Source organism: Chaetodon trifascialis, chromosome 1, assembly GCF_039877785.1.
Source record: "Chaetodon trifascialis isolate fChaTrf1 chromosome 1, fChaTrf1.hap1, whole genome shotgun sequence".
In the NCBI taxonomy this organism is placed as follows: domain Eukaryota; kingdom Metazoa; phylum Chordata; class Actinopteri; order Chaetodontiformes; family Chaetodontidae; genus Chaetodon; species Chaetodon trifascialis.
The window spans coordinates 7,609,116-7,675,844 of NC_092056.1; the positions used below are offsets into that span (position 1 = coordinate 7,609,116).

At 43.1% G+C, this 66,729-nt stretch overlaps 9 protein-coding genes across 11 annotated transcripts in view; 5 read left to right on the forward strand and 4 right to left on the reverse strand.

The window, feature by feature from the left end:
- Positions 1–754: 754 nt before the first annotated feature.
- On the forward strand, positions 755–11,180 carry LOC139334320 (lactadherin-like). The gene is made up of 10 exons (XM_070967136.1): positions 755–974; positions 3,917–4,042; positions 4,127–4,258; positions 7,218–7,331; positions 7,570–7,751; positions 7,847–8,002; positions 8,094–8,238; positions 8,949–9,151; positions 9,243–9,398; positions 9,909–11,180. The coding sequence occupies exons 1-10, from the start codon at positions 899–901 to the stop codon at positions 10,050–10,052; spliced, it is 1,434 nt and encodes a 477-aa protein (XP_070823237.1). The 5' UTR covers positions 755–898; the 3' UTR covers positions 10,053–11,180.
- A 1,834-nt stretch (positions 11,181–13,014) lies between these two features.
- On the forward strand, positions 13,015–15,217 carry LOC139331044 (hyaluronan and proteoglycan link protein 3-like). Its single transcript, XM_070962313.1, has 5 exons — positions 13,015–13,156; positions 13,298–13,520; positions 13,609–13,754; positions 13,912–14,214; positions 14,907–15,217. The coding sequence occupies exons 1-5, from the start codon at positions 13,015–13,017 to the stop codon at positions 15,215–15,217; spliced, it is 1,125 nt and encodes a 374-aa protein (XP_070818414.1).
- An 873-nt stretch (positions 15,218–16,090) lies between these two features.
- On the reverse strand, positions 16,091–18,363 carry LOC139333568 (uncharacterized). Its single transcript, XM_070966049.1, has 4 exons — positions 18,177–18,363; positions 17,358–17,535; positions 17,064–17,260; positions 16,091–16,714 (listed from the first exon to the last, which is right to left on the reverse strand). The coding sequence occupies exons 1-4, from the start codon at positions 18,201–18,203 to the stop codon at positions 16,409–16,411; spliced, it is 708 nt and encodes a 235-aa protein (XP_070822150.1). The 5' UTR covers positions 18,204–18,363; the 3' UTR covers positions 16,091–16,408.
- A 3,918-nt stretch (positions 18,364–22,281) lies between these two features.
- mibp2 (muscle-specific beta 1 integrin binding protein 2) lies at positions 22,282–24,777 on the forward strand. Of its 2 annotated transcripts, XM_070969154.1 has the most exons (8): positions 22,282–22,516; positions 23,109–23,199; positions 23,401–23,449; positions 23,691–23,880; positions 23,977–24,048; positions 24,134–24,240; positions 24,333–24,427; positions 24,511–24,777. In XM_070969154.1, the coding sequence occupies exons 1-7, from the start codon at positions 22,491–22,493 to the stop codon at positions 24,416–24,418; spliced, it is 621 nt and encodes a 206-aa protein (XP_070825255.1). In that variant the 5' UTR covers positions 22,282–22,490; the 3' UTR covers positions 24,419–24,427; positions 24,511–24,777. The 2 variants fall into 2 exon arrangements, with proteins under 2 accessions (XP_070825255.1, XP_070825263.1); XM_070969162.1 differs by lacking the exon at positions 23,401–23,449.
- A 7,291-nt stretch (positions 24,778–32,068) lies between these two features.
- Positions 32,069–36,824, reverse strand: bloc1s6 (biogenesis of lysosomal organelles complex-1, subunit 6, pallidin). Its single transcript, XM_070960737.1, has 6 exons — positions 36,696–36,824; positions 36,375–36,475; positions 34,704–34,863; positions 33,930–34,017; positions 33,740–33,826; positions 32,069–33,631 (listed from the first exon to the last, which is right to left on the reverse strand). The coding sequence occupies exons 2-6, from the start codon at positions 36,436–36,438 to the stop codon at positions 33,512–33,514; spliced, it is 519 nt and encodes a 172-aa protein (XP_070816838.1). The 5' UTR covers positions 36,439–36,475; positions 36,696–36,824; the 3' UTR covers positions 32,069–33,511.
- A 32-nt stretch (positions 36,825–36,856) lies between these two features.
- slc30a4 (solute carrier family 30 member 4) lies at positions 36,857–44,298 on the forward strand. Its single transcript, XM_070960723.1, has 8 exons — positions 36,857–36,983; positions 37,315–37,844; positions 39,047–39,193; positions 40,861–41,014; positions 41,294–41,510; positions 41,623–41,728; positions 41,831–41,965; positions 43,161–44,298. Exons 2-8 carry the CDS (start codon positions 37,448–37,450, stop codon positions 43,313–43,315), a joined length of 1,311 nt encoding a protein of 436 aa, XP_070816824.1. The 5' UTR covers positions 36,857–36,983; positions 37,315–37,447; the 3' UTR covers positions 43,316–44,298.
- A 3,480-nt stretch (positions 44,299–47,778) lies between these two features.
- Positions 47,779–49,231, reverse strand: c1h15orf48 (chromosome 1 C15orf48 homolog). The gene is made up of 5 exons (XM_070965894.1): positions 49,148–49,231; positions 48,984–49,042; positions 48,806–48,894; positions 48,575–48,635; positions 47,779–48,285 (listed from the first exon to the last, which is right to left on the reverse strand). The coding sequence occupies exons 2-5, from the start codon at positions 49,020–49,022 to the stop codon at positions 48,217–48,219; spliced, it is 258 nt and encodes an 85-aa protein (XP_070821995.1). The 5' UTR covers positions 49,023–49,042; positions 49,148–49,231; the 3' UTR covers positions 47,779–48,216.
- Positions 49,232–49,455: 224 nt separating this feature from the next.
- On the reverse strand, positions 49,456–54,587 carry afg2b (AFG2 AAA ATPase homolog B). The gene is made up of 11 exons (XM_070963924.1): positions 54,465–54,587; positions 53,627–54,251; positions 53,335–53,520; positions 52,422–52,706; positions 52,148–52,333; positions 51,225–51,383; positions 50,893–51,102; positions 50,573–50,800; positions 50,357–50,491; positions 50,081–50,206; positions 49,456–49,677 (listed from the first exon to the last, which is right to left on the reverse strand). The coding sequence occupies exons 2-11, from the start codon at positions 54,215–54,217 to the stop codon at positions 49,540–49,542; spliced, it is 2,244 nt and encodes a 747-aa protein (XP_070820025.1). The 5' UTR covers positions 54,218–54,251; positions 54,465–54,587; the 3' UTR covers positions 49,456–49,539.
- Positions 54,588–55,636: 1,049 nt separating this feature from the next.
- Positions 55,637–66,729, forward strand: part of LOC139335163 (NAD(P) transhydrogenase, mitochondrial-like) — a 13,712-nt gene continuing 2,619 nt past the window's right edge. The window contains exons 1-19 of one of the 2 annotated variants that reach the window (XM_070968640.1): positions 55,637–55,782; positions 56,468–56,633; positions 57,396–57,625; positions 57,719–57,918; positions 58,005–58,092; positions 58,224–58,312; positions 58,404–58,591; positions 59,101–59,234; positions 59,363–59,554; positions 60,083–60,233; positions 61,222–61,383; positions 61,464–61,574; positions 61,673–61,818; positions 62,329–62,524; positions 63,258–63,491; positions 64,014–64,174; positions 64,262–64,441; positions 64,523–64,682; positions 66,648–66,729. In XM_070968640.1, the coding sequence (XP_070824741.1) occupies positions 56,504–56,633; positions 57,396–57,625; positions 57,719–57,918; positions 58,005–58,092; positions 58,224–58,312; positions 58,404–58,591; positions 59,101–59,234; positions 59,363–59,554; positions 60,083–60,233; positions 61,222–61,383; positions 61,464–61,574; positions 61,673–61,818; positions 62,329–62,524; positions 63,258–63,491; positions 64,014–64,174; positions 64,262–64,441; positions 64,523–64,682; positions 66,648–66,729 (2,834 nt within the window). In that variant the 5' untranslated portion in view covers positions 55,637–55,782; positions 56,468–56,503. Of the gene's footprint in view, positions 55,787–56,467; positions 56,634–57,395; positions 57,626–57,718; positions 57,919–58,004; positions 58,093–58,223; positions 58,313–58,403; positions 58,592–59,100; positions 59,235–59,362; positions 59,555–60,082; positions 60,234–61,221; positions 61,384–61,463; positions 61,575–61,672; positions 61,819–62,328; positions 62,525–63,257; positions 63,492–64,013; positions 64,175–64,261; positions 64,442–64,522; positions 64,683–66,647 lie in introns of both variants that reach the window. The other variant, XM_070968649.1, reaches the window with a different exon arrangement.

The following is a 66,729-nucleotide window of genomic DNA, read 5'->3' on the forward strand; positions in this document are numbered from 1 at the left end:
CCATGGGGATTAATTCAAAGTACCAAATTGTTAAATCACTCCAATTTTCATGCTTCTCCTTCAAATTTAACATTGGGAGCGGAACATGCTGTCCCTAAAGACCTCATCTATGAAGCTGACAATTATTTTAATTAAGATGTGTTTAAGTGTCATTCTGAGTGACAGATACTTTCATTTTCACCTGAAACGACTGCCCAAAATAGCCTGTCAATAATCCATGGGGCTAATTCAAAGCCCCGCCTACCCTGTCAACCTGGCGTAGTGATGCCTTCAAATACTCATCATAACACAGGTTATCAAAAAACCCAAAATGTTGGGATTATCAGCCAATTCCACTGTTTGATGGATTGCAGTGACTTTAATTTTAGATCATCACAGTTGTTGAAGACGCGGAATGAAGTGAATACGGCTTGTAGCTGGTGTTTGATTATGTTATGATGATAGGAAAAAATATCCAAGTAAAACAAAAAACAAATACAATAGTTAGGCACAAAAAGAAATGAAAATATATTGACTAGATTGAGTTTGTAGCTGTAATTTGAAGTTGTAAGAATGAGAAAACATGTAAGAGACCTCTAAACGAATCACAAAGTAAAAATTGCAGGAATTTGAAGTAATAGGCTCCCGTGAATTAACGTGCTACGAAAAGCATCTCATCTGTTTACTGACAAGGCTCCCAGCTCTCCGCCCCCTCTAACGTCACATGTAGTTAACCCGGGTATTATCGAAAAATCCCGGCTCCTTCTTTCATCACTCGGCCGTTCCTTTTGACGCTTCAGTTGGAATCCCCATATTTCCGACAGCACTTTAAAGCAGCATTAGTTAGAAGTTTAGCGGTGCCGCGTCGCTCCGAGCAAACAACAACCCGGCGGAACAAACAAAGCGAGGGTAAACAAATATGAAACGTCCCGGAAATGTCACAAAAGCGACTGTTACATCATTTCTTCTTCTGCTTTGCCTGTATTCAGTTCGAGGTAAGTCATTTTTAAACCACAGACACGTATCAAATCTGATTACTCGCATTCAAACGCAACTCTGCTCAACTCGTGCTGTTTATGTGTGTGTGTAGTATTTCACAAGTTTCTACTTCTAACACCAGACTCCATTCACCTTTTCCCCATTCAATCCACAAGGAGACTTTGGCCCTGAAGTGTGCCACCTACTCTTATTTTCCTTTTCTTGACTCGTGAAGCTTCAGTTTTGTTTTCCCTGCTGTGCGCCTCGGTCATGGGAAAAGTGGGGGTTAAATGAATGACAAAGGGGAAGATGCGCAACAGGTTAGTCATGAAAAACCACGTCTTTCCTCAGTAATTATCTGCTGGAGTTACTGTTTGCCATCTCTTTAGTTTTAACATAATAATCACAATAAGCTCATTTGGCTTTATCACTACCCATCACCAAATTACTGTCAACATTAAGGGTTCAGGGTTTTAAGGGTTTTAAATAAAGCAGTTTTTCCCTTAAAACAGTATGTTATTTGTAAGTGTAAGTTCATCCCAGGATGCAAGTTTATTATTGTCCGGTATTGACTGATTAAATGTGAGGCCACTCTGTTATTACAGGTGAGATTCTGTTATTACAGAGTTCTGGTGGTAAAATCATAGGAGGCAGGTTTGTAAAGGAACTGTTACCTGCACGAGTGTGTGTGTGTGTGTGTGTGTGTGTGTGTGTGTGTGTGTGTGTGTGTGTGTGTGTGTGTGTGTGCTTCTTGCATGCACCACCCAAAGCACATAATAATTTGTGAAATGTAAAGATGGGGGGGGTTCAATGTGTCATGGAGTCAATAGATTTGTACACAGTTAACTACTGCTTGGGTCTACATTTAAATGTATTATTGTCCCCTTGGACCCTTATCTGGTTACACTAAGGGGTGGCGCAGATGGAGAGGAAAATAACACCATATGTGCTCGTGTCTGGAGCCAGCATGAACCACCTGTCCACTCCACCCACCTCTAGTCCAACCTGGACCTGAACACGCTGCCAACCAGCAGCGCCTAAAAGTCAGCTGGAGAGTGTTTTGACTGTCTTTACTCGATCTGGCTGCCGATCCTCTGCGGCCTCGATGTTTGTTTACATTCAGCAGCCTGTCGCTTTGCTCGCTGCCCACCTGTCAGTCAGGTGTGCTGCGTGTCCTGAGCCACTGACGAGCTGCTGCACTGTCATGTTGTGTAACTGCTCATTCCTGAAAGAGCTGCATGCATCTGTGCAACCTGGATAATCCTGCAAGCTCTTAATCTTGTTGGCTGTGTTGGCTGCATAAAATTGTGGTGTTTGTTTGAAATTTGTTTCCACCTGTGGACCAAGTATTAGTTTCAGTATCTCTGTGATAAGAAGCACTAACTGTTTTCAAGATGTGTTGCTTAAATATAGAGCTGAAACAAACGTCTTTCCAACATTTATTTGCAATGCACCTGTTTTCACGTTAAACTCCATTGCAGCCAGATTCATTGAGCCACATAAAACTTGATCTTAGCTCGCACTGATTACTGTTTAAATTGTTCTCACTGGTAAATTACATCAACACAAAATGCTTGTGCTTAGATTTGCTCTCATGCTGAAACATGTCACAGCATTAGCAAGCCAGTCTGCCCAGTTCTCAGATGTATTCTGGCACAAAACATTTGAGCACAATGACAAAATCTGCAAAATTATCATGTCTGCACACCCAATATCACATTTTTATGCCTCATTATTGTGGCGGCACACTTTCCAAAAAGAGGAATTTGGCATTACTCACAAAGTTCCTCCAGGTTTTTACCTCACAGATGCCAAAGAAAGTCACAGCAAAGTCCAGTAGTTCCACCAGGGCTGTTTAAAGCTTGAATGTTGACTCTGACGTGGCGTCTGATGAGTCAACGTGCTCGTTCAGAAACAAAAAAAAAGGCAAAGATTATGAGGTTAAGGTTTTGTCATTTTGACAGCTCTGGTGGGGCTCACAAATCGGTGCCCTGCCGCTCCCACACGAGGTCTCTGCCATTATTTCCCTGATCCAGCCAGGATCTGTGACTCAGCACTTTGGGCCTCACAGCCGACGCTGCAGCACAACTGTTGTTCCAAACGCTCAGACCAGACGCTACAGCAACAAAGAGGAAACGCTGGACATCCATCTTTTTCCCTCCCTGTTCAGATTCTGACACCTGTGAAAATTAGTCATGAAAATCAACCCTTGGATGCTTTACACTGGAAAACTTTCCCACTTCACACCCTTCTTCTTGTGACTGAGAGAGCTACTCATCCGCTGAGAGCCCTGCTAATGTCATCAGGGTTATTTTGGCCTTTTCAGCCGACGGCCTGTTTTACAGACTGTCGCTGTGGATTTTGAAAATATGGCCGTTTACTTAGTGAATCCACTACAGTTCAGAGGCAAATGTTTAGTTATTAGTCAGTTTAATAGTACAAAATATAGTGAACAAATAAATGCTACGATGATAAGATCAATAAGGCTATTGATCACCAGGGTCCCCAGCAGAATGTAAAGTAATATATCTAAAAAAATACAGAAATAAATGAGCCCCAGGAAGCCTCAGGAAGGATTCTGTGATGAATTGTCATCACTCGCTCTTCACGTTGCCCCGTTTTCTTCTACTCAACATACCGAATTCATTCATTTCCCAGACTGAGTGGGAGCTTGTCCTCTTCAGCCTGAGGGAGCAGCAGCGACAGCGTAACAAGATCAGGATGCCAGGAGTTTCTCTCATTTAAGAAACAGCAAGGGTTTCAAAACAACAACATGTGTTGAAGCTGCACTGCAGTCTAGTTTTCTGTAGCTGGGTTAGATGGTAACAAGTTATACACCACCATTGTTGAATAAAATGTGTCATGTATGTGTTGCATTAGCAAGAGTGTTTTTTCATCGTATTAAGGTGATGGAGATTGGATTTTTATACCTATCCCTCCTTGTTTCTCATCCACTCAGGCGACTACTGTGAGGTGAACCTTTGCCACAATGGAGGAACATGTGTGACCGGAGTAGGAGAAGATCCATTCATCTGCATCTGTGCCGACGGCTTCGGTGGAGACACCTGCAACCTCACAGAGACAGGTACATCCACGAGGAACCTTATTGGAGGAGGAGCTCAGTCAAATCACTCCTTTAACTAACCCCTTTCCTTCATCCGTCTCTCAGGACCCTGCAGCCCGAACCCCTGCAAGAACGATGGGTCGTGCGAGATCATCGCTCCAACCAGACGAGGAGACGTTTTCAACGAGTACATCTGCAAGTGCCAGCCGGGCTTCGAGGGAGCGCACTGCCAGATCAGTAGGTTTCTCCTGGATGTGATAAATGAGTTTGAGCTGCTTGTTTTCTCCCCTGTGCACATTTACATCCACCAAAAGCATCTTTAAATTCTGCTCTCAGCTGAGGTACACACGTTTATACCGATCTGTCAGTTTCTCATGTGATGTCTTATCTGTTCAATGAATTTGGAAAACTTTTATTTAACCACTAAGTGTTGATTTTAAGGCCTATATAAAAAGTAGAGCATCTAATACAAAGAATTTTGTCCCAACAAGTCAGCAGGCAGTCTTATACACATAGCATCAGCCTCCATTTTCAGTGTGAACACATGAGGATTTTCCATCCTGTCAGAGCATCAGCGGCGTGAGAGCCGTGCAGTCAGCTCAGCAGTTTCATGAAAGGATCTCATTCAGCGGCCTCTGCGGTCATTCCCTTTGGCTAATTAGCGAAAGGCCACTCCAAGTCTCTTAGCATGCAGACGCCCTCCGCGTCGGTTCAACACTGCATCTGTTTGTGCTCGAGCTCGCTAATCAGACCAAGAATTTGATATTAGTGAATTCCATCCGACCCTCTTAATGTAATGACCGTGCTTTACAAGTGCGAATGTCATCATCACAATCTGGAGTTAAAACACCCGTAATTTGGGATTGAAACAGCTTTGAGTGAGTGAGTCTGAAAAAGATCTATTACAGAAAATAGCTGAAGTTTGAAACTCTCAGGACTTATTACTGAAGAGACATTTTTTGTGAATGAACAGCTCAGCCCAGAGCCCACAGCCTGACCACCAATTGTAGTGTTTGTGCAGTCTGGTCGTCTACTCCCAAACATTTTCTAATTTTGACTAAGTCGGACGTCATTGGCTGGACTGGTGTTGAGGTGCTGGAATGAGGTGGCGGCACGGACATAAATCCAGAGCTGAAGCTAATGATATGATTGTGGTTGAACGGTGTGTCAGAGGTTAACAAGACAAAGATAGTTTGTACGAAATGAGCATTTAATTTGCAAGTAACAGCAGAAAGAATGAGGAAGTTAGAATGACACTTGTGCCATATTTCTTTAACTCACTCTTGCTTTGAGTGAACGTCAAAGCAACACAACAAAACAACCTGTAAAGCTGTTTCGCGGTGCTTCTCTCAGTAGGATCACCTGTTTCTCGGACTTATTATATTAGCCGCTCTGTGCCAGTGTTGTCACAGACATACAGGCATTTGTTTCTAAGATGTGAGCAATCCTCTTAGTGTTAACGGGAACAAGAATTAAACAGACCCATGTGGCATTACGTCAACCTGTCATCTGCTTTAGTTCTGAAGCCTGAGAGACTTATTTAGCGTAGACAGAGGAAAAGAGGCTGGACATAATTGAATTTTCATGTGTTGTTTTTCAGTGGAATCACTTCAATGCACTCAACATCAGTTTTAGCATGGGATGCGTTGCTTTGCATACAAAAGCCATATCATACTAATACATCATATGCACAGATAATGTGTCCTGAAGGGACATGAACTTGGAGTGTAAATGGCAGTAGGAAACAACTGAATGCAAATAAAACAGATCAGATTATTTCTTATTTCAACTTTAGTATAAACTAAGTGCACTTTCACTATGATCCAAATACAGATGAGACATAAACAGAAATATCGAGTAGCTTTGCCTTACACCCCATATATATACATACTACTACTAATAATAATAATAGTAACAATAAACTTCACATACGCAGATTCTTGCACATACAAGAAATGCAGCTCAAAGTGCTTTACAGCAAAGAAACCACATGCACCAAGTGAGTGTTGTACATAAAAAGACAGAACGGACATAAAAACAGAGATAGAAAATGAATTTAAAATAAGATGGGGAATAAAACCACTCAAAAACAGTGAGAAAATAAAGTTAAAAACAGAGTACAGAGCAAGCAGCAGGGCGTGGAGCTGCACTCAGACCTGATCTGGCTGCAGTGAGGACTGTCTCAGTGCATATGTTGGGTCCGGGTGAGGGAAACATCATAAACGTGCATTAAGATCCAGTCAAAACCAGCAATTCTCTGACAAAACTACTGTTTTTGACCACACGATAATGTATATATGCAAAGACAGTCATTACCGAGGGATCTTAATGCAGGTTTTCCAGTAACTGCTGGATCTTTGTCTCATCAGCGCATTGCTTGTATTGACAGTGAAGTCTGAATAATGTTTAAAGCATCCCTCTGTGCAAATATTTAGGTCACTTTTAAGATGAATGAAAAGAGTAAAGCCTGCAGCTGAGCATTGATCCCATTCCTCTAAGTAAGCCATCCAGACATGCTGTGCAAGCTTGCCACCTTGTGGAGATCAGAAGCATTGCATGGGCAGTAGACAGGAAGTGACCACAGAGTTTGTTGCCATGGTTATGGTGGAGGAAAGCAACGCCTCTATCTGAGAAAAGGCTGGAAAACTTCACACATGACACTGATTGGCTAAAAGTGAATTTAGCTGAAATACTAAATATATTCTAAAGAATCTGGTTTGTTTGTTTGTTTGTTTGTTTGTTTGTTTGTTTGTTTGTTTGTCCTTTGTGGACATCAGAGATCTTCATGCTCTCTGGTCTCATTATCCAGTTGCCTCAGTACACAGTTAGTTTATGGGGTAACTGATTCATTCAGTCAGTCATGGAGCAAAATACAATTATCAGCCGTGACCTTTGACCCCGAACCTGCTGTGCCCTTTAAAGTGGTTGCCCAGAGTGTCCTCAGCATTGCCCTCATTTCTGTCATCATGTTCGGTTTAAGAGAAGCTCCTTGTCACCAGCTGTGTGTTGGAGACACACTGAGGCTATTGTGGCCCTCCACCTGCCGTCACCCCCCCTCTGTTCTCCCTCTGAGCCGTTTGTGGGCAGGTGTGCACCACCTCTCGAACAGTCCTCCTTTTTTTGTGATTATTGTGGCGCACAAAATGTTTCTCTGTTAGCTAGCTTAAATAAAACAGTGAGCTTTTGTCTGTTTCAGATGTGAACGACTGTGCCAACCAGCCCTGTACTAACGGAGGGAAATGTCGGGATCTGGACGGAGACTACACCTGCCAGTGTCCCTCACCGTATGTGGGAAAGCAGTGCCAGCTACGTACGTTCACCAGCCACCATGACGCTTCATTCATCTCTTACTTTTCCTCAGAGACCTTGTTCAACAAGTTAAATGTAAACGACATCAAAGACTACGTTTCCTAAAGTGGCCAAACGACAGAGTACTATGTGTGGATGAAACGTAATAATAATAAAGAAAGAAACCCACACATTTAGTACAGAAGTAGGTGTAATTACTCACTTCTACCCTTCATCGCATTTTAATGGTTGTGTCCCAGGTTGCATTTCTCTGCTGGGGATGGAGGGAGGAGCGATCGTGGAGTCCCAGATTTCAGCTTCCTCTGTGCACTACGGCATGCTGGGTCTTCAGCGTTGGGGCCCCGAGTTGGCTCGACTCAACAACCAAGGCATCGTCAATGCCTGGACGTCCGCCGCCCACGACAGGAACCCCTGGATCGAGGTGAGGCAAGCGAACGCTTCAAATCAAAGAATAGAATCATGAAGCTGAGCAGCGAGAGGCGTGAGGTTGACCAACGCTTGACTTGTTAACAACAGATCAACATGCAGAAGAAGATGCGTCTGACGGGCATCATCACTCAGGGTGCCAGTCGCATGGGCACGGCGGAGTACATCAAGGCCTTCAAGGTGGCAAGCAGCTTCGATGGAAACTCTTATACCACGTACAGAGCGGATGGCCAACGGAGGGACAAGGTTAGAGGTCTTCCCTTGTGTTAAATACAGCTTTTGTGCTCACAATCCCAGCAGCTTTTTCATAACACATTTCCCCCATCTGTGTGCGCAGGTTTTCGTGGGCAACGCAGACAACGACAGCACAAAGACCAACCTTTTTGACCCTCCCATCGTGGCCCAGTACATCCGCATCATCCCTGTGGTCTGCCGCAGGGCCTGCACGCTGCGCATGGAGCTGGTGGGCTGTGAGCTCAATGGTAAACACGCCACAAACAGATAAGAATAGTGGCCAGAAAAACAAATGCGTTGCCCAGTTATAGCCGCTGCAAACTTTATAGCAGAAAAAGTGTAGAACGTTTCTTTTGTTTTTGTTTTTCTCTCTGTTTTACTGTGTTTGGTTTCTTCTTGCTGCGGTTCCGCCGACAAACGTAATGACAGTCAGAGAGTTTATTTCCACTTCCATCAAGCTGTGGTCAGATAGAAAATGTATTGTATCAACAGTATTCTGTGGGTAGACCTCACTATGCGACAATAAAGCAGCCAATCCAGGCGCAGGCAGAGACTGGGACACACGGTGTTTCTCTCCACCTCCGTCCCTTTGTCCTTTTGTCCTGTTTGACCTAACAGATAAAACATTCACAGAGAAGCATGAATGTGTACACACTGCATATGTAGCTCAATGCACTGTATTGCATGCGTTCTCCCCCTCTGTGCGCCTCTTTCTTCTCTTTCCTCTTGGTCATTGGTGGGTGTAAAAACATTTTAATCTTCTGAATCTCTCTGATTTTCTTCAAATGGATGAAGGGTGAAGTTAATTTGTCTTTTCTTTGGGTGCATTCATTTTCCCCCCTCTTCCTCTTCCTCTTCCTCTTCCTCTTCCTCTTCCTCTTCCTCTTCCTCTTCCTCTTCCTCTTCCTGTCGCTTTGGCTTCCCTCCCTCCGTCCTCCCGTCTGCTTTTGATTCACAGTGTATTCAAACGCGGCAGGTTGCTCAGAGCCTCTGGGGATGAAGTCTCGCCTCGTCTCGGACGGGCAGCTTTCGGCCTCCAGCTCTTTCCGTACGTGGGGCATCGACACCTTCACGTGGCACCCTCAGTTCGCCCGGCTGGATAAGCAGGGGAAGACAAACGCCTGGTCGCCCGCCCACAACAACCGCTCAGAGTGGATCCAGGTGAGGGAAGAGGCAAAGTGACATTACTGGTAAAATGTCTTTGGAGGCCAGCAGGTGTTGCAGAGTACAGTTTTCTTTGCTCCTCCACCAGGTGGATCTCGAGAAGACGAAGCGCCTCACAGGCATTATCACTCAGGGGGCCAAGGACTTCGGAGTGGTGCAGTTTGTGTCTGTGTTTAAAGTGGCCTACAGTAACGATGGGGAGTCATGGAGTACAGTGAAGGAGGAGAACACCAGCAGTGATAAGGTCAGACATATGAGTGTTGATTAATACTTTTAAGGCCCAAAAAGTCACACGTAATGTCAGCTTCGCTTCCTGTTCCTCCCTCCTTCCCTTTTCATGAGTTTCAGTTTATTTTTCTCTCTTGCTGGAGGAGTGGACGGCCTGCTCTCCTCATCACAGCCTCTTTTCTCCGAGATGATCCAATAAAACTGTAAAACGAGCTTTGATGTTTTTACTGGGAGAAAATGAGGCCGCCCGGGGCTGTCGCCTGAGTGCTCTGAACGTCTGGGTGGGGCTCATCTGGGTCGTCGGGTTGTCAGAAAGCAGCTCAGTTTGACTGACATGGCGTTTGATGGATGTATTCACCAAAAATTATTTTACATTAGAGCATCACGAAGCATCTTAAGTTATGTCCTTCCTCCTCATAAACTTTTTTTTTGGGAAGACTCTTTGGGAAATAGAACAGAATTAAATAACTTTTGCTCAATAAGTCATTATTTTGCTGCAACCGTTAACCATAACGCTTATTTGCAGCTTTTCCAAGGCAACATCGACAACAACACCCATAAGAAGAACCTGTTCGAGCCTCCGTTCTACGCCCGCTACGTCCGAGTCGTCCCCTGGGAGTGGCACGAGCGCATCACTCTACGCATGGAGCTGCTGGGCTGCGATGACTAGAAACTCGTGGGTCTCCATCTAACAGTGCTCCATCCACATCCAGTCGCTCCATCTCCTCGGACCACAGCAGGGGAACGGATCGCAGACATCTGTTCTGTGCTCCACTGGTTTCTCTGGATAAGATCCTGTTGGCTGCTGGGACTGTAACACTCGTAGCACTTTCTGAATAGAGACTTTTTTTTATGTTTAATAGAATTGTTTGACATTGCTCACACATTATGAAATATCCATGATTTGAATTTTAATAGCTTTGGATAGAACAGAATTCGCTTAGATTTGCTGTATTATTTTCTCCTTCTAAAAACAAATTGATTTCAGGGACACTTGATAATAAAGCTCTCCACTGAATTTTTTAACAGTCTGCAGAGGACAGACGACAAACATCCTGGCCAGCATACTCTCACTGTGCGCATCGTCCAGCTGCTGTTTACTCGAGCACAACCCAGCATGATGACGCAGAGCCTGTGCAATATGGAGAACGTTTTGGCATTTTCATCCTGGAAGAGATAATATGTAGAATATAAACCCTTAAAACTGCTGCACACAGCAATCAAATGATGAAATGACAAACTGAAAGGCTTTTTGCAGGTTTTTAATTTTTTTTTTTTATTTTAGCAGCTTCAGTCTTACATATAATTTCATTGTAATTTAATCCTTTTTACAACAAATGTGAAACACGTAGAAAGATGTGTAGAAAATAAACATTGTTTTACATTCTTTTTTTTATTCATTGTTGGTCTTGAACTGAGATCATTTATTAAGTGTTAAGAGAAATCTTTGTGTGCGTTTCCTCTCGACCGAGAGACACACAACACGTCTTTGTCATGCTGTAGTTTGAGCTTTTGTAAATGAATGTCACCAGTTGTGTGACAGTTTCTTTCCCCTGACGGCCACACGGTCAGAGCGGCTGTTGGTGGCTGATTTCTGCATGAGCAAACTGGGTCCATATGCAGGGGAGGAATAAGCACTACCACTGTTCATTTTAGGGGGCATCTCTGCAGCATTCAGATGCTGATATAATCCAGAATCTGGACTTCCTTTTGTAACATATCGCTGTCTAAAACTAACATGAGAAGAAGGTGCAGTCGGACTTGATGCTCTCAAATAAAAGTGAAACATTTCAAAGAACCTGCTGTCATTCTGATTTCCTGCACAAACTTTCCCAATCACACAAAAATGTTGTGAGTCTTCATGCTGGACTACCGGACTTTAGCCTGCTGTTTACAAGACTAATTACGCCCCATTAGCCACTCATCTCCCTGTTAAGCCCACAGTCCTGGTATGTTTGGCCCCTGGCAACAGCTTTCATCTCTATGAAATGAATGTGGTGGAGGACGGAGCGTCTCTGACACATCTGTCCTCTCTGTGTACGTCTACACCTACTGGACTGTATGTGGATGCGTATGTTTTCCACAACATAGCAGGGTTTCCTATAAAAGATCATAGTGCTTTAAGGAAAACACAGCTGGAGTCGATGTGGGGACCCTCTGAGACAAACATCTGCTTTCAGAGCGTTAAGGAGGGATGCAAAGCAGTTTTCTCCCAAGATTCATCCATAAACAGCTCCACAACACGAGTCTGCTCGATACGGTTGGTCCTAATGAATAAATATGACTAAAATATACAATAAAAACTGTGATTCTGTAACTGTTTAACTGCTTTACAGTACAAATCACTTTTGTTGAAATCATAGTCATACTTTATCTGTCTGGTGAGAAAAAAACAGAATGATTTAGCTGAATAACTAACAAAGTGGAGAGTTTGAGATTCAAATGAATATTAAGTCCTTCAGTAAAATATATTCAGTGTTTGAGGAATTGTTAAAATTAGAACTAAAAGAAAATGTGCATATCCAGACTATTGAAGATAAAACAAAAAACAAACAAACATTCTTACTTTGCTTATGTCTGCATATATAAATGGACAGTACTGATGAATGAAACTGGAGGACTTGTCCATATGTGTCTTCACTGTCCTCCCTCCACTCACTGCGTACAGAAGCACGCACAGGTGAGTTTCCCCCTCAGCAGTCTGAGCTGCTCTTCCGGTGGTCGAGCAGCATTTCAGCCCTGCGACCCTGCAGAACACACTGATCACTATGAACTGACGGCAGCTGCACCTGTTTCATCATCCGCAGAGACTGGAGGACACGAAGCTGCGTCTCTTTTTTGACTGCCACACTGTTGCGCATCTGAAGTTCTGATTTGGTCCCAAAAGTCCGCTGATTTCTGCACATCTTTTTCTTCTGCCGCTCAGCATCAAAGCTTTCAGTTCGAGAGGATTAAACGAGGCAAGCGGAATTATCGAGGTGTCTGCGGGTAAGTGAGGATAATAAATATGATCAGAATGACTGCAAACGCAAAACTTAGCATCACTCAAATGAGCTTCTGAACTTCTAGTTTTTAGATTTATTTCTTCTGCATGTCGACTTTTTTTTTTTTTTTTAACCTGATCTTTGTTCTCACCTGGCGTCCAGGTAAATAAATGTTGCTGGCTAAGGATACAAGGGTGAATCGTCATGTATTTAACTGAAATGCTTATGGCGTACCTGCAATGTTGACAAAAGAAAGAAAGAAAGAAAGAAAGAAAGAAAGAAAGAAAGAAAGAAAGAAAGAAAGAAAGAAAGAAAAACCTGCTGAGATGCAAAACATTTATATTTTTTGAATAACTTAAGTTACAGTTTTGGAAAGTGCAGAAAACGATACTTTCTCTGAATTTTAAAGCGCTTCATTTTTATATTGAATTAAGAGTTGATGCTGATGTCGTGCTTCCCTCTAGTGGCGCTGTCCTGTCACTACACCAGATTGTGTGCTGACGGAAAACATGAAAATACTACTAAAACGCAGTCATACAAACGTAATTATTGCACTGTGCTTGTAGGGTCTAACCAGCTCAGCACATTTCCCTCCACAGGCTTGAGGATTGAGACCATCAAGGATCAGGGTTTGCCATCAGAGCCAGGATGACGACGATGATGATGATGATGATGAGGATAATTTGCTGCCTCGCTCAGCTGGTTCTCTCAGGCTGGGCCCTGACTGCCCCCACAAGTCCAAACAGCTTCTTCTACCATAACTTCCTCAAAGGAAATGGCAGCAAAGAAAGTAAATTAAAACATATGTTCATGTTAGATCTAATCACACATCTTTTTTTCAGGCTTCAGCTGTTGATTTCAATACAAATCATAAAAATGTGTTCATGTTCTCAAGCTCTGTTCTTAGATGTTCTGTCTGTATTCCCTACAGTCCATTTCAGTGGTGTGAAGCTCCACGTGGACTCAGCTCAGGCCTCGGTGTCTGCAGTCAGAGGGGGTAACACCACCATGCCGTGCAGGTTTTGGTATGAGCCTGAGCCGAGTTCACCAAGGGAGGTCCGGGTCAAGTGGTCCTGGCTGCCTGCTGCTGGGGGACATGAGACAGACGTGCTGGTGGCTATCGGCTCCCACAGTCGAAGTTTGGGGGAGTTCAGGTTGTTGAAAAGGACAAATAATGAAGTCATGATTCTTCTTTTCTGTGATTAGCAGCTGCATGAGCTTGTGTGTCTGCTGGTTGGTCAGGGGTCGTGTGCAGCTCAGGCAGGATTTCCCAGGAGATGCTGCACTGGTGATGACCGATGTCCAGCTGAATGATACAGGCCACTACCGCTGCGAGGTGGTGGACAGACTGGAGGACAAGAGCGCTTCAGTCTATCTGGACTTAAAAGGTACAATATGTCCACCTGTGCTGATACTGTGACTTCCAGATATTAATAGTACTATTAATAGTAATAGTACCAATAGTATTTCTGAGTAATACTGTGAGGCCCACATACTTTGTGTAAATGTCCATCTTGCCACTGTCTCATTAATTCCTCCACCCAGGTGTGGTGTTTCCCTACCAGCACCCTCATGGTCAGTACCACCTGAACTTCCAGGGAGCCCAGCAGGCCTGCGAGGAGCAGGACGCCACACTGGCCACCTTCCCACAGCTCTTCCAGTCCTGGAAGGAGGGTCTGAACTGGTGCAACGCAGGCTGGCTGGCTGACGGGACAGTCCAGTACCCCATCACCCGGCCCAGAGTGCCCTGCGGGGGGCACGGCCTCGCACCGGGGGTCCGGACCTACGGCAGACGCCACCAACGCCTCCATCACTACGATGTCTTCTGCTTCTCCACTTCACCCCGAGGTGAGGTGGCCTTTTAGGAAGTGGAAGGTGTTGTGTGACCAGCAACGTCACAGGTTTGAATCTGGTTGTTAAAGCAGGAAAAGTTCAGGTTTCACTGATGACATTAACGATGCCTCATCAATGTCATTATTTACACCTGCTGTGACATGTCAAAATATCCTCTGTGTAGAGCCTAAATTCCCTCGCTTTGACAAACTGCTTTGAAACTGTCTTCATTTCGCTCCCTGCCTGTCAGCTCTCATTAAAAACCTCTGACACTGAACAGTTTGCAGCGTGCAAGGAAGCCTCATGCAGACTGCACCGAGCTCAATAGTGAACAATTACTGCACTGTTAATTTACTGTGAGCTTCAAGACCACTAACACTGATAAGTTAGAATAATAATTCTTTTTTTCCTGATTTGAATCTTTGAAGCTCACCTCTAAAAAAATGACAGCTTAATATTGCTGTATATTTACTGTTTTCACCTAAAGGCTGGCCTCAGTTCTCGTTTTTATGTATGCTAGCAAGTTTCCCAGCCAGCACCTCAATAAGTCTAATAAGAGAATTGAAAACAGAATAATGGGATACAAAATAAATATAAGTCCATATTTTTCACTTGAATATTTTCTTCTATGTGCATTAGATTCAAGAGTCTGTGGGCTGATGATGGTCTGAAACATGAAAATGCTTAAGAGTGTGTTTCCTTCAAAGGCAAAGTCTACTATCTTCAGGCCTCTCACAAGATGAACCTGACTGAGGCTCAGCAGGCGTGTCAGGAGAACGGAGCAGAGATCGCCAAAGTCGGACAGCTCTACGCCGCCTGGAAATTCAGAGGGCTGGACCGCTGTGACGCCGGCTGGCTGGCCGATGGAAGCGTTCGGTATCCCATCACCAGGCCCCGGAGAAACTGTGGTGCCTCTGAGCCGGGGGTGCGCAGCTTCGGCTTCCCACCTCCCCAGCACAAGCATGGAGTCTATTGCTACAAGTCAGATGATGAACGTAAATCTGCCATTTCTATGTAAAGCTGGCAATAATTATTCAAGTAACATGGAGACAAGAGGAATTGAGAGAGGTCACACGTAGACATAGCTTTAAGATTTTTTTTCTCTGGGGTGGGGGGTTGGCACTATAGGATAGAGTGACAGTGAAGAGACAGATTGGAAACATAAGGGGAGGGATGTACGACATGCAACAAAGTTCCCTGGTCGTAAACTGAATCAGGGAAGTTGTGGTTATATGTCACACATCACAACAGCAGGTCGCCCACACACTGCTTCATTTGATGGAGTCACAAGCAAAAAAAGGTTCAGAACTTAACTCTCATCATGTTTTTCTATCAGAACTTTCTCTCTGTAAATTCCTCTTTTTGTACATGAGAGCAAAGCATTTACTTTAAAATTGCCATTTATGAGAAACTATTCAAATTAGCACCTGCAAACTAATAAGTACATGAGTTTGGAATTGATCAGCTGATGAAGATCATGACGTGATTCATGAGCTGAGGAAAAGCTAGTAAGTTAACTCTGAGTTGAGTTTCATTTGGTTACTGACAGTCCTACCGTGTGATCATGTTCCTCCAGTGACTTTCACACTACTGGAAAAATGACTCATTTTTGTGTAACAGATGTCATTTTCCAAACCATTAAAATCCTTGAACACAAGTTCTGTTTCTGTCTCTTCACACACACACATTGTTCCCCCACATACACACATCTTTAACAACAGCGCAGACATCTGAAACGGCCACCTGTGACAGAAAAAAATCTGCATTTAGAGCTGAAAATAGAAAACGTGGCTGGAGGCCAGTTGATGCAGGAGCTTTATTTCAGTAAAAAACAATGAGATATTTCAGGCTCTACAAGCAGCAGCTTCACTTGTTTTGTCTTTTAAAAAAAAAATTAAAAAAAACACTGGTCAGAGTATCAGTAGTGCCCGGCTGTGAGACCATCAGGCTGAGGTAGGCTGAGCAGTCTGCACTGCAGAAATCTTTGGTTTTTCTTTATAATTACACGCAGTATATGTCTCTGTCTGTCAAACATATAGGTCTGAACATAAAGTCAAGATATTTTACACAACTGTTTGCTTTTATACACAGCATTTTCATTTCTAACTATTTCATTTGTAACTAATACAAAATACACTCTGGGACTGTAGGTAAACAAAAAAAAGTAATTTGTAAGTGTGTGTGCATGTGTGTGTCTGTCAACCCTTTCCTACTCACACTCAGCTTCGAAGAGCAGTCTCTCGATTTTCATCCGGACGTCTGCCTTTTTCTGAGGGGACAACCTTTTGAACATTTTTGCAAGGTTCATGAAATAGTATTCATCACAGTCTTGTGGTTTTTCGATGCTTGTCTGCACAGCTTGGTGACTTTTGGGCGTGAAAGGCTCTACAGCCGTCCTCATCTTGTAAACAGTGTCACATCCGTTGGAGTTGCTGCTGCTGCTGCTCTCTCCTCGGCTGCTTTGGTCATCTGAAGCCAGGATGATGGTTATGTCCTCACTGTCATCGTTGCTGTCCTGTGGAGACAAAAAAGGTATAAACAACATCAAAACCTGCTCTGTGATTCAGCCCCAGACTCCCTTTAAAAAAGACCTAATTCAGTGAGTTGTATAGTGAAATTTTGTGAAATGCTGTCTCCATCAAACACTTAATAATTTATTTTCTGTTTATGTCAGCTAGAAAAAGCTCCATCATTCATAAAGAAGAAGAAAATGAGGAGCTTAAAATCACAATAAAAGATTTACGTTATTAAGTGGAACATGACAAATTTAAATGTTTATGAGAAAATGTGCCACGATAAACGGCTGACAGGAAAAGTGAGGAATATGTTATCACAGCCTTAATGAGTCATATGACGACGTAAACCTCTCCGGGCGTCAGCGATGGAGCGATCAATCCTTCGGTTAGGACTCTCTTGTTTTGGGCTCTCTGCTGTTGCGTCCGGCGGCAGAATGGAAGATGAGTGGTGAAACTGTTTTTCGTCATCACCGTGGCTGTGCAGTACAAACAGTGGTAATGCCGCTTTCTCCTGCACTGCAGTCCGCATCTGTGGATCGTGTACTCTGAAATATGAACACATTTAAATCATGAATGCATTAGTCGTTAATCATTTGCTAACAATGTCAATTGATTACTAAACAGAACGTGTAAAAACCTTACCTCCAATGTAAATGGCTTTCATTAGATGAATGTTCAAATGACCCAGAACTCTGGAGCGTATTGTGGGTTTGAACAAGGTTGGCAAACAAAATGGACAATGATATTTGCTCGGAGAGCAGCAATTGTGGCATTTTTGCAGAGGAGGAACTGAAAATCCCTTCTGGATGGATTCATGAACCTGGAGCAAATAATTCAGTCATTATTAATAAAGCCTTGGCTTCTTAAAGAGTCCTCTTATGGGTGAGATGCAGCTCATTCAAAATAAGTGAGCTACTTATACTGGAACAGACGAAGACGAGCCATATCTATAATTCAAAATATGTTGCGTTTAACATTGCCAGCGCAAAAGAAATTCAAAACAACAAAGCATGTTTGCACTTTCACTTTGATTTCAAGAAGTTCTGTGCCGAATAACTTTCCAACGGCTATCAGACGGCTAACCGTGCTAACTTTTACACTGCTGCTAACCTGTTGTGATATTTCTATCCTGGAAAAATGTTTTCCTTTAACATTTTTACGGTTAATTCTTTCGATGTCTTAAATGACCGTTCAGTACTTTGGAGTTAACACTAACAAATACATATTATTATTATTACTATGATTAGCATTCGTTAGCAGGCTAACGTTGCCTGCAAGATAGCTGGGTTAGCTAGACTGTTAGCTAATAAGTTAGCTTAGCAAGTCAAGATGAGAACTTATTTAAGGCATTTAGTCAACTACACTGCTGGAAGTCAAGATAACACAACAGGGAGACATGAATGAGATGCTGTGATTATAAACAGTCTGTAATTATTGTCGTTCGTTCATGTATTTGCTTACTGTTAACGGTTGATAATCGTCCATCATTCCCACAAAGCGCTTCCGATTTTTCTCCACGTTTTTTTTTTTTTAATGTTTGTTTGTGTTGTTTCTTCTTCTTCTTCTTCTTCTTCTTCTTCTTCTTCTTCTTCTTCTTCTTCTTCTTCTTCTTCTTCTTCTTCTTCTTCCAGGACAACTTCCGCCGCCTACTGGACATGAAGGAAATTAAACGAATTTTTTGCTTTTAGGTAAGTAATTAGGCGACTTTAAACTTACAAATAAAAAGAATGATTATTTCTACTAGAGGTTGATACTAGAAAGTTTGGACAAACTACAAGATCCATTTAGGACTTTGTTGTTGTCATCCACCCACTATAAAGCCAGCAATATGTCCAATATTTCAGCTGTAACTGCTAATAAATGATCTCCTGTGTAGGGAAATAAAACCAAAATGCATTTAAGTTCGTTTTTGTCTGTATCATAAAAGTCAAAGTTATAAAATTTCACTTCAGAACGGTCTGAGAGCTCCTTGTTTCTTACATTTGGGATGCTTACATTTGAGCTGTTTCCAAGTTTTTTCCAAATATCATATTCACATGCAGTTTTTTTGTTTACACATGTGACAAAAAGCATTTATTTGCTTATGCTTCTATCCCTTCTGGAGTCTCTCAAAGAGGGAAGCAGTTTTAGAAAGTTTTAATTATTCAAATCCTGCAGTTTTGCAACACTAATCATCTGTACTTTATCTTCAAATCTAAAATTCAATATGCCTTTATTCGTCCTTTATTCATAAAATGGAGGTTTGCACACAGCCAGCAGGTGGCAGTCAGATGTTTGGATTCTTTCAAGCAGAACAAAATGTGCAGAAACAACAAACTGTATTCACTCCCTCAGTTATATAAAAACACAGTCTTTAGAGAAATTAGAAATCGCCTTGTTTTAACATGATCCACTAGCTCGATCACATGGCCGGACTGGATGGATAGATTTCCTGAATTCACTGTAAACAAACGCCAGTCATGTGGAAAATGTGGCATTCGTGGAAATACAATGAGATTAAAGTGAAGAATGCAGGATGTCACAAATGTGACTTCTGAAAGTCTGAGGTGAAATGTGACGGCCGCAGACAGACGGACGAAAAACAGCAAAGGAGAACAGAGTGTACAGTCACTGAAGTATGTTCACAGACCCCGCAGTGCCTCTCAGGTTTATGAGACATTCATATGAGGGACAGCGTAATATTTGCTGTGCAGCTGATTCAGCAGTGCAGGTCTTGTTAGGTTCATGCGAGGAAACACAGTGACAAAGCCAATCACTTACAAAACCAATCACAGCTCAAAAGATTTCAGTTCTGTGAATCTTCATAAGGGCTATTTAGACATGCAAATTATATAGAACGGCCATACAGTCAAACCGAACAGCTGGAGTAAGAGTAAAGAAATGTCATGTGAAAGTATAACGCAAGACTGAGTTATTATGGAAGTACACAAGGAGGTTCAATGGAATCCACAGTGACTGAAATTCATTGAAAAGGAAGCAGATTCATACTCTAACATCCACACCCATGACTGAGAGTGCATGACACAACATTTCTGAGAGTGGATACTTTAAGAAGGAGACTTTAATTATATGGCAAGTTAATGCAGCTGCATTACAAAAAAAGAAGAACAGGCAAAACTGTAGCCTGTGATGAAATGTGGCCAAAAACAGAAAATAAATATCAAGGTTTGGTGAGCTTTAGATCACATAAAGCACTTTCAGTTCCATCTTGCATGAAAACGTGACATGATGTCTTATTATTCAATTTAAAAAAAGTTGTGCTTGAGTTTTAGGTACAGTGATAGAATGCATATCCTGTTTATGCTATTTCAAACTTGCACTTGCCATATTACATAATTTGGTACTTACACTCAACCATATTTCAGAGGGAACTAATGTACTTTCCACTCAACTACATGTACTTGATAGCAATAGTTACTAGTTTGCTTTCAGATTACAGAAAACATATGATCAGGTTATATAATACAATAAATTATTATAGTTTAAAACACCTGACAGTCTATGACTGGCAAAATTTGCTCCACCTCATCCAGCTCCATCATTGATTTATTGCTCCCATAGTAATGCAGCAGTAATGATAATATAACATTATGATTATATAATAATACAACACTGACAGAAGCCATACTCCATAATGAGTCCTCTTACTTCTGATACTTACAAGTACATTTTGCACATACTTTCACCTCGCAAACTATCGGTTGCCATGAAAACTGAAATATTGTATTAAGATGCAGGGTAATAAAATACATTTTGACACTCAATCAATCAAATGAGAGGAAAGAGATCATCACACACAATAACAAGTTCACCAAACTTGCATGAAAATCATCTTTAGTCCCACATGTTACGCTTTCAGTTCTGAGAATCTCTCGTCACATTTTAAACATGATATTGTCATTTTATCACATGGTGGTCAAATGAGAAGACAAGTGACCAGTGGTATCAGTCTGTTATCGTAAGTGAAGTTATCTCGAAACATTGTACCAGATTCAATACATGAGCATGAAGGCTTTTCTTCAGTGTGTTGTTGTAGACTGAAAAATCAAGAAAATCTCAATCTCAGGCTCCAAATTGGCAGAATGAATGTCAACCTATGAATAGAAATATTACAAGCCGAACTGAATTCCACACTTGGCGACCTCCTCTTCATATTTGAGGTTCTCGAGGGTGTGAGCCCCAACTTAAGTAATATTTTGGTGTAACCTCAGGAAACTGTGTCATGGAGTTGGTTGGGAAGTTTCTAAACAAAACAGAGAGGTCAGCGGCAGGCTGGTGAAATAAACACCACAGCAATGAGGAAGGATATGTTGTCCTTTGTTTATTGTGTGTCTGTGATTCAGAGTCTGATACGAAGTGTGTTCTGTGGAAGCACTGGCAGCCTCATCTTCCATATTACATGTATTTTCATGTGTGTTGTGTTTGAATAAGTCTCTCCCAGATGACGCAGCTGAACTAGGCTGACACAGGAAATTGATAAGGGAAAAAAATCTGGCAGGTCATCTGCACAATGCTCACAATGTAAAGATGTCCTATAGAGGTCCATTAAGGTCCAAGCAGTAAATAGAGGCCCTGTCTTCTTATAGATTACATTAGGTAAATGCTACCAACAATGAACTGCACTCATTTAGTCTCTTCTTGTTTTGCTGTCTCATGTGTAGTCTATCATTTTGTATTTCTCACAGTGTTTAGATACAATATTCCAGGTTTCGGCTTTTCTAATCTAGTCCACAGCATCAGTTCATTTTTCAAAGATCCAGTGGTGTCACCGGCACAATTTAAAAAATACCAAAAGTATTAAGTAAAGTACATAAAGTAAAGGGAAAAGATGGAAAATTGTGAAATGAGATATGAAAATTGTGGTCCCTTTCAGAGCCTTAAATGATTTATGTGTTCATGTAAGCAGTGTTTTAATGTCATTTGATCCAAGTGAAGGTGTGCTATAACTAAATGCTATGATATTTAAACGATAGTAATACATCATTTCTTATAAGCTTATGGATGTTTTGCATAGCAGAATGGAAATGCTTGATGACTAGTGCCTCAAAATGATATCTTGTGATTAAAGGGATGCATTTTGGAAAGTAGGGCGATCTGTGAAATGTGAAAAATGCAAAATATGATTGCATTGTTAATACAGTGGAATTAATGTGTAAATAGCATCTTACTGTCGTACTTAACGGAGTTGGAGCTAATTATATATATATGTTTGGTATTTGAAATTCTAACAATGCATCATATTCTATGAGCTAATCACGTTTTGCTAAGTATTTACATCTGTGAGAGAAATGTTAAGTAAAAACTGCGATATCTGCCTCTAAACGTAGTGGAACTACAAAACAGCATAAATTGCAGTGAAGTAAGAAAGCATTTAAAATTAAAATTAGTCAACATCATGGGTTCAGGTTGGAAGGCGGGGTGAGCGGAGGGAGGAAGTGGGATGGCAGCTGCGGTAACACTCGCCCGTGATTGGTTGTTCTGGGTTTTCCGTGCGGCTCGAGGTGTTTAAATAGCCAATCACGTCGCTCTCTCCAGTATGTGTAGAGGTTACAGCTAGCTGACGGTCCTCTCTCGGTGGAAGACCGTGTCCGAGTGACAGCCCGTGCCTGCTGCTCTTACCTTACTCACTTAAATCAAGTGCCATGGAGGACTCAAGTAGTTGACGTTTCCTGCTGCAACCTTCTCTTTTTAGCCTTTCTTCCCGTCTGATCATTGATCCTGAACCGGTTTATTGACGTTTTGAACACCTTTTACGAGCTTTGACCATCCGAAAACATGAAGTACATCATCGGCATCGGCGGGTGAGTTCCTGCGGATGAATGGCCGGGAGCTAGGCTAAGCTAGCTGGCTAGCGGAGCCGCTAGGCCGTAAAAGCCCGGTACACGTGGGGAGGGCGGTCATGACATCTGCGAAATTGTCGCTTCGTTTTTGTTGTACTGCTGTTGAAATTGCTCAGTAATGACACGTAGCAGTGTTTAGTGCGAACGCTCCTCTCTGGTAATCGTTAAACGGAGCAAAGCTAGCGATCACAGGCATGTTACAGAGATAAGTGAGGCCGCCTTATGCCCAGCAGAGCCTTCCTTTTTTCATGTAGATATTAACCCTTTGGTCAGTACATTGTCTAACTTTTGTATTACTGTGTAAATATTTGATCTGAAGGTGGCAGCTTATGGTTTATAACTAACTGTATTTTTAAATCAATGATCATCACATGCCAAGAGAAATGCTATTTATGTAGTTTAACAATATGTAAAAACATATGAATGAGCATCTAACTTTATTATCATATGGATGTTCCAGACACAATATTTGAAGTGAGGGTCTGATGTTCAGCTTTCTGCGTGGGTTGCATCATCCACCGTTCACTGACATGTATTGCTTTGTTCCACGCAGCGTCACCAATGGAGGGAAAACCACCCTCACCAACAGACTGATCAAGAACCTGCCCAACTGCTGTGTGGTCCATCAGGATGACTTCTTCAAGGTGAGCCACACGCACACATCCCTCCTTTTCAATTTTTGGCTGTAGTTAAGCAAAGGGATAGCTCTGGGTGACACAAGTCAGTGGCGTGTCAACGCTTTGCTGCCTGTGTCACTTGATACGGTTTGAGCTCGTGTTAAAGAAACGCTTCCATGTAGCACTAGTGGAATGTACCTGGGTACATCTTATCAATGTATGTTTCAGCCCCAAGATCAGATTGAAGTTGGTGAAGATGGCTTTAAGCAGTACGATGGTAAGCCTGGGTTTTTAATGAAAGGGTTTGTGTGTGTGTGTGTGCGTGCGTGAATGCGTGTTTGGGTGTTGTGTGTTTGCTCCTGCCCTGACCTCGTTTCATTTGTAATCTGCATGCAATATAGACAAACGTGAACACTGAATGTGTTTCTCACTTACTCTTTGCCATTTTCTATACGCTTCTCTCCTCCCCCCCCCCCCCCCCTCCATTACACCCTCCCCCCCTCGGCTTCGCCCTTCAGTCATCACTGCTCTGGACATGGACGCCATGATGAGTACGATCTATGCGTGGTTGGAGAACCCGGTGAAGTTTGAAAAGTCTCATGGCGTTAATAACACCCTGGATACCGAGATCGTCCCAAAGTCTGACCGTAACGAGGAGGAGGAGACTCACATCCTCATTGTGGAGGGCTTCCTGCTTTACACCTACGGGTAAGAACGTGGGCACGTTGCATTTCTGTTTGCGCCATTTCTCACTGTGGAATCAGACCGCTGTGCCTCGAGGATAATTTATCTCTACCTCTGCAGACCTTTGATCGACGTGCTGAACCAACGTTACTTTATTTCCATCCCGTACGAAGAATGCAAAAAGAGGAGGTGGTAAGTGTTCAGACACTGTTCTTAAGTGGCCGTTTTAGTCTAATCTGCCAGCTTATCATAAGTAATTGGTGTTGTGTCTCTGCAGCTCCAGGAACTACACGGTGCCAGACCCCCCCGGCCTGTTCGATGGCCACGTCTGGCCCATGTATCTGAAACATAAGAACATCATGGAGGGGTCAGGTGTTGATGTCTGTAAGTGTGCATTGCCACGTATTCGACTGCGTTTTCCATATTTTAAAGACGAAAGTTTCTCCTATTGATTCAATGTTTGTGCGCTCTTACAGTGCAGCTAGATGGAACCAAGTCAAAGGAACAGCTGTTCAACTTTGTCTATGGCGACATCCTGAACAACATCCAGAAGACTCTTTAATAGACAAAGGTACGCAAGTCATCTGACTGTCTTCTGACAAAATGCGTCCGGTGAAATGTCAGTTTCTGATCGCTTCTCTCTCTCTCTCGCAGGTCATAGGATCAGCTAAAAGGAGGATATACTCAGCCTGCAAGCAGAAGACCGCCTGCCTTAAGTTTCTACCTGGCAGCTCATTTAGCTGACTGCTATGATTTTTATGAAAATGTAAATGTTAAACCGACGGCATCAGATGCTGGCATGACTTTTTTTATCAACCATATTTATTGCTTTGTTACAGCCAACACTCCAAGGAGAGTTGATGGATATGTTCACAGGATGGTTAGACTAAGCCGCTTATGTCAATAAATGACCTCCTACCAGTTCTGTACTATTGTGATTATTCAGTTGAAACCATACAAATTGCTACCTGTGGCAGTTTTCAGCATAGTGCCCCTTTCAACACTTACAGCCCTGGGCAGCTGCTAAGTTGGGCACAGTGTGCAGACGCCTTTCACTATCTTTCTCCCAGGCAACAGTTGGTGTGAGTGATAAGTGGAATCACGAGTCTGAACCTCGTGACTACAGGTTTACAGCACAACCCTTATCTCCACTCAGATGCACATGGCCAGTTTCCCTGGAACTGTTTCCGTCTGAATAAACGTAGAATTACACAACTTAAAAAGTCCCTTTTACTCGGTTTTACAGTGCAATAGCTGTGTGATAATGCAGATCAGGTCAGTAAGTGGAAGTAAATGCGTGGTTTCCATACCTAAGGTTCTTGTAATGTGGGCCAAGGTGTCAAAAACACATGCAGTATATAATGTATGTGAGCATTGGAAGTATTCCACAAATGCATTGCGCTCAAAGCCTTGTATACATATGTTTAGGTTCCTGGTTGCTGTAAGTGGTGAAGTTCCACAGACTTCCTGCGCAACACTTGGAGCAAGTGGCAAGGACCCAACGTCACTCCCACACCAATATTTTATTTGAGTGACTGACTTGAGAACAGCTGTTTCATCCCATATGCCCAAAACAAGGCATTTAAAAGAGATGCCTCACCACATTTGCAATGCAGAAGCTCAACCATTTGGTCAGACGCTCCATAAAGCCGCGGTCACTCTTTGGGTTGCAAACATTGCTTCATGTGTTATGACTGCAGGCACACATGTTTGTATTTATTTGTAGTCTTGTGTTTTATGTGCACATACAGACAGTATGTGGTGAGTGTAATATGAAGAGGTGGGCTGTGTCATCTAAGTGTAAGCTTAAGATGAATTTTCATCTTTGCATGAGTAGAAAAAGTTTCTTTATTTAAACTAATTCACCAGTTGGAGCAGTTATGCAATGCTGTACTAATGCATTAGGCTCATGCATTAATATTGTGCATGTGTGGCAGTACATTTCTTTTCCTGAAATGGAAAAATACAGCTGTTGAAATCTAAATTCAACATGTACAGAAGGCTGGAACATGGGTGTGTCAGGCCGCTGTGAGGGAGTGAAATCGGTCTCACTCTGTCCTTTCTTCACTGCTCTGTGAAAGCTCGTTACGTAATGTTACTACAGTGCAGACGTCCAGATGTATGGAAGTGGGTCAGAGCTGTATGTAAGACACAACCTCCTGGTCCACATAGGGGAAGTCAGTTTTCCCCCCTTTGTACTTCCACGTCCGCATAATCTCATCTAGTTACATCTAAAGGGTCAGTTTCAATGTTATATAGTAAAAAAAATCCAACTGTACTGGTTTTTTTCTTCTCTCAACCTTGAAAACAAACTACATCATGTTCTTAGATCTGCTGCCTGAAATCTTTTTTCCATTCAACAGTCACTGTTTCCCCCACTGCTGGATGTGCCATCCTGGAATAAAACAACCCTCAAATGTTGATGTTACGCTGCGTGCAGGTCAAACAGAGGTCTGACTAAGCGAGCATGTGTTGTATTATTCACAGAGAGCCTTTCTCCAGACAGACTGTATGATTGACACATGGCTGCAGCTTGGACACGTGCAGGCGGACGGAGAGCATCTGTCTTTAAAAGCAAGTTTTTCAAAGCATTTTGAGTCATTAAGTCACAGTTTATATTTAAGGTTTTACACTGCATTTTGATGGCTCCACTCTTGTCCTCTAGCTGGTATAATACAGCATGTGTGCTGCATTGAATGTGACCTCACACACAACCAGAGGCTTCACACATATATTCATTCATCAGCTTTAAAACACAAGTTCAGTAATATGGATATTATTTATTTAAAGCTCCAGAATATCCTTTGCTTGCTCCTGTTCAAGTTTAAGTTAAACGTAGCTTCAGTTCACGGGCTGCTGTTTGGATTGAGTTTGAATAGTTCAGACCACCAGTGCATTCAAATGTATTGAGGCTTAGAGAGGAAGCCAGAGAGAGGAATAGCGTGTAGGAGATCCTATTACAATGCAATCCATCTTGGGAATTTCCTGTAGCCGACTTTAGGATCGAGCAGGGCAAACAGCAAAATACTTCAGCCTCTGTTCACAATGCAATTCTTTAACTTGGACTAAACTTTTCAAGGCGGAGGAGTTTTACTTTGTCTTAAGTCGGAGCCGAGATATCAGCTTTTGTTCTCAGAGCCAGGTATTCTGTGTGCTGACGTCCTCATACGGCTCCGCACTTCAACGGTGATTCATAATATGCTTAACTTTGACGCCAAATATCATTTTGAGATGGTGTGAATTTCCTCAAAGGGTATCTAACTCGTTTTAAGGCGGGTGTTACTTCACAACATGTGCTCGCTGGCCAGTCCAGTTATGTAACCTTGACTGCTGCTGGCAAGGCCGCCCTACAAAAAAAAAAAAGAAAGAATAAAGAAGCAGACAGTCTCAGGTCTGCATTAAAGCATGGTTGCATACTGACTTCATCTTCGGTAATATTTAACCTCTCTGGCTTTTTTTCTTATATACAGCGATGTGATGGACTTCATGCACAGCTTGACATCTTTAAGATATACACACGAAGCTAACCCAGCATTCTTTGTGTAAATTGGGTCATAGCTTGCAGAAACTAGGTTACTGTGAACTCACTGTCCTCAGATACAATATTTCATGGATGGATAGCGCTGTGGTGATAGAGGACATGGTCCTCTGACACCCGGCCTGCCTCTGGACTACAACAAACCCTGCAGTTTTGGAAACCACACCAACCACCACACACAGGGTTATGATGGCTGCAGTACTGGCTCTTACTGGATCCTGTTTGTGTGTGTGTGTGTGTGTCTGCTTGGCTTTCTGTCTGTCAGTGTGTCTGAGCTGCGCCCGTCTCCTTACACACCTCTCCGCAGTGCATCCAAAAAGCAGGGGAAGCAACAGTCTGCTGTGGTTGACTCAAATAGAGCATATAAACAACGCTATAAATCCTCCCTTCAGACCTCTAACTCCATACAGTTAAGGTTTGGATTATCACATCTCCACCTCTCGCAGGTCAGACAGGACACGGCCACGCAACCACTAACCGTCCTGGTGGCAGCGGCGACTGTGACTGTGTGGCCGCTTGTCTGAAAACAATTTCTTTGTCTTGCTCACAGCTTTGCAATGCGTCCTTTAGCTCACTTCCCCCTGTTTTCTTGTGTTACCCAACCAAAGAAAACAACAAGGACAGGGCACATTCATTTGATCAAATCATCCTTTCCCTCCACCACAACTACGCTGCTCTTCAAAGCCTCTTTTCAGCCTACGACTCGTTTCTATATTTACTTCTTTTACTACAGTCTAAGAGGAGGCCATAAAACCTTTTGTGACGACTGGGGCCGTTGTAAGGGCTTGTTTTGATCCTGCAAAGCCGACACGGCAGTGAGCTGAGCTGGGCTAATGCCACACCTGTGGGGCCGACGTGAAGACAGCTTTTCACCTACTGTGGTTCACCCGCTCTGTCTGTGTTTACGCTGAGTGGAGCTGGCCCTGGGAGAAATTACACCGCAGGGCAGACACAACAAGACACTCTGTAATCCGTAGATGGCATTAGACACTTAAATTGTACACATTTCACTGCCGTTGCTGCAACACGTAGGTGGTGTAGGAAGTATTTCGAGTTCAATCTTTCACTTCAGTAAAAGTAGCAAGACCACAAGTTAAAAATGCTCAGTTACAAGCGAGAGTGCAGTCAGAGTTTGCACTGAAATAAAGTTACACAAGCATTATAGGGTCGGTGTACTGCGGCGTTTGGCAGAATGGCCCCTTTCAAAGAGTTTACAAGGGCCATATTTCTCGATTGGTTTATTACCCGTGAACCATTAACATATAAAAAGCAATTTAGAGCTCCAGAGGCTCAAAAGCTCAAAGTCAACTGGTCTGTACTGATTAAAATGAAAATGTGTTTGGGAATATGAAAACCTAAAGCATAGTTTGGTTTGGTATTGCACAAACAAATAACCAAAAGCTCAATGAATAAACTTGAGTCTTGAGGCCCTCCTTGATGAGGGCCCCTGCATCACAATCAAATTTCAACCCTTATTACTTCAGTTTGTGCTGGTTTTAGGCATAATTTTGACTATTTCCACATTCTGCTACTTTATGCTTCTACTCTACTACATTTCAGAGTGAAATACTTTTCACTCCATTACATTTGTCTGACAGCTGATGTTATTTACCAGATTATGCAATATATCGTTAAAGAGTCGACCACTGGGGAACCTTACAGAAAAACAGTGTGTAGTTGGAGCCCCTCGACACATTTCAGCTGTCTCTATAGTTGTTAGTTGTTTCACTAAAGAGACGTTAAATAACAAATAAGTGTTTGAGGCTGACGGTTAACAGAGAAAAGTCCTAAAAAACTTCTTTTGCAGAACTTCGTCCTCTTTCTTCTCTGATTAATATCGCATGAACCCTGAGGTTTATAACCTCAGAGGGGGCCTGACCCCTGCAGTAAAAATACCTAACAGTATATAAAGTACTTTAAACCAGCTCCGCCTCAACTGATGCATTAGTATTAACAACTGAATAATGTAATATATAATAATCTGTCGGCGAAAGGGGCCATTTCTCTACAGAACAAGTACTTTTACTGTTGAACTTCTGTATTTTCACTGAGGTAAAATTCAGAATTCAGCACTTTTACTTGCAAAGGTACTATGTTGTTGTATTGGTACTTTTATTTACAGTAAGTATATGATCTGATTACCTCATTTCAGACATTGGGTTCCTGTGTACAAACTGTACATAAGACACAGAGAGTTGGAGGAACAGGGGGTTGATGGGGGCCCAGGTGCTAAAGTGATTTTAACTGCTTTATGTACTGTCAGGTTGTTTAATGACAGGATATTTCATAAGTTGATCACATTATCAAATTAATGACAGCAAACACTCTAAAAATAACTCAGACACTGTTCTTGGATTAATATATTTAGTTCCATCCATCAATGTACACGATTAAATAAATTTGAAGTTTAAAATTATTGTTTTGGAAAGATGTGGTGGTTACATAGTGACCACTGTTATGCTTAAATATCTCCACTCCACCATCTGTTGAGTCACAGAAACCTAATTACGAATGTTCTCCGTGCCCACTTATCCAGACGTGCGTATGTAGAGTTATATAAGACCTGCTTGAGAAGGGAAAGTAACCTCATTCACTGTCACTTTGGTCAAAAACACCACAAAAAGATATGTTTTCCAGAACCTTCAATCCAGCTCTTCACATGGTACACAGTCTGCATGAATACTGCCACACCAACCAAATGGTAAGGGAAATAATAACATAATGCAGCCATCCTCAGTGTGGGCCCGAGGACCATATCCTGTTATGGTGGGTCTGGGAGAGGCCTGGTGCTGCCAGTCTGAAGCAGACCACAGCCTCCCACTCCTCACCCGTCTGAATCACTGTTTACTTAGACAGGAAGGCCGTCCGCTACACAGCATCATCATCTGCTGCTGCTGCTGCTCCATGTCTGTGACTCGCTTGTGGCTTTGGCAAAGGGGGGTTTGTGTTTTCCCCGACGGCCAAGTTTCTAAAAGCAGACACAAGCTAAAACCAAAGTCTTGGAGGACAGGGCCCGGCCTCGGAAACCGCCGCTTCTCTGAGCCGTCTGCCTCTGAAGCCTCTCACGCCCCCTCCTCCTGGAAAAACACAGCCCTGTTCAATCAAAGGATTAACTAATTAAGAGCAGATCCTGTTTGAGATCCAGTAGGTAAAATATGAGCATGCCCACGGGAAAACAAACTTTGCAATTTTAAAGTAAATGAATTAAACAAAGAGTAATAAATAAAACGGGGAACCTTGAGGTGTGACTGAAAGTTCAGGAAAAAGCTTTTAGGATGACTCATGAACGTGTGAATCACTGGTTACTGGCCCGTGTCCACTCTTGACTCTTGACTTGACTTGTAAAAATAACTGTTAAGAATATCGTTTTGTATTTTCTCCTCCAATGGCTGGATATTCACAACTGAGATCATCTCAAATGACCAGCAACGAAACAGGATATGCCCATTTCATGCTTGTTCCTGCTCCATAAAACACATAAAAAGGGCCAAACTCATAACTGAGTGAATAATATTACAGCTGCAAGATTTCTTTTTGTTTTCAGGAGGATCTTTGCCTCCAGTGTGACCCTGCTGAACTTCTGACAGACGCGAGCAGAACTTCTTCCCTTTTTTACACATTACACTGACCGAGTTTCAGAAAAATTTGAAAAACAGCAATTATTGTTGCAAAAAGCATTCACATATAGTGCCACTGTATATAGACATACAGAGAAAAAATGTCAAACAAAACCCAAAGTCAAGGTACTGAAACCTATATTCAAAATGTGGTTTCCACTGCTTTGCCTCATTTTCATCAGTATGGGATCAGGTTGCCCCTCTCCCTGAGTCTGGACCCCCTCCATGGCCACACTGTGGTGCAGTTTCCGCTCTAAGAGGGACTGGGCGGGGGTGGACCAAGCCATGTTGGTTTTGACTGAGTTTCCTGCTGTAGTAGTGAGTATAAAATTAGAGTTTTATGTGAATTGGAGGGGGCTGGAACAGACACATGCTTGTGTTGGGATGGACAGGAATGTAACCTACTTTCCTGTCAACAAACGCCTGTTTGTATGGCGGGTACATGACAATGGTGTATAAAATGTGTGTGAAAAGAGACAATGTTTGCTGAAAACAACTGCCGAGTGTTTACCAAGTCAGTGACAATTTAAGCTTTATGGGGGAAAAAGCTGAACTGGGAAACAACGAGGACAAGAACCAGCAACCCAAGATCAGCCCTGACGCTTCATTCTGCCTGCTTGTTAATTACAATTACCTACATTCACCCTGCATCCGAGGTGATGAGGTAATCTGCCCACAATTAAGCGGATGTCATGAAAAACAAGCAGAAAACGGAGATTGTGAAATAGTAGTAGAGTTGTGTGCAATGCTTGGAAAACCGAGAATCTGCAGGTTTTCATTAAAATACAGGTTATAAACTCACTAATGAGTTTCTCTCTGATTGCAGGTGTGCTAATCACTAATGCCAGCTGGTGTGGAAATGCTGAAGCAAAAAAAAAAAAAAAAAAACCTGCAGAAACGTGGCCTTCAGAGAGCCGGTGAGAGGACTTCTGGTCTCTGCTGACACCTGGTGGACTGAGGTGCTTAATGCAGTGCATACAGTTGATCGTTGAGCATGTGGGCATGAAAAGAGGGAGTTTACACAACGTGCATATACATAAGTCACTTTTCTACAAACCAGTTTGTGCTGCTTTTATTATTAATTGTACAAACAGTGAAGTTCCAGGTGTAAGTAGTGCATAGAGGCCTCCTGAAAGGTCTGTTCAACAAATTTACAGATGCTGTGTGTGATGTGTGGGCAAAGTTTGGTACATATTATCATTCTCATATCATCCAGACCCCAGAAATACACTCAGTTAACTCGAGTGCAGACCTATTCTTTTTAGAGCATTCCACATTAACAGGCGATGAAGCCCAGCGACGACGTATATTTACACTTTATCTCAAACACGACACTGCATTGATTCTCCTCCTGGACATTGTCTCACGGCTGCAAAAGTGTCTCTGAGAGATTTGCTCCACTCTGAGGGAAGTGCTTGTATCATCAGAGGTTGATAGAGGGAAGAACCAGCATTTGATGATTGAGTCCATGTCTTTGGTTTGTGGTCATCTTGGCAATTTCAGACACAGAGGATCATACCAGGGTTTCTGCAAGTTTTGGCCCAAGAATCACAAACACTATCTATGAGAGTGAACCATTTTCCAAAGTATTTTTGAATCTTTCTCAAATTACATTTCAAATGTTTAAACTCTTGCTTGCTTCCTACTGCAGTGCAGGTATAAAGACAGGTGCTGTCATACAAGTTAAGAAACAACTGAAGTCAAGCTACCAGATAAGAACTCATATCCCCAAAGTCACGAATGTTCTACAGAAAATAAATAATACCAAAAATGAAACAGAAGACATTTACAATGTGTTCTGCAATACTATTGGAAACAAACTCACAATATATCCAAAGCCAATTTCAGTCCGATTTTAACAACTTTGTACTATTTCTTAGAGCACACTGAAATGCAGAAGTGCCCCAAAACCATTTTCAACAGCTAACAGATCTGGTCTCAGGTTCCACAGTTCCAGTTAAAATGGTCTGTCCTGTAGAGACCTGCTGAGATATGAAACCTGCTGGAGGCTGGCCATAAAGCTGTAAAAACAAAATTACTTTTATTACCTGAACTGAGATATTGTGCAATAACTCAGAGCAAACCTGTCACATCAGTGAGCACCGTCAACTGCAATTACATCCAATGATAGTTTAAGATGGACAGTAATAAAAGCAGATTTAATATTAGGTCTGGTGGATTGATGATGGAGAGCAAGGAAACGCATTCAAAGATCTAAAACTGCTGGGGTGTCTGGGCCTGAATGGTCTATGATACGACCACAACATCCCTGGTTGGGATTTAATCGGAAACCATAACTGCATCTCATCTCCCCTCTCGCTGCTTTCACTTAGGCTCTGCTGTATTCTGTCATATGAGGCAAAAACGCCCAAATCTAAAATAGTTGCACTTTGGAAAATGTTCAGCAGTAATGTAACGTATAGTTGATATGTAATAAATAGGCTAAAACATGCAAAAGCACCCGTACGTCCCATGAACACAGCGGACGTACGTGGGGATCCTACGTTCTTTTAGCAGGTTTGGCGATAAGCTGCCTCTCTCTCTCCAGCTCCTTCTCACGCTGCTGCTCCTTCTCCAGCGCCTCCTTCTGCTTCTGTTGCTGCAGCTTCAAAGCTCGTTTCTGAGAGAAAGCGACAGACGACATTTAACCAATATCTGCTCCTTATCTTTGAGCGTGGCGTCATATTAGGAAAGCACTCATGTTTAATCTGACTGGGACTGGAGATACCTTTAGCTTAGTCGTCTTCTCGTGGAGCAGGATCATCTCTTTCCTTATGTTCACCAATTTATTGTGGTAAACCTTCGCCTCTGTAAACTTAAGACAACAAACCGGGTGAGAAGTCTTTCCTGCTGGTTGGTGTTGAGACAAACAAGAGCAACATGAGCGCAAATGAGATTATAAGTCAGACCAAACACACCAGTGAATTGAGGTCCAGTAAGGTATTACATTCTCTGAACTTGGTGACTTCTTGGTCCAGCGTGTCTAACAGTATCAGCTGATTTTGTCTGTTTGAGACAAAAAAAAAGAAAAAATGTCAACAAGTGTACTTTTCTACCAAATATTACTCATGTTTAAGGACATCTGTGGAATATTTAAGTCAATACAGAGAAAAATGCACATGTATGTTACTCATTCAGGCAATGACGGGATGCTTAAAAGCGTCCCGCAGGAGACAGACAGCTGAGGGTGTTTCACATGACTTACGATGCTCAGCACTGCCAGCATTAGAGCCAGAGGTCAACCCATCCGTCCAGTTCTGCTTCATGCATGAATGTGACACAACTTTGCATACGGGTGTCTTTGTCTGTCTGCACATCTGCTCGTGGATTACGTGACTGACTGCTGTGCAGGCGGGGACGGCTTCTTTCTAAAGAGATTATGTATCTTTCTACTTTTTGTGAGCCCTTTAAGGAATAGCTCTTCATTGCTTCCTTTCTAATCATCCTCAATATTTACAAGATGAGTCAAAAGAAAATTTACAAGCAACTTTGTAATAAACCATAATCACCTCTCAGTGATCTATCCCAATCTGTTGCCATTATAGCAGTTTTTGCCACAAGCAGACTGGGTGAAACAGTGCTTACTAAAAAGTATTAGAAAGTACTGCGCTATGGATCAAGTGTGTACTTTGCAGGCGGCCATCAGGTGCAAAGGTTGTGCATCATGAAACGCTGAGGAGGGAAATACTCACGTGAGCTCTTGGAGGGCTCGTTTAGAGTTCTGCAGATCTGGCAGGTAGTGAGAGAGTAAACCCTCTGTGAGTTTGTCCACTGCTTTCCGATCCACAAACACACGCTCTACAGCGGCTGAGCTCTGCACAGGCAGTGATTCCTGCTGTGCCAACTGGAGATCTGTCACATATTTAACAAAAAAAAATGCATTTAGTTTTGTTTCACCAAAGTCCCTTCAATAAATGAACCTATGAGCTTCCATTTTTTGGTGGTCTGATGGAAATTTTAGCTCTTGTACAGGCTACCATTCACCTCTCTATTCCAGCACTTGAGATGCAAGATTGAATTGTTCTGTTGTTGTTGCAATTTGTTCATGAACATACTTAAACTAAACTGCTGATTCTTGCACAATGTTGAATTGTTTCCAACAGTGTCTTGGGAAATCTTACATGTCATCTGATCTTGGATCTCATTTTTGCTGCTCTGAATTTCCGGTCTGACCTGCTGCAGTCACTGGGCGATTCTTCAGGAATTCAGAGGCAGAAATGACAGAGAAAAGCCTGCTTCTACCCATGAAACCTCATGAATTGATCAGCAAAGTCACCTCAAAATCAGAACATTTAAACCTCTCTAATTTCAAGGCTGCTCTCACTCTCTCTCTCTCAATAAACCTATGACTTTTGACTGAGCCTGTAACTTTAATTATTCATTGTGTGTTATTGCATTTTATTAAGGACTTTGTTCCTGTTGTTTCTCAGTATAAATGTAAGCAGGGCACTCTGCTTATTCTACTCATAAAGGTGAGCTTACTCATCATGAGTACTACTCAGCCTGAGCAAACAGGTGGATACTGCTCTATGTGGCTCTGGAGGAGCTTTCTGAAGTCTGTGAAAATAAACCTAATGATGTCTTCGGGGTTACTTTCTCTCAATTTCTCTCGTTCTCAATTTGATCTCGAGCTCGGAGGATTAAGCTAAAAGCTTGAGTCACGAGCAGCTTCCACGTAATGTAGGTAGAGATGGGACAGATTCCCATGTTCATGTTGGCTGAATGGTTGCAGAGTTGGTTATGTGAGCATAAAAAACTGCAATGACAATATGCATCATATGTTGGTTTAATTACCTTCAAAACCACATGTTGATCTGTGTTTGTTAGCTTTTCAGGCACTTCTGGATTTCTACGCACCACATCGAATACATCAGAGCTTCAAGAAAACACTTAAGTCATAATCATGGCTTGGATGCTGACATGAATGAACTGGTAATTACGATAGCTCTCCTATGACATGAATGCAGCATAAGCAAAGATGTTTTTGACTTGCATTATAGGATGTGCAGGAGCCACTGTTTTTGGAGCTTGGCTTACAGCAGGGACTAAAAGTCAGGATATCTCAGACTCTGCTACTTTGACTTGAACAATTCAGCCAACCTATTCTGCACAGAAACCTTAATATATCTATAGAGCAAACTGCATGCTTCACCTATATAAGTCTAACCATTGTTTTGATGTTCATGGTCCTTTCCTTGGACCCCCTAAGGTCAGTAGTGGTTGCTCACTGGTGAATGAGAAAGCGTGAGCTGCACTGTGACAAGCAAAAGCTGGGGCTGGAGTCATTCATTTACACTGAAGTTAAGGCAGCCTGGTCAGACAGGTGTGGGCAGCAGAGACAGGTGAAGCATCAGCACACATACCTTCACTGTGCGGAATTTCACTCTGGGACGAAGGTCCTTCATCTTCCATCCCCTCTACCTCCATATGCAGCGACTCTGTTCACCCAGGCTGCTTTTATCACCTAAAGAGAGACACCAAGCAATCAGACAGATGGATCTCACATACAATCTGATGGAAATGATCTGGGTCGTAACATTGTCTTATCACAACATGGAGCATTTGAACGTTGAGGAAGTATCTGGCTAGCTTACTGAAGCTGCTCCATGATAAGTTAGATCGCGACACATTAGCAACCAGACAGTCAGGCTGTCGACACTTCACCCCAGTCGACACCATCTTACCTGTCTGACAGCCTGTTTAACAGTAGCTGCAAATGCGGGGAGTTATGTTGACCGAAGGCAGAAGTATGATAGCGAAACAACAGCAAGATTGTAGATTCGTTGCTGCGTCTGGAAAAAACGTCATGTGATTCCTGCGTCATCACGTGACTGCGCAGGAAACCGAACTTGCTTATGTTACCGTTACCTCCGAGTGCGGAGGGAGCACTACCACTCTGATGTTTACGCCACCATAGCGGTTATTAATTTAACAAAAAACGAAGTTTGTACAACCGAAAACTACATGTAAAGGTAAGTCTGCCTCATTCCTTTTAAAACAAGCTACCTCACGACGAGGGTTGTCTGCCGGTCGTTTCCTGACATGAACAGATAGCTAATCTTTACTAGCTAGCTTGTTACTGTTTAGCCAAGGCTGTTTTTAAGGACAACTGAACTCAAAGTTTATCTGCTCACGTGGGAACGTGAGTGCCTCCGAGGGCGGATATTTAGCACATCAAGTCACCAACTTGAAAGTGACACAAATAGGCATGTTGAGATCGCGTCGTTGAAATCTGCTGAGCTGGGCGGACGTGAAACGATGCTCTGTGCGCTGCTATCACTTTCCTTTGTCGCTCTCCTCCAGGTACTAAAATGGAGAGGAAACACAAGTTTTCAGCCCTGCTCGACACGAAATGTGAATGCTTACCTCAGACGACGATAACGCTGGCGTAAAGACGAACATACCTGGATATACCTTGCCCTCGTAATTGCTGAAGATGTCAGGTGGGAACTTCTTGAAAAAGATGCGGTCAGCCCTCCGGAGGGAGCGGAGCGACTGGGACCTGAGCGACACGGCGCCCTTTGACTTCTCCGAGGACCTGGTGGAGGATGAGGCCCCCAAGTTCAACAAACTGAAGGTGGTGGTCTCCGGAGAAATGTCAGACTACTCTGCCGGAGCTCCTTCCAACGGAGTGGCCGTGAACACGCTGGTGGTGGCGGACGATGATGACTCCCTGCTCGAATCCTCCTCCAGCCTGGGCAGCCCCGGGTTGAATATGGACCCATGTGACAACTGCACCAAGAAGAGGGAGAGTATCAAACAGAAGAAAGTGATGAAGAGGCTTGTCATTGCCGCTTTGCTGTATTTCCTTTTCATGACAGGTGAAATTATAGGTAAGCATGTGCAGAGTGAACCTCACTACATATTTTTATTTAATGCAGGATTTTATCACCGCGGGTCAGTGACATCACAAAAGCTGTCACAGAGAGGTGGAAGATGAAGGTGAACCACAAGGCTTTTAAGATGTGTTTGGACAAGACTGTTCAGATAAACACACTGGTTGTAGGTCAGGGTGAAACAAAGGCCGCCTCCTCTAACACAATAAAACATTAGGAAAATGGACCGGAGGTGCTGTTTAACACAGGAAACGCTCTGTTTTTATTGCGTGTGGCTATTGTTTCACATGTGCCTTGTCAATGCATTGAGCACCACCAGTCACATACTGCTCACCTCCATTGTGTTGTGGTGGGGGGAGATGTCGTAATGCAGTCCAGCATTACACATTCACACACTGTTGCCTCAGAAATGATCAAACTGAATCATTACCTCTCTGGTAAACCAGACAAAAAATACAAAAGTCAGGTCTGTTGTATAGGATTGAATCTGGGACAGTGCTGGTGTCCATATTAAAGCCATCATCTGTATCTCCCAGATCTACATCCAGATCATAGTTGCTGCAGTTTATGTGAGTCTGCACGGAAAGCAGCCCGAAGCCTGAGTGACTGATTATACAAGTCCGACCAGCATTTCAGCCACTGGTGTAGGAGCAAGTGGAAGCCTGTCTGGCTGACTTGCTTGTGCTGAATCATTGCCTCGATTATTGATTTATTTTTATAAAGTACCAAAGTGTTGTTGTTTTGTTACTAATCTTTGGATAATACATGTTTGGGTGCAGTTGAATATGTCAAAAAGAAAACTGCTGCACAAAAATAGAAATGACAGCATTGTACTCCTCATTCTGTTTTTTGTCTCTTCACGTAAGATAGTGGCCCTTTGTTTTCAGTATGAGTGTGTTTTCTAATGAAGAAGTAGTGACAGGAACATAGCGTCGTTCATTAAGTTTTAACTCATAGTGCGTGATAGTTTCAGTCTCTTAGCAGCACGTTAGATCATATGCTACTTTTTCAGTGCATGTGGTCGTTCCACATCATACCTGCACATCTAAACGTGCTCTTTGCTGTTGATGTTTATCTGCATGGAGCCAAACCCATCAAAACTGGTGTTTTGTATCTCAAAATCTGCATGCACAAATAGCTTAGATAGTTCTCAGCAAGTATAACTTTTAACAGTTTGAATAACAGTCTTTTGCTTTCAGGTGGTTATGTGTCAAACAGCTTAGCCATTATGACTGACGCTATGCACATACTAGCAGACGTGGTGGGCATTTTGTTTTCACTGCTGGCCCTGTGGCTCTCCACCAAGCCACCCACCAAGAGGTTCACCTTTGGACTGCATCGCCTCGGTAAGTCTGATTTCAAACACCTTCGCGCTTGTTTCCGCTTTTCTCTCCACTCTGTCAGTCTTGTGCGAGGCAACTGGGCAGAGTGAATGAATCATTTTCAAAGAACAAAGTGTGCGTTCAGCATCTCGAGACGGGTCAGATTCCAGTTAGGATGCTTTAGATTCAGTTACAAGTAGAGATGCACATTATTGAAATTTCAGCCAATAACTGTTCAATTTACACCCCCACGGTCATTTCAGCTGTTACCAATGTGGATATCTATCATTTCACTACAACAACAATGTGTGTCTTGATTCTTGATTGTGTTTGGTGCAGATGTCTTTAGGTAGTACCTGACTGTCCTGATACATTACTGAACAACACATGTTGCCGAATGACTGCAGTCACTCATAGAGAAATGCACCAATTACATTGTGAGACAGCTTCGCATTTTTCTCTAAGAGTTGGATCCCTGTTAGAAGCTGACTCTGACGCAGTTGCCTGAATCAAAACTAAACCGGTTTCATGTAATTAACCCTTATTTACACAGAGCAGAGACGAGTAGGAAGGAAAATAAACATTAAACAAGTTATTGGCTTAGTTAAAGCAGTAATATCCAGGTACTGTAGAGGACATGTTATTGGGAACAGTCTTGACATTACAGAGAGGTAGAGGGTTTTTTTGCTTTTGAATGATGTTGCAGATTCTGACCATGAGGATGCTGCACCACAGTTAAAGCAGTCTTTGCTGTATTAGATCCGGCCATAAATTGTGAATCATCAACCCTTTATTGCACGGAGCTGAGCATGTGCCAGAGTGAAGATAAGGTATAAGATAGCAACTGTCCAACAAGGGTTTGTAAATAAATAAATGCCTGCTACCAGCGTTGTCATGTAAAATGCATCAGTGAGTGTCAGAGTTATCACCAGTCGTGATCATAGGAACAAAATGGTGACAGGAAGAGTGGAGGCAAAATCATCGTGTAAAGGAACTGAGAGCGAAACTGCATTACAATCCTCTCTTTACGTGTCAGAGGAATCCTGGTTCTGTGTCTGTACAAAAGCTTTGGTTGTCGTCAGTTTTCTATGTGATACTGTAGTTAAATGTCATTTCCCGTCAGACTAGATATTTGTTTTCTGTGACCCTGCCAATGTTAAACCCAGTCAGATCTCTGGATCAGGAAAGTGGCATGAATTTTGTTTTATTATCATCAAGGACTAACCCGAGGTTAAAACGGGCATTTTTCAGCGTATGAAAGTGGAGTAATTGCTCACCGGATTATCAGCAGTAGTGTAAAACAATGCTGCCTGCTTGAGCCCTGCAGGAGCTGTAATACCAAATATACTGGATCGAAAACAGCATGAAGCATAGAGCCTGACGTGCATCTCCATGTTGCTTGTGGCTCAACAAGTAATTAAGCAAATTTTTAAGTGTGATTCCTTTAAACGTGGATGGTAATGATTACATTTCAACAAGCTTGGTCATTGAAATTGTTATATTCATGGTTATACCAGTTGGTATTTGTGGGCAGTTTTTCCCCCATACTGTTTAGCTAAGCTCCCCAAGTATGTAGGCACATTCTTCCTGTCTTAACCTATTTGTTGAAATCAGGTTTTTCCTCAGGGCCTCCATTTTTATTGCTATGAATATGCCTTGTATGTACAACTGATTGTGATTTCCTGGCCTAGAGGTGGTATCGGCAGTCCTCAGTGTGGCGCTCATCTACGTCCTGACGGGCATACTGCTCTATGAGGCGGTTCAGAGGACAATACACCAAGACTTTGACATAGATGGAGATGTCATGCTCATCACTGCAGCCATTGGGGTGGCTGTCAACCTCATGTAAGTGAAACTGTCACGTAAATGTCTTTTTGGAGAAAGCGGAGACTTTTTTAAGCGCAGCGACACGACACTTCAGTCCAAAGTACTGTCTAAAATGTGCTTCTCAGTGAGAAGCTGCTGATCCTCCGTGTGTAATGGTTGACAGCAGTTGGTTGGTGAATAAATGAAGACTCACTGACTACAGTTTCTCAGTCAGTTAAATGTTGACAGGAATTGGACAAAACATATCTCATTTGAATGAAAATAAACCTCTCCGTCTTTGTTTTCTTGCGTCCTTAGAATGGGTTTCTTGTTAAACCAAGGGGGTCACCTCCACTCTCACAGCCACGGCCACTCTCACAGCTCCGCGGCTGCCTCAAGCTCGCAGTCAGCTGGATCCGGTCAGCAGCAGCGCCAGCATGGCAGCCTGGCTGTCAGAGCTGCCTTCATCCACGCTTTGGGAGACCTCGTCCAGAGTGTCGGGGTGCTCATAGCTGCATACATTGTCCGCTTCAAGGTACTCAGCCTTTTTAAAGAACTGTTTGTCATGAGTGCAACACACTCGCTTGACAAATACATGCAATGAAGCTTCAAGAAAGTTGTTCTGATGTAACTTTCTGACTTCACAGCCGGAGCTTAAATTGGCAGACCCCATCTGCACCTACATCTTCTCTGTTCTGGTTCTCTTCACCACATTCCGCATCATATGTGACACAGTAGTCATTGTGCTGGAGGGTAAGTGCGCGGTCTCGGTCCCCGAGTCCTGTCAGATTATGTTGTGGAGTGTTTAGAGCGGTGTAGGTGCATCATAGTGTTGTGTTCATCCTGCTCCGTCAGGTGTTCCCAGGCATCTGGACACTCTGCGAATCAAAGAGGACCTTCTAAAGCTGGAGGATGTCCAATCAGTCGACGAGCTGAATGTCTGGGCGCTGACGGCCGACAAGACTGCAGCACTAGTGCATCTCCAGCTCAGTGAGTAGCGATATGCATACCTACATACATGTGTCAGTACACCTGATAATACATATTGTAAATGCAGAATTCGATGCAGGAATGTAATTTGAAAAAAATGTTCAAACAACCACGTCAGCACCGAGAAATGCCGCTGGCAGTGATTCCAGCTTGAATTGTTGTTGGATATGTCGGCTTGCTGTGTGTGTGGATTTTGGCTGGAGTGTCAAGAAACATCTATCTTCAAGATTTCCATAGATTCTCAGAGGAACACATGTCTGGCGTAGCTGCTTTTGGCTTGACTACTTTGATTTAGATGTTTTCCAGCGTTGGCTTGACAGTACGTTAAATGTCAGTGACATGTCAGACCCCCCCCCCCCCATGAATGATGTGCTGAGGCTTGTTCCTGCCAAATGAAGCACATTGCAGTATGGTTCAAGACGTCAGTGTTAATGTCATCAGACCACAGATGGTGTTTGTCTGTTATCTGTTTTGTTTAGAGTTTACTTGTATTCTTCTCTCTCTGATTGTTGCTGTAGGTATAGTCAGAGTAACACAATGCACACATTTTAATGTGGCTTCACATGTGGGATTAGAGATGTGAAGCAAACCTTTAACCTCATGTCTAAATCTTTGTCCCAAAGCCTTACTACATATTAACATCTCAGCAGGTTTTGAGTATGTTGTCTGTTCACACCAAAAAGGTGTCACAGTTACAGATAATCAAAGTAAAAAAACAGTAAACACATGAAAAGTGTGTGATTTCATTGAGATGTGTGACTGCGCTGTTGATGGACGCTGTTCTCCACAGTGTAATGTACGAAGAGAAAGGAATGAATTAAGACAAATTGTGGAAATTGGCTGAACAGCTCTGTGAGCATCCCAGAAAACATACAACATTTTGATGCCTTGTGAGGTTAAATTGGCAGAGACTGCAGTCCCACATGCGTCTGTGCTGGTATCATGCCATTTCCTGTTAGTATAAAAGGCTGAATTATATTGATTTCTTTGTATACCACCTGGAAAAAACAGTATACAAAGACAGTTAGTATATATTGCACAGAGGTGGTATGTAGAAGGGAGTGGACCTTTTACCCTGCAGACATTTTGATTTTAATCATACCTGTTTCCTTCTATGGTATGTCAAAATGTAGGCGATATGGGGACATTCTGTAAGTGGTTTCATGTATATTCACATGCATGTTTGTGTTCACAGCGCCCTCTAGTGGTGACAGCTGGGAGGACGTCCAGGCGAAGGCTCGCCACCTGCTGCTTCACACCTACGGTGTCACCACATGCACCGTGCAGGTGCAGACACACAGGCAGAGGCCTGTACACAACTGTGCACACTGCCAGCTGCCCAGCGCCTAAAGAGGGACTCGCGCTTCATTGACCTCCTCAGTGCATTTCATGGAGCCTGACGGCAGAGGAAACAGTACACAGAGGGCCTGGATGTCGCACCTCAGTGCCAGAGCAGGAGCAGGCGTATGTGTTTTACGTGGAAAGAGACCGGTGCCAAAGGACAGTCAGTGGGACAACAGCCGATGCACATTTCTAATTAAAGGATCACTACAGCCTCCAGGGACCGTGTGCTCTTAAAAACTTGCTCTTAATTCACCATTCAAGCCTACTGCAAATGTTGACTTTTTTTGTATTTTGCTGTTTTACTTATCACGACTGATGTTTTGTCATGAGATGTAAATTTTACTTTTGTTAACCAAGTGTGAGGACTGTATACTAAGATTGTATTATTTTACTGAGGATGTCAGCACATGAAAACATACCTCATGTCATTTGATAATAGCTGTGGTCACAGAGTGTGAAGCAAGTGAGGCAAGAAACCTTTAGACTTTACATTTCATCAAATACACCAAAGCCAGTCGACAGCAACCTTAGGTATTCTTAAAGCAGCTTATATTGGCTGTAGTGAGCAACACTTAAAGTACCTACACTTTTAACACTCCACATTTTATTCTAGCATGTCACGTAATTAATTGTGGCGAGCAGGCAACTGACAATCAAAGTGTGATTGACTTTGAATAAGGGTAAATGCCGACTTCAGTGTGGTTTCAGCCTTACACTCCACACTCAGCTAATTTCCTGTCATTAACAGGCAGTATGATGATGCAGCCGGGTTTGAGAAACCTGCAGTATTTCACAGCTGCCGTGATATTTCAAGCTCGGAGACATGAGTTGAAATTTGCCAATAATAGTGTTAATAGTGTTTTCTCTTCAAGTGTTGAGAGGTTGTTGGGGGGTGTTGATGGTAAACCTGTCTGCATCTCTGATATTAACCATAAGACAAATCAGGAACTAGATCACTGTTTTTGTTTATAATAAAGTATTTAATCTTTTGTGTCTCTCAGTATCTCATTTTTCTTAATGACTTCGTCCAGGAGAAAGCTTCTACTGCGTTATTTCCCACCAAACATCACTGTTGTAGATATGTGACCCATCTTAGTCCACACGTGTTAATCCCTCGTGAATTAAAAAAAGTACAAACACAATTTATAATGGTGGGCTGGTTGCTGTCAACACTAGGTGGTGTACTTCTACAGTAACTGAAATTCTGTTCATGGCAGGATCATTCTGATAAGATAACATGCATATGTATAATTTGTGTTACACTTCCTTATTGAACACGTTTAACCTCTTAAATTATGCGCACACATGGGCGGAACTGTAGCAGAGAGCGAACATTTCCTTCCAAAAGACCTTGTTGTTTACTCGATGAAACAAAAACTAGTTTACTTGCTTTATTTGGTGTTGAATAAAGCCTGTTTGCAGTATGAATGCTGAAGTATATAACTAACTATTACTAAAGACTTAAGTATAATTCTGTAATGGAGCCTCCTGCATGTGCTCACCTCATACTTGACACATAAACTACTTATGGCTCTCCACGCAAAGCAAGGCTAACATGCAAAATGCAGACATATCAAGGGTTTATTACTGACAACAGGAGTGAACTGGGAGTGTCTCAGTTTCCAGGCAACAGCTGTGTGAACAAAAAGCCACTGAACGCCAGGCGGGCAACTCCTCTGTATGACAGCAGAGCCAGTTGTTTACAGCATCCACACGACCCCGCTGTACTTTACAGCACCATAAACTGCAGTAATGATCCCTCTCAGTCATCAGTGTCCGAAGCAGAGTGAACTACATTAAAGACCTATTTTTTGACAGCCACAGAAGTCACCGGTCAAGACCTCACTTTCTGTCATACTGACTGAATTAGAGCACAGATAACACATGGGAAATTCCATCTGCCACCTTTCATACGTTGTGTGAGCAATAAGTTGCTGGTCACATGGTCTGTGGTGTCATGATGTCTGTGACCAAGTCACGTACACAATTCCGACTACACACACACACACTATATCCTTCCCCCTCTGCTATTGTTTCCCTAAATAACTGTTCAGCTGCACACAGCTCGATAGGTGAAATCAAGCTCTGACCACTGTCTGCACTTACAGAACATCTGATTACACGATACAAGAGCACCGAAAATACCTTCCAGCCATCAAGAATCAGTGGTCGTCAATAGTTCCTCCTGTTTGCATTCTCTGGATCTATGACGTGGCTGTGAAGCATCTATGTAGCACTTTAAATAAGAGAAAAACATACTGGGGGGAGAGAGTAAGGTAATGTTGAAGCACCTGTGCTGATATACAGATTGTGTGCATGTTCTGTATGACCAAGCGAGTGAAAGAAATGGGAAAATGTTTCCTGATAAAAGAGCAGCTCACACAGGAAATGATCTCTTTCTCTCCCTTCACCCCCCGCCCCAGTTACTGTCTAATAATTCATGAAAAGTCCTTTCAAATTCACGGTGCAGCCAGCAGCCGGTGGCCTGACAGTGCCATGTTCAGACACTGTAGGGGAGGGCTTTCCAATGTTTTTGCTCTCCTGAGATATGAAATGGACGTTAAAAGGATTGTCTCTGATTATGAATCACAATGGAGCCTCTCGATGTCCATGCAGCCATAAACTAAGCAGATGAGAGCATTTGCCCATTGCTCTGACTGCAGTAATGACTTTACAGCCATTATAGCTGCCAACACTTCTCTGTTTTCTTGTCTGCAAACAACATTCAAACACATACTGACAAGGCCTTTTATAAAATGTAGATGGTTAAAGAGAAGTTTTACTTGGTGGAGTTTCACTGATAATCTCAACCTTGTAAACAGAAGCTGAAAAACAATCTCACCTTGCCGGAGGACCACAATGGAAAGAGGCCTTTTCGACTTTACTGCGTTTTACTCGATGATTGTGACTACTGCTACGCAGAGCTGGTCTGTATTGTTAATCATCAAATAATTCTGTCAATCAACCTCAAGGTCATGTAGGTGTTCACATTTTCATGACAATTTGGCAAACTATCCTCTGAAGATCATGTGGGATCTTTAGATTCTTAAATCTTGAGATTTAATGAACTAACCTAAAATAATAGACCTTTATCCACAACAGACATTCTGACTTGTCACAGCAGGAAAAGCACAAGTAGATATGATGACATTAATAATGGTGTATTCCATTTAAGTGTGCCTTTCTCAGGGAACTGTGCATGTTGTCTTACTGCCATGTTTTGAACTTGGACAACTAAATGCAGAGGAAGTCATTGTTACTGTTGTTAGTGAAACTGAGTGGGGAAAAAAGTCTAATCTAATCTTAATCTTTCTTATTGTCAACAAATAACCATTAAAAATACCGAAATCAATAATTAATTATTTTTTTTTAACACAATTTATAACTTCCCCAGACTATCTGTGGCACTTAGCCACAAGCTAATTTGCTTCCTACTAAAAACATAAATCTGAAAAGGAACAGTTTGATATATTGAGAGATATGTTTACCGGCTCTGTTTGCGGACTCAAATGAGAAGATCAATACCTCTAGCCTGGCTGGACCGAAATCGCGAGTCCGCACGAGATCACGCGAGATCATGCGAGCCTAGTATAACAAAGCTACATGGCGCGTTAGTTTAGTGTAGTAGCTACGAAGCTAGAGCTAGCAGTTGGTTAGCTTAGCTTGTTTTAGCATTAAAAACTGGAAATTGGATCTGTCCAAAGGTAAAACGTTTATTAATTATCGTTATATCTCGTTTGTTCAGCCCTTACAAGAAGAAAATGTAGTTGTGGTTTTACAGGATGTTGTGTGCAGGACTAACAAGTTATTAGTTAGGTGTTTGCAGGCAGATTTTGTTATCTATGAATGAAGCCAGACAAGCTGTTTGACGCTAAGCTAACTGGCTGCTGGCGCTAATGTTAGCATTGTATTTACCAAACAAGACAGCAAATTAGCATATTTGCTAAAATTCCTGTAAGAACAAGTTTTGAGTATAAAGTTTCATTTAAAACAAACAAACCAACAAACTTTGTAATTTTCTAAAATAGCTAGGAACTGTAGTTTTTAGCAAATGCTATTACTATCAGAGTACTTCTCATACTATCAATGATGTGGCTCATTTGTCTATTTAATAGTTAATTTCACAGTAAATTTTAATAGTTTTAATTGAGTTTAATGCTTTTGGGACTAAGACTCTTTTTTTTCCAGGAAGAAAAGCACAGGTGTAAATAATAAAATCAAAGTTGGCTGAATTCCATGTAGCTGCTTCAGTTTCAAAGTCCCAGTATTATGAGTGTTGGCCCGCCATCAGATTGAGTACAATGGACCCATCCTTAATGTTTGGTAAATCAGTAACACTGTGCTTTTACTATTTGTCTGCTGTGACGAAGGCCATTAGAGGTCGATGGCACACAGCAATAAGATATATCAAGCTATATTCCTGTAAAATATGTTTATAGTTTCTTGAACTTAAGAGAACAAAAGAAACAGCATGTTCATAATAATTTATTGACTATACAATACAATACTTACACTTTTTGTCTTTCACATTTAGACATTGTCGTACATTCACATCTACTGTGAGAACATGTGGGCTGCTGTTACCACCAACCTCCCTGTCAAATGAAATGCCACAGCTTACTTATTATATATATAGCTCTCTAGCTGTAATCACAGAAACCCAGAGTAAGTTAGTCTTAATTCACATTGGCTTCATGGCAGTATGAGTATCTGTTACCATAGTTTTCTACTGTTGTGGGTGGATGTCCTTGAGCCGGGCCACTACAGAGCAGGGTGAAACCCCACCAGTGGAGCAGAAGCATTTCCGCACACTGACTGTCAAAGCATCCTAGTTTGTGCAGAAAGGATTCTGTTAGACTGATGGGGGGCAGGCAGGTGTGGGTCTTTCTAGCAGATGCCCGCCTTTTTTACTTGGTGAGGCTCTTCACCAGCTGCAGCTCCTCCACTGGCTTCCACTGCTGATTGATGGTGATGAGCTGCAGAGATGCCAGAATTAAAAATGAGGCGTCTCCTAATCTATTTCAAGTATTACACCAACTTATAGTGAAAGGTAACATAAGTAGCTGTGCGGTGGTGTGTAGTAATATAAACATCATTACTCTGATGTCACAAGAGCAGGCTGGTACTAATTTGATAAGGTTTCTTCCTCAGTGACTCAGCAGATTGCAGCTGCGGGCTGGAAGATTTTGCTTGTATTTTGTAAATAAAAAAGGCTTCTTAACTACCATCCAAATATTATGAAATATGTAATGTTAGGAGTGTTACCTTTTGGGGTTGTGTTGGGTCCACTCTCTCCCATGGTTCTGGGTTTTTGGTTTTGTTCAAACTAAAAACAGTGAATGAAAATATTAATAAATAAACATTCTGTACATGCCCGAGGCTGATACAGGTCAGATTAAACTATGAACAGATAAGTGCTATTTAAAGCACTTTATAATATAAAATAAATACAGTGGAATATAATTTTACCAAAACGAGAAGTACAGTAACACTCACATAACATCAGGTTTAGTAAATAGAAAGTAGATAGCAGCAGAAGTGGCTCCTGTTGCAGCAAAAGCCATGAACCCTATCAGAGGGATCAGCTGGAACACATGTTAAAAATAAGCTTTTAAGTGTGCATCATAATATTAAAATGCATTTAACATCCGACAAATCCAATATCACAGCTCACCTCCTTTTTCTTTCTCAACATTTGGAAAAATCCAACCATTTTGCCAAATTCTCAAATACCTACAGAGAAAATGATCACATTTCCACTTAACAATTAGGCTGAGAGTCAATACATTTAGTTAAAGTCGGTAGGTTACACAGGTAGCTGAGTGCGACAGGTCTCACCTGTTGTTGCCGTGAGGTCCTTGTAGTCTCTCAGCGCAGCATCCTGTGCGCCCGGCTGATGTAGGCTGGATGGGAGGTTGTACGAGGTGAGAGGCACGTAGACAGACTGAGCTTCCTGTGCTCAAATGCTCCAGTGGTTTCCAATTTGTCAACACATCCACATTGCTGGTGATCAATACATTTTCTGAGTGTGCAGCACCCTCTTGTGGTCACATTTGAAACTGAAAGTCACAGGCTGGTGTATGGTTTGAAGTAGTGCAAAGTGCAAATCAGTGATAAATTAAGAAAAAATATCAGACACCAAAGGCCAAGTTTTACTCGTTTTATTTAAAACCATTTTTTGTGTTATCATACAAGTCATCAATGCAGAGGACATGGTCATAAGTGGTTTTTCATCTGGGAGGTGTTTGATATGTGTGGATCTGCTGGGCAGTGAGAGAGGGGCTCATTTTGCTGAGCGACTGGAGGAAGTATGTGTGTTTGATTGAAGAAGCATCCATGTTCTCCTCTTGTAGCGCCAACAGAGCAGCCTGGAAAACAAATATATTTCAGGAATTCCTGTGTATCTGTTTGTCTTTGTCAACATTTAGGACCAGGATTAGCATGGCTCCAGACACTGTCAGGGCTCTTTAGCGAAAATTTTGGGTGCACCAGTGCAAATTTAGAAACACCACTTAACATAACAGACACTTTCTAGGACTTTTTAAAGGGGGGCTGCAGCACCTCCTAAAACCTGATGGTATAAAACCATCAAATTAGGAGATCCTGGTGTTTCACATGACATATCATGATAAGGGGATACATTCGCAAGTTGCACTGGTGCTCAGAGTTATAAAATTTGGTCACACCGTCTCCAAAAATGGTCACAAAATGCAATTAAATGGTCACAGTCTGGAGCCCTGATTACAAATATTCACATGTACTTCTCATTACCTCTTTACACAGATTTTCCAGGTCAGCTCCAGAGTACAGCTCCGTCTTTGCAGCCAGCTCCTCCAGACACACGTCATCACCCACGGGCATCGATTCCGTACACACCTTCAGGATGCAAAGACGAGACTAGACACACATATGAGGTTAGTTTATTGAAGATATTAAGATACTCATACAGAAAGGTTATGGCATTTTAAAAAATTTTAACTTTCTTACAAGATTGTTGTTACACTGTAACATTTTACTTTTTTCATAACCTTGAGACAAATGACTTACCTGCTGGTCAGGTGGTGGGACATAGATGATGTGGTCCAGCCTGCCAGGTCTGAGGAGGGCGCTGTCCAAGCAGTCTGGTCTGTTTGTGGCGGCTATAACCATCACATCTTTGTTGCATACTTCCTGGTAGTCAAGCTGTCATAGAGCAAAAACTTGTTGACTAAATCACCTCATACTGATCAGATGTTGTGTGAAGAGATAAAAATAATATCTGACCTGTTCCTGTGTGTGACTCTCCTCGCCTCCCTCTGACTGGAGGATCTTCTCCGTCCCTCTCCTCTCCAGCGTCTTCAGGCCGACCCCGTCCATCTCGTTCAGGAGCACAGACAGGAGGCGTGTCTGTGCGCTGTTAGCTGTCTGACCGTTTGACCGCGAGCCAATCAGAGAGTCAATCTCATCAAGGAACAGGAGACAGGGAGCACAGGCCCGGGCCTGGCGAAACAGCTATGTGCAGACAGACGGGTGCAGGTGTTTATGGAGGTAACAAATATGTCCGCCATTCACAGGCGTTATTACGGACTGTGAAAAGAAAGTACCTGCGCTAAAGCCTTCTCTGAGTCTCCGACATAGGGAGAGTAGAGGTCAGCACCACTGACAGACAGGAAGGCACAGTGAGATGAGGTGGCTGCAGCCTTGACAAGTGTCGTCTTTGCACATCCTGGAGGTCCGTAGAGCAGCACACCGCGGGGCCGGCACAGACCCAGACGAACAAACGCCTCGGGGTATCTCATCGGCCACTCGATGCTCTTCGATGTTCAGACACAAGAGTGGGCAGATGGAGGGAAAATAAAATCCTGCTATTCCAGACACACAGATCACAACTCTTTGTATTTTACCTTGTAAACTTCAAGCTCTGCCATTCATTTACCTGTCTTAGTTTGAGCTTGACCTCCTCCAGACCTCCTATCTGCTCCCAAGACGTTGGAGAAAGCTCCGTCCTGCCCAGGCTGCTCCGCAAGCAGGAGGGACGCACCGACTTCAGGGCCTCCTGGAAGTGCTTCATACCCACCGCCTGCTCTCCTGAACCCTGCAGGCGACAATATAATAAATAATAAATATAATAAAACATCCACAAATCTACATCGTCAACACCCTGAAAGGATTAAAGCGCTTGAATTTATTTTAGTTTATCAGGATAGTCCATTCAGTATCAATCAACTCAACTAACTTTGGCATTATGGCTGTCGCCATCTTGGTTTTGTGGAGACAGAAGTGACCACATTTGGACGGCAGGGTGGAGGATATGCATTCCTACACCGATTTCTTGATTGAATCTGACTGAGAACTTGAGGACATGCCGTGGTAGCCACTAGTCAATCACAAGATAGCCTCAGCCTAAGGAACATAGTGCCGCATCATCCATTTTAATCTAAATGGGACCATAATTTACAAAATGAACATTGTGCTTTACTGAAGAGGACTTGAAGCTCGTAACTGAGAGCATAAACTGGAAAATTTACTGAAGTGGGGAAATTTGCTCCTAAGCTTTCATACAATCTAACTTCTTTTTGTAAGAATGCGCCCCCTGCTGGACATTAGAAAGAATGCATGGGCTTCCCTTTTCAAACCCTGAATCTCCAGTCAATATTTTTATTGTCTGTGAGCACAACTGACTTCCCAAACAGTTGATTGGACTATACCACAACTCAGACACTATTTTTAATAGTAACACATTTGAGACTGTGGGAACTGCAATCCAGTCTGAATATATCCTCATAGAAGGTACTACATGTAAATCTGACGGGAGGTGTTTTGTTTTCAAATGATATGTTGTTTGATTGCTGTATTCACCTTCGAGTTCTCCCGTATAGCGTGCATGGCAGCCTCCCTGCACAGGGCGCTGAGGTCTGCTCCTACATAGCCTGTAGTTGTCTGTGCAAGCGCTGCCATGTCCACACTGGGACAAACAGGCATCTTCTCACACAGAACAGACAGGATGGCCTTTCTCTGCTGTAAGGTGGGAGCTCCAATGATAACCTGAGGGAAAGTCGGGAAATTCAGGATATCAAAGATTTCCATCTTTCCATTTTTTTGTGTATTGGATTGTATGTTTCATCATCCGTACCTCTCTGTCAAATCTTCCAGGCCGGCGCAGTGCTGGGTCTAAGCTGTCCGGCCGGTTGGTGGCTCCGACGATGAGGAAGCGATCAGACTGATTCATCCCATCCATCAACGTGAGAAGCTGAGCAACCAGGCGGTTCTCTGGTGCCGACGCGCCGGCTCTCCTCGGACACAGAGAGTCCAGCTCATCCAAGAACAGCACACACGGACCCTCGTCAGCGGTGGATCGAGCCCGCTCAAACACATCACGCAACTTCTCCTCACTCTCACCCGGCCGCGATCCCACCACCTGAAACAATCCTTCACAATTACCATCAGTCTCAATCCATCACCCATAATGTACATCAGCGGGGTTCTGGCATAACTCGCTGCAGCCTATAATGCAAATAAATATGCAAAGTCACATTATGATGTAAAAGAATGCTAGAATTGAGTATTTTCATTGGAGCAACACTCTTTATTTTAGAATACTTGGAAATGAGAGTCTTGATTGTTTCCAAGGAAAAGTCCAAGTGATCAAATGTAATTTTTGTGTCATGGCAAAGTTTAGATTTGCTGAGTTGCCAGTATGTGATTACATGCAGCAGTGTTGAGTGTTAAATCGCACGATGTTCAATCAAATCTTGAGCTTTTGGCTTTTAATGTATGCTTTGTTCGTCGGGCTGTGTTGCAAATAACAAAGAAAGGCTTTAAGTCAATTTGGGATTTACAGGACTGCTCTATCTATGTCGCCTCTAGTTGTCAGGCATTAAACAAATTAGCCCAAGATATCCGGTTACTTTATCTTTCAACAGCTTCTAAACAGCGACTCATCCAACATCATCATAAACATGAATATTTTGCTAAATATAATTACACATGCTGTGAAAATGTTTAACATAATGTAAAGTAGGACCAGGATGTGATTAATTTTGTACCTCTGGCCCTCTGACCACCACCAGGCTGGCTCCCACCTCTGCCACCACTCTGCGGACCAGCAGGGTCTTGCCCACACCTGGAGGCCCCACCAGGAGCACACCTCTGGGACATGACACACCAAGAGAGCTCAGCGTGCCGGGATAGAGCAGGGGCAGCTGCAGCATCTCTCTCAGCGAGGCGCTTACCTAAAATACAAGAAAAAAAAAAACAAATGTACGGTAGGTGTCACACAGTGGGAACACACACTGTAGATGAGGACCAGTAATGTCAGTGCAGTGAATATATGCTGACCTCCTCCAGACCCCCCAGTGGGACCTTGTGCTGGTCCTGCAGCTGACTCCTGTGATGCCGGACAGTCTGGATGCCTGCAATCTCCACAGCAGTTTTTGAGGTGATGAATCCAGTGTTGGCAGAATCCTGATTGATGCTTTCAATAACAACATATCTAATCTCTGTATCAAAATCCTCCAGGTTTATCACATGCTTCTTGTAGACATATGAACCTTTCAGCATGTCTTTCACAAGCTCATGAACAAGGCGAGAGGGTGTGTGTTTCTTAAAATCAACACTCTGGACCACCACAGTTATCTTTACGCCTTTCAGTTTGGGGCAGGGTATCGGTGTGAGCTGTCCAGGGTCCAGGCTGAGATGTGTGGGTGGGTGAGAGATCAGACTGGGAGAAGAACATTTCAGGTCCACCTGAAGAAAGCCCTCAGCCAGGTCAGCCCGGGGCCAGGCGGTACACAGGCAGCTTCCACCGGGAACAGACACCAGCAGAGGGGAGCCCAGACTCAGACCCAGCGCTGACATCAAGCCTGGACCCAGCCTGCATCTCTGAGAGCCCCGGTCTGATGGATCCACTGACAGCAGCCTCAGAGACATCTTGGCCCATCAGCAGCCAGCAGCCTCGGTGGGACTTAAGCAAAGAAAGGTAAACAGATAACGTTACTTCTCAACGAGGAGTGAAGTTTTGTCGCACTAACAGACACACAGACGGAGTGAAGCTAAAGCCATTAGTATAGCTGCATCGCAACGTTTAGCTAAGCTACATGCTACTAGCTGTTAGCTACAACTTCATTCTTAGTTGCAATTAATGCTTTTTAACAAAAGACGTCACAAAGTTACATACCAGATAAAAGGCAAAACTAATGACTGGTGGTTGAAAAACTGCGAGGATTACAGGTGCTGACAAACCGACCGGAGCGGCTAATGTTTACAAAAACCATGTGGCTCTAAAACAAGATGGCCAACCAAAACATTTTCCTGTGTGAGACCACAGGGAACCTGGTTTCCGCTTCGCAAATATAGCTTTTTTTTTTCTTCATGAATTTACAAAAGAAGAATTAACTTTGGGTATCATCATGAAAGAACAAGAATGTGGACTGATCATTATTACCATTATTTTAATTTATACACATATACTTTTTTTTTTTTTAAACAGTCATCCTTTGGTAGTTTTCATAAGTTTATTTGCTTTATCATGTAATTACCTCTATAATTGACAATACTTAAATGTCAAAGGACTGAAATTGAATCATTACCATGTTTATATGAAACCCCTTAGTACTTAAATATATATTCATGTGTTTTTTATGATACGTTTTTTCCTCTATGTTGTTCATTTATTTTTTTTCTTAATTCCTATTTTTTCAGTTAGCGCTTGAACGTCACCGTTGAAAATGTTTCCATCGTGTAATTCAAATTTATATATGTATATATAAACAATATATAGAAATAAAATACTATACTACATATCATATGTATCGTAAAATGAACAGATCTTCCATATTTCATACAATATAGCGTAACATATATTTTTTAAATATTTTATTTCATATAAATAATCTTTTTATAAAGAGTTTTCCGAATAAATGATGACGTATTTAAGGATGTACAGGAGGAAAGCAAGGTCATAGTCGTCCAACAATTTTTAAGTTTTACACCTTTCTCTGACGCTCTGGCGTCACCTTGTGTGCAGAAAAGAAAACACAGTAAGTTTAAACATCTTCAATGAACACATGGCTCCTACATATTCCCCAATTATGTTTGTATGTGTCCTACTTTAACAGAATTTATCTTAAAGAAGCTGCGTAAGAAGCGAGAGGGACTATCGCGAGACCGTTCATCTCTGCGTACCTTTTTTATTTTTATTTATTTATTTTTTAAATAAAACTAGTGACTGTCTGTCCGTCAGCCTTTAATTCGCAGGCAGGCTGGCCGACTTTTAAGCAGCGGCTGCAGGGTGTTTATCAGCGTCAAGGGTGGTCATGAGTGAGGTCACATGGCCAGCTATTTATACATAAATAGTGCAGCAGTGATATCGAAACTGCGGAAGGTCGCCTGCCTGCTCCTGCGCGCAGACGAGGGAATTTTGGGTAGGACGTCTCACAGGTGACCCTGCTGCTGAGGGGAAGTTGAACCCCCTCTCTCTTTGGAAAATCTGAAAGGCAAGTCTGAGAATAATTAGGCAATCAACAAATCCAATTTGTGATTCAATTTCTGATTTAATACAAGGTGGAGGATGAAGGACACAGTGTGATTCACTGAATGAATGAATGCATGGAAAAAGAGTGGGAAGTTCATGATCAGAAACAACTGGTCTGACTCACCATGCAGAGTACTACAAGTTTCCAGAGGCTTGTTTGTTTTTTGGTAATAAAATTGTATGTTTTATGAGAGAGTAGTGCTTGTAAATACCACTTTTTTTTTTTTTTTTTTCATTCTGCTTGTGTTAGAATAAGGTGTGACTGTGTGTCTTGAGTCCTGAGCTGTGCCCCTCGAGCACCAAACCTTTTGTCTAAACACTGATTCCTCTGCCCGGCCGTCTCTGCTCCTGTTCACAACAACAACCAGGCCAGACTTGGCACAGTGTCCCCCCCTGTGCCGTCATAATTCCAGATCTCGCGAACAAGAGTGTAATCAACCCTGGGCCCTGTGTATGTCGTGTCCTGCAGAGCTGAAATGTCACTCTGCTGTGTGTAGGCCTTGCAGCAAACTGAGTGTGTGACTGGCGGGGGCTAAGGACCTTCAGTATTTGGGGGGGGGATTATAATGTGCTTTGTTATTTGACGACAGATGCAAAAGTAGTGTTAAGTTATCAGCTACCTGTACTTGTTTGTTTTCATATTCAAGAGCTAGAGGGAGTCTCAGGGCGGACGCTCAGTGGCCATGTCGACCCTCCTGCGGTGCATCTCCAGCTCTTCTGTCACTTTGTTTCAGCAAGGGGTCCGTCAGAAGATACCTGGAAGGAGGCATTTCAGGACTTTCTCTGCGTTATGGGACCAAAAGGCCCCCAGAGGTAGGAACTGTGCATCTCTATTAAAATCTCTCCGCTTGATCTTGCAATATGTTTTTCCCAGAGGACAGCCAGGGTCTGCATGCTTTCTTTGGTTTGGATTTCCTCTGTGTCTTCAGTTGAGGAATGAGAGCATAACAGTTCATTCAAGGACACACTCCTTCTGGCCAGAAGAGTGGAAAACTCAGCGACCGATGAACTGTTTGCACCAGGTTTCTAGAGATGTTCCCAAAATAGGGAAAGCTGCGGTGGTTGTGCTCAGTGAGCAGTAGCAGCTGCTAACGTGAGCGTTTGAGAGGTCAGTTAAAGGTGACATATAAAAGTTTAACTGCTGTTTGGCACGTTCTTTTCCCAGACATTTGTTTATGGGGTCAGTGCTGTTCGCGGGGCACATCTCACTGAGTGTTTGTCAAAGTTTTTCGAGCTGCTGAGTGCTTTTAAGTTTGAATTGTGAGTAAGTCTGTGCGGGAGTGCAGGCCTCTCTGTGTGCTGGCTCAGAGCCAATCACCTGCTAATAATGTCTCCATGGCGGCGAGGTCACCATGCCCTGTATGGAGAGAAATGTGTAATCTGACACTGGTCCCAGCCACACAATCTTGGCCGTACACGCATGCTCTCCTGTGTTGTTGCACAAAAAGATAAAAAAAAACATTAAGTCATGTTATTTTTTGCCCTAATGTTCATCTGAGAATGTATTTATTTTTCAAGAAAGACCTTTTCATGCATGTGCTGTAGACTCGCCTAACATCTGGTTTGTGTGTTCAGGTGTGCTCTACAAAGACCTGGTGGTTGGCGTTCCGAAGGAGACGGTACAGAATGAGCGCCGGGTGGCGTTGTCTCCTGCTGGGGTGGAGGCGTTGGTCAAGATGGGCTTCAAGGTGCAGGTGGAGAGTGGAGCTGGAGAGGAATCCAAGTTCTCTGATCAGCATTACAGAAATGCTGGTGCCACCATCATTGACGTCAAGGGAGCTTTTGGCTCAGACTTGGTCCTCAAGGTTGGTTCACATCTGCTGTTTGATCTACTGATAAGACATCAAGGCACAGTTTATTAGATATTCCTGAGTTTCTGCATCCTTTTTCTGCTGTAGGTCCGGGCCCCCAGTTTGAGCGAGGCAGACTTCCTGAAGTCCAAGTCCACCTTGGTGAGCTTCATCTATCCAGCACAGAACACAGAGCTGATGAAGAAGCTGTCGGAGAGGAAGAGCACGGTGCTGGCCATGGATCAGGTGCCCAGAGTCACCATCGCACAGGGCTACGATGCACTCAGCTCCATGGCTAACATCGCTGGGTAAAGAAAAATGAGCATTTGCATGCAGATGTTTGCAGCTGTTCTGAGATGTTCATTTACAGTAAATGACTTTGGTTTGGTTTCAGGTACAAGGCTGTGGTCCTGGCTGCCAACCACTTCGGCAGGTTCTTTACTGGTCAGATCACAGCAGCAGGAAAAGTTCCCCCAGCTAAGGTAACTGGCTATATATTTCTGAGTGATTCCTGTCTTCTCACAGTCTTTCCTCTCCGTGAACCTCAAATAAAATGACAGTGGACTGTCATTCTCCCTCTTGTACAATAATGCATGTTTTCTGCTATACTCAGGTTCTGGTTATTGGAGGTGGAGTGGCTGGTTTGGCAGCAGCAGGGGCAGCCAAGTCCATGGGAGCCATAGTCAGAGGGTTTGACACCAGGTATAAGAATACCTAAAAAGAGACATGATGAGTAATGATGGTCGTGATGATCATGATTCTAACAATAAGCTGACTGTTTCCTGACGGTCAGGCCAGCAGCCCTGGAGCAGTTCAAGTCATTTGGGGCAGAGCCTTTAGAAGTAGACCTGAAAGAGTCTGGCGAGGGGGTCGGAGGTTATGCCAAAGAGATGTCGAAGGAGTTCATTGAGGCTGAGATGGCCCTTTTCGCCAAGCAATGTAAAGAGGTCGACATTGTCATCAGCACGGCCCTGATTCCAGGTCAGTCACATCGGTACCTTCTCCTACCCGTCTTTCATCTTTTGGTCTTTAAAGCTGCATTAATTGATATTTTTTTCATATAAGCAGAGTTTCCAAACTGGAAGATATGAACGAGCATTACACAGCACAAATTTTTCACGCTCCATCGGTTACAGTTTGGTTGCTCGTGGTATGCCAGGAAGCAGTATAACAGTGAACCAAATGACAAATATGAAAGGTGATGAGATGCTTTTTAGCCTCTGTGAGCTTATTTTTTGGTAAAGCTGAAAGAAGAGTAAATATTGAAACTGACAATATCAAGTGACCAGACACATGACTTCAAGCACATGCTTATGTAGTTTTTATGGCTGATTTGATTTTTGTTTAGATGTTTTCTTCCCTCTTGTAGCCATGAAGAGATTGAAGCAGCTTTAATGTGGATCCACAGCCCTCTGAATTTCTTGTTTCTTAGATTGCGTGATATTAGGAACATTTAATGCATCTCACCTGTCCCTCTGTTTCCCATTCAGGGAAGCGGGCTCCCATTCTGATCAAGAAGGAGTTTGTGGAGTCGATGAAGGACGGCTCCGTGGTGGTGGATCTGGCCGCAGAGGCAGGGGGCAACATTGAGACCACCAGGCCTGGAGAACTGTACGTTCACAAGGTGAGGTTTCTGCTTAGCCATTGGTTTTTGATTAAAGAAGAAAGCAAAATAAATTCTTTGAAAGTCCGCCTTTATGCGTTATTCACCACTATATAAAATTTACTCCTGATGTGTTTTTCACTCACTAGGGAGTAACACACATCGGCTACACAGACCTGCCCAGCCGCTTGGCCACCCAGGCCAGCACCCTGTATTCAAACAACGTACTGAAGCTGCTGAAGGCCATTAGCCCCGACAAGGAATACTTCCACTATCAGCCCACAAACGAATTTGACTATGGAACAATTGACCATGTCATCCGTGGGACTATTGTTATGAAGGTGGGTTTTTATTTGTAACGTCTGCTGGCAGCCTCCATCACCGCTGGCATCCCTCTCTCCCTCTCGGCATGAGCTGTCAGATCCTGTCATGCTAGGATACTGCGCCAAATGAGTACTAAAAACCCAATCCCAGCTGGGAAAAGCTCATGTTGTATTCCAGCAAGAATGTTATGAACGTTTCAAAATATACTTTCCCAGGAATTTTGGCTTTGACACATTGTTTATGGCAGAAAAAGCATGGAACCTCAACAGGACATATCAGTTTACCCCTTGTTAAACTAAGCATTATTCAGGCCCCTTAAAAGAGAATTTATCTTTCAAAACCACCGGTAACTGGTTTGTGATTGCTGTTTGTTCAGTGTGATCTCCTATGTGGTCCATGAGTTTGTATTCTGAGCGCTCCCACTGTCCAGGCGAGATCTCCCACAATGCAAGAGTCCAAAGTCCTGATGTGTGTTTCTCACGCAAAACTCTGCGGATGTCCTCTGTGTTCTCACACTGATCCTCTGTCTTTTCTGATGCGTCCAGGAAGGCGAGAACATGTTCCCGTCCCCCCTCCCCAAAACAGCGCCCCCAGCCCCGGTAAAACAGAAAACCGTCGCAGAGCTGGAGGCTGAGAAAGCGGCTGTGATCTCTCCCTTTAAACGCACCATGACCTCTGCTGGCATCTACACTGCAGGTCAGGCACGAGTACGCAGGTCCAGCTATTCAGACTACAAGACAGTTTGGCCCAATTTCATGTGCTATGAGGTTATTGTAAGATGTTTTTGTCCCAGTTCTGTGCGAAAGACCCTATTAATATATTAAATTATACAATTAACCCAGCAGAAATTCAGAACATAGTTCTTTAATTTTGTTGTTAATTTTGTGGCTAAATTGCTCAAACATTTAAAAGCTGTCAGCTTTTCCTGTTATCTCTTGCTCTTTGTCACATTTTGGTTTTGCAATGTGTCGCTGCTCCGAATAGAGCATTTAGTTGATTGACAAAAATAAATAAATAATTGACAACCGACTTTAAGTCCATTTTCAAGCAAACAGTTTGATGGTTGAAGCCTCTCAAGTATGAATACGTGCTTCTTTTCTTTGTCTTACATCATATAAACTGAGTACTGTGGGTTTGGAGCAATTTGGAAACATCTCATTGAGCCTGAAATTGTCACCTTGGGGAAATTATGATGGAGATTTTTCACTATTTTCTGATGTTTTATTGACCAAACAATCACTAGATTAATTAAGAATACCATTGGTGGGTTAATTAGTAATAAAGATAAGTGTTAGTCGCAGCCCTGGTTCCAAATACAGTCTTATTTGGAAAGTTTTTTACATTAGTCTTGCTAAGAGCACTGAGATCAGTGAATCATGATTCTTGAATGTTGACACTTCATTATAATCCGCAGTGGGGAAGATATTTTTCAGGACAGTGTGACACATGAGTTCAGTTCTTTGAAGCTTCAGAGAAACTATGAATCATCACACTTGCGTAACCCGTTCTGAAAATATACAAGTGTGTGTTTTTCCTTTTCAATTATTCCATGGCTTTAATGGTTAAAAGGGGACTGGGAAAGACAAAGCAACTGGAACTGCTCATCAGTTCCACTACAGCAATGAGGAAAGAACTGCACACATACAAACAACAACAACAACGCTGCCCTGCTGTCTCTGTGTAGGTGTGTCCACCTGTCTGGCTCTGGGCATCGTCTCCCCCAACGCAGCCTTCACTCAGATGGTCACCACCTTCGGCTTGGCTGGGATTGTGGGATACCACACCGTGTGGGGCGTGACCCCTGCTCTGCACTCGCCCCTCATGTCTGTCACCAACGCCATCTCAGGTCAGGAGTCCTTAAACTGTAAGATGGTTACAGCCAAATGTAGAAATCTTTTACCTGATGTCCTCTCTGTCCTCCGTCAGGTCTGACAGCCGTTGGAGGTTTGGTGCTGATGGGTGGGGGTCTCGCACCCTCCACCCTGCCCGAGAGTCTTGCTCTTGCTGCTGCCTTTGTTTCCTCCATCAACATTGCCGGTCCGACGTTCAGCACTAAAATAACAAGAGAGAACAAGATCCGCTGCCGCCCAATCAAATTAAAAACGTCTGATTTCTGTTTTCCTGTGTGGTTTCAGGCGGTTTCCTGATCACTCAGAGGATGCTGGACATGTTCAAGCGTCCCACTGACCCTCCTGAGTACAACTACCTGTATGCGCTGCCTGGGGCTGCATTTGTTGGAGGGTATGGAGCCTCAGTGGCTGCTGGGTACAACATAGAGCAGGTGACAGGAAACATTTATTCTCTTTAAAAATCTGTTTAAGAAGGTTGTGTTAAGGAGCTTATCAGTGAAATCAGTGAACTGCCAGAGTTTGTGATTCTCCTGATCACTGGCATTATATTCACACATCTTTTTTGTTTTGTTTGCCAATTTTATTAACATTGTCATTAAGACTGAAAAATGTTCCTTACAATTTCCCAGAGTCCAAGGTGACGGCTGGAACTTGTTTTGTACAACAGATGAAAACCCAGACATTCAGTCTACTAACATCAGGAACAAAACTGCTTTAAATGATTGACTATCAAACTGGCTGCAGATTAATCTTCTAAATGAATCTATTAATCTTTTCAGCCCGAATGAATGTTTTCTTTAAGTGTTTATTCATACCTTTAAATTAGTTGTCTTATTTTGTTTATTCCATATTGATGATCTAAGGACAACTTGTTGAGTGACTTGACTTGATCGTGGCCAAGCGCTGCACAAACAAGCCTGACTTGTGTTTTTTGACCTCAGATGATGTACTTGGGCTCAGGCTTGTGTTGTGTCGGGGCGCTGGCAGGCCTCTCTGCTCAGGGCACCAGTCGCTTGGGGAACGCCCTGGGCATGATGGGAGTGGCAGGGGGCATCGCTGCCACCCTCGGTTCCCTCAAACCCTCACCGGAGCTGCTGTCTCAGATGTCTCTTGCCATGGCCACAGGGGGAACCCTGGGTAGGTGGCTTCCTGCTTCTGATGATGATGTCGTGATTGCAGATGATACAGACATTTCAAATGGTTGATGAACAGGACTCTTAGGCTGCAAAATGCCCACCCTGGCACCGATTAGCATCCGTCACAGCACTGCTTAATTTAGTTTCGGAGCAGATTTTGTTGTTTTCCTCCACGCAAATCCTCTGGGAAGCACGCTGTGCTGCTCATGGCAAGGAGAGTCCCTGCCAACAAGGCACCTCTAGGTTTCAGTCTCCACTTAAAAAAAACAAAAAACAAAATTAATAAAGGTCTGGCACGGCTCATTTTGAATCCAACAGTTTGTTTAGAAAAGTACAAGACCACCATGAGTGAGTTACGTGTTATGAACTTTGCATGCAACTCCTCCAGTCTTTGAAGAGTGTGAATTTCTTGCTAATTCATAACAGAACATCAATCATCCTGTCCGGATACAGAGATGAGTGGCTTCGTCATCATGTGTGAACATTGTAGATTTTAATAGCAATTTAAGAAAGCAGGATGATAAATGATGTTCCGATCAACATTAACTTAGGCCTCATTGTACTGGCTTTGAAGATCAGGCCTGTTTGTTAAGAGTGAAGCCAAATATAGCCAGTGTGCATGAGAAGTCTAGTGCTTTACTCAGCCAGACAGAGTGTAGTAACTCACTGAGATTTACTGAAAACTGTCTGTTTTTTTTCCCTCTTTTGGGCTGATCTTTATTTCTCGGCTGCAGGTCTCACCATTGCCAAACGCATTGAAATCTCAGACTTGCCGCAGCTCGTGGCAGCCTTCCACAGCCTTGTGGGGCTGGCAGCCGTTCTCACCTGCATCGCAGAGTTCATGATTGAGTACCCCCACCTGGACAGCCACCCTGCCGCCGGTGTGCTCAAGACTGTGGCGTATTTCGGCACCTACATCGGAGGGGTCACTTTCAGTGGCTCACTGGTGGCCTACGGCAAACTTCAAGGTAATGGATTTTAGTAAAAAAAATACTCGTAGCATCTGCAGTATATAAGTACATAGAAGATTTAAAGTCTGTCCTTTACAGGCTTGATCTTCATTCGACACAGACACACTAATATCTTCATAAACACACTGAGCTTTGCATCCTCTGGCACTGATCGTCTCTTTCATCTAGTTAAAGCCAAAGATCCTCTGGTAAATCCCGGCCTGGGCTGGGGGTTTGTGTGTATGTGTCAACAGTCACTGATTCACATTGTAGTGCGACTGATCAAGAGGAACACATGAGAAGCTTTCTGGTAATTTGTCATGGGTCGTGCAGGGCAGTGGCTGCATGGCTGTGGTTGGTGGAGGGCTGCAACCTGATTTGTGGATGGGAAAGACTCTTAGACAGCTGATTAGAGGCCTCCACAGTCCACAGAAACTCGACACTGCATGAGAGAAAAGTGTGTTTTCATGTTTTATCCTGCCAAATTGTTTCCATTTAGCCTTGCAGGCCGGCGGAAATCATTTCTGGCGTCTCTTGTAGGCCTCCTGAACTCCGCCCCCCTGCTGTTGCCGGGACGACACGCATTGAACGCTGGTCTGATGGCAGCGTCAGTTGGAGGCATGGTGCCCTTCATGCTCAGTTCCAGCTACGCTACTGGCATGGGGTGTCTAATGGGAGTGTCTGGGCTTTCCACTATTATGGTGAATATCTCTGAGCAACTCTGTATATTGGTGCATCTCATTTTGGAAACAGGTTAGTTTTAATTGACCTCTCCAACCTCACCACAGGGTGTAACTCTGACAGCTGCCATTGGGGGCGCTGACATGCCCGTGGTCATCACCGTATTGAACAGCTACTCTGGATGGGCGCTCTGTGCTGAGGGCTTCTTACTCGACAACAATCTCATGACGATTGTCGGCGCTCTGATCGGCTCCTCCGGTGCCATCCTGTCCTACATCATGTGTGTGGTGAGTAGACACACACCCATCCAGCCACGCGTTCTCACCACACGTACCTGAGCCTGAATTATTGTCTTCTTCTCTGCCAAGGCCATGAACCGCTCCCTGCCCAATGTGATCCTGGGTGGGTACGGCACCACCTCCACAGCGGGCGGTAAGCCCATGGAGATTGTTGGCACTCACACTGAGGTCAACGTGGATCAGACCATTGACATTATCAAAGAAGCCAACAGCATCATCATCACACCAGGTACACACTGTGCCGCAGCTCCCTGTGGAGGCACAAAATTTAATACAACTTTTTTCCAAATATGCAACTCTACTCCCCAAAACCTGCAAACAGACTTTAACAGACCTGCCAACCTCCCATTTTCCCAGAGATTCTCTCGTATTTTACCTTGCTGTCTTCCCGTTTAAATATTTCCCCATACATCTCCTGTAATTTTAAGCTTTCTAAAGAGGAAAAAAAGGTTGGCTCTACCATTGACAGGAGGTGATCATTAATAATAAGAAGGATGAATGTGAGAGGGATGGAGTGCCTGCCAAAAAGTCTAGAAATTAGCTTTTTGTCAGAAATGCCACACAGATTTTAGTGTATCCAAGCTGTTTCCTAGTGTTGATTTTAGGATTCACTGTGTGTCCCCTTGTCTAAATGTAAGGGGCATGTGGACAGGGGTAAGAATGGTGGGATAGCTCAGGGTGAGGTGGTGGAAAATTTCCTAATGTTGACAGGTAGAGACTTTTAATATGTAAAATTGATGGATTTCTCCTTAAAATCTCAGCTGAAGTCAGCCATCAGTGCATCAGAGGAACATCAGAGAAACACTGTAGACAATTAAATCAGCGGTGTTTTTGATACAGCTTTATTTTGAGTAGCTGTGCACAGTCACATGTATAAGGTTTGAGAACAGGCAGAACTAAAGCTTCTCCCCTAGAGAGTGAAGACGCTTCTCAAAAAGAGGAGCCTTTTGGTGAGAAAGGTGTAGAAAGAGGTTTGGGTTGACATCAGAGACCAAGGTGGAGCCAAACTTTTAATAGCAGAGTCTCTTATCACTGGATTGCGTGGATCCCCCTCTGAGCTCCAGCTGCAGCTTTTCAGACCGCCTGGATCAATAACATCAACTATCTCTCTCATCTGATTAACATCACCTAACAAAAAGCCTGAGCCAGACTGCTCTGCCAAAACGTGGATCAAAAATGTTTTCGCAGCAGCTCTGGGAAAACTAGCTGCTGCAAAGCGAAGCATTCAGGATCTTGGACTGATTGACATGGTGATCAATCAAACTCAGAATATTGAAGCCCGGTGACCACAAGAGGGAGCAGTTTGTCCACAAATGATCCCACAGCCACCTGGCCTCATGTGACTTCCATACTGGGTATGAAGCGTGAGTGTGTCAGTACATGTTTGTTAGCATAGAGTACTGGACGGTGGGTTTAATTTGAGTGTGAGATGGTGACAACGTCTTGATTTATTAAATAGGAAAAGCCAAGCGTCTCTCACAACTGAGCAGTTGTCGAGTGGCCCGAGCGAGAGGAACCGCTCTTGGATACTTGGATTGCAGTTGTTTTCCAGTGGCTCCAAACCAACGCAAGGACAGCTGTGTGGTCCAACATGCTGGTTTGATTAGAGAAACAGTGAAAAGTCATAAGAGCTATTGAGTCCAGACTCAAGACGTCTCCATGTGCTGTCAACAACAAAGCATGGCAGTGAGGAAACAGAAGGCTCCAGTTGTCTGGAGAAGAGGCGGGTTACAGGCGACTGGCTTCAAAAAGAACTCGATTAGGGGTAATGCTGAACTCTACAAGGTACCTGACCACCAGGGTTAAATAGGGGTTAGGCAGACTGAGGGAAAGGAGTTCTTTGCACGCAGGGGACCCAAATGCACACAAAACATGCAAAGTTTTCCTAAGAAAAATCTCTCTGAGACCAGCGAACCACTCTGATTTAGTGAAGAGAGTATTGTGGTGAATGAGGACACAGAGAGGACAAAAGAAAGAATGAAGGATGGAGGAGGAATTGGTTTTATTGTTGGAGAACCCCTGCTGGACTGCTGTGCCTGCTTTTAAAAATGAACAATAAGTGTCAAAAGCTTATTTTTTCCATGTGGGCGTTTAAAGAAATGGACTCAAGCCAAATCTGTACTTACTAATAAAATAAAGCAGATTGTGTTAGATCTGTGTTAGCCATGATTATTCTGTGTATGTGTTTGTTTAGGTTGGGGTCTGTGCGCAGCAAAAGCCCAGTACCCAATTGCAGACATGGTGAAGATGCTGAAGGAACAGGGGAAGAGTGTCAG

Excerpts from the sequence above, each read along its gene's own strand:
- LOC139334320 (XM_070967136.1), top strand. The coding sequence starts at position 899 with ATGAAACGTCCCGGAAATGTCACAAAAGCGACTGTTACATCATTTCTT. Across the intron at positions 7,332-7,569 it reads GGGAAAGCAGTGCCAGCTAC|GTTGCATTTCTCTGCTGGGG; the intron begins GTACGTTCACCA and ends GTTGTGTCCCAG. Across the intron at positions 9,152-9,242 it reads ACCGCTCAGAGTGGATCCAG|GTGGATCTCGAGAAGACGAA; the intron begins GTGAGGGAAGAG and ends CTCCTCCACCAG.
- LOC139331044 (XM_070962313.1), top strand. The coding sequence starts at position 13,015 with ATGACGACGATGATGATGATGATGATGAGGATAATTTGCTGCCTCGCT. Across the intron at positions 13,521-13,608 it reads CGAAGTTTGGGGGAGTTCAG|GGGTCGTGTGCAGCTCAGGC; the intron begins GTTGTTGAAAAG and ends CTGGTTGGTCAG. Across the intron at positions 13,755-13,911 it reads AGTCTATCTGGACTTAAAAG|GTGTGGTGTTTCCCTACCAG; the intron begins GTACAATATGTC and ends TCCTCCACCCAG.
- LOC139333568 (XM_070966049.1), bottom strand. The coding sequence starts at position 18,203 with ATGATGGACGATTATCAACCGTTAACA. Across the intron at positions 17,261-17,357 it reads GAAAGCCATTTACATTGGAG|AGTACACGATCCACAGATGC; the intron begins GTAAGGTTTTTA and ends TTCATATTTCAG. Across the intron at positions 16,715-17,063 it reads CATCGCTGACGCCCGGAGAG|GACAGCAACGATGACAGTGA; the intron begins GTTTACGTCGTC and ends TTGTCTCCACAG.
- mibp2 (XM_070969154.1), top strand. The coding sequence starts at position 22,491 with ATGAAGTACATCATCGGCATCGGCGG. Across the intron at positions 23,450-23,690 it reads TGGCTTTAAGCAGTACGATG|TCATCACTGCTCTGGACATG; the intron begins GTAAGCCTGGGT and ends TTCGCCCTTCAG. Across the intron at positions 23,881-23,976 it reads TTCCTGCTTTACACCTACGG|ACCTTTGATCGACGTGCTGA; the intron begins GTAAGAACGTGG and ends CTACCTCTGCAG.
- bloc1s6 (XM_070960737.1), bottom strand. The coding sequence starts at position 36,438 with ATGGAGGTAGAGGGGATGGAAGATGAAGGACCTTCGTCCCAGAGTGAA. Across the intron at positions 34,018-34,703 it reads CGAGCCCTCCAAGAGCTCAC|ACAAAATCAGCTGATACTGT; the intron begins GTGAGTATTTCC and ends TGTCTCAAACAG. Across the intron at positions 33,827-33,929 it reads TACTGGACCTCAATTCACTG|TTTACAGAGGCGAAGGTTTA; the intron begins GTGTGTTTGGTC and ends TGTTGTCTTAAG.
- slc30a4 (XM_070960723.1), top strand. The coding sequence starts at position 37,448 with ATGTCAGGTGGGAACTTCTTGAAAAAGATGCGGTCAGCCCTCCGGAGG. Across the intron at positions 37,845-39,046 it reads CATGACAGGTGAAATTATAG|GTGGTTATGTGTCAAACAGC; the intron begins GTAAGCATGTGC and ends TTTTGCTTTCAG. Across the intron at positions 41,015-41,293 it reads GGGGTGGCTGTCAACCTCAT|AATGGGTTTCTTGTTAAACC; the intron begins GTAAGTGAAACT and ends TTGCGTCCTTAG.
- c1h15orf48 (XM_070965894.1), bottom strand. The coding sequence starts at position 49,022 with ATGGTTGGATTTTTCCAAATGTTGAGAAAGAAAAAGGAG. Across the intron at positions 48,895-48,983 it reads TGTTGAGAAAGAAAAAGGAG|CTGATCCCTCTGATAGGGTT; the intron begins GTGAGCTGTGAT and ends CATGTGTTCCAG. Across the intron at positions 48,636-48,805 it reads TTTACTAAACCTGATGTTAT|TTTGAACAAAACCAAAAACC; the intron begins GTGAGTGTTACT and ends CACTGTTTTTAG.
- afg2b (XM_070963924.1), bottom strand. The coding sequence starts at position 54,217 with ATGTCTCTGAGGCTGCTGTCAGTGGATCCATCAGACCGGGGCTCTCAG. Across the intron at positions 53,521-53,626 it reads CACTGGGGGGTCTGGAGGAG|GTAAGCGCCTCGCTGAGAGA; the intron begins GTCAGCATATAT and ends CTTGTATTTTAG. Across the intron at positions 50,801-50,892 it reads CAGAGAAGGCTTTAGCGCAG|CTGTTTCGCCAGGCCCGGGC; the intron begins GTACTTTCTTTT and ends GTCTGCACATAG.